This window comes from Arachis stenosperma, chromosome 10, assembly GCF_014773155.1.
Source record: "Arachis stenosperma cultivar V10309 chromosome 10, arast.V10309.gnm1.PFL2, whole genome shotgun sequence".
Taxonomy (NCBI): Eukaryota; Viridiplantae; Streptophyta; class Magnoliopsida; order Fabales; family Fabaceae; genus Arachis; species Arachis stenosperma.
Window position 1 is genome coordinate 40,704,788 of NC_080386.1, and position 72,089 is coordinate 40,776,876.

At 36.5% G+C, this 72,089-nt stretch overlaps 4 protein-coding genes and 2 non-coding genes across 7 annotated transcripts; 3 read left to right on the forward strand and 3 right to left on the reverse strand.

The window, feature by feature from the left end:
- Positions 1-1,411: 1,411 nt before the first annotated feature.
- On the reverse strand, positions 1,412-1,519 carry LOC130958375 (small nucleolar RNA R71). Its single transcript, XR_009077501.1, has one exon. It is a non-coding gene; the product is annotated as a small nucleolar RNA R71 (small nucleolar RNA).
- Positions 1,520-26,241: 24,722 nt separating this feature from the next.
- On the forward strand, positions 26,242-28,111 carry LOC130958025 (methyl jasmonate esterase 1-like). 2 transcript variants are annotated; one of them, XM_057884900.1, is made up of 3 exons: positions 26,242-26,729; positions 27,380-27,511; positions 27,634-28,111. In XM_057884900.1, the coding sequence occupies exons 1-3, from the start codon at positions 26,250-26,252 to the stop codon at positions 27,919-27,921; spliced, it is 900 nt and encodes a 299-aa protein (XP_057740883.1). In that variant the 5' UTR covers positions 26,242-26,249; the 3' UTR covers positions 27,922-28,111. The 2 variants fall into 2 exon arrangements, with proteins under 2 accessions (XP_057740883.1, XP_057740884.1); XM_057884901.1 differs by having other exon boundaries at positions 27,637-28,111.
- Positions 28,112-30,490: 2,379 nt separating this feature from the next.
- LOC130957003 (uncharacterized) lies at positions 30,491-32,392 on the reverse strand. The gene is made up of 2 exons (XM_057883912.1): positions 32,285-32,392; positions 30,491-32,167 (listed from the first exon to the last, which is right to left on the reverse strand). Exons 1-2 carry the CDS (start codon positions 32,390-32,392, stop codon positions 30,491-30,493), a joined length of 1,785 nt encoding a protein of 594 aa, XP_057739895.1.
- A 2,148-nt stretch (positions 32,393-34,540) lies between these two features.
- LOC130954625 (jasmonate-induced oxygenase 4-like) lies at positions 34,541-37,834 on the forward strand. The gene is made up of 3 exons (XM_057881381.1): positions 34,541-35,082; positions 36,172-36,499; positions 37,338-37,834. Exons 1-3 carry the CDS (start codon positions 34,586-34,588, stop codon positions 37,596-37,598), a joined length of 1,086 nt encoding a protein of 361 aa, XP_057737364.1. The 5' UTR covers positions 34,541-34,585; the 3' UTR covers positions 37,599-37,834.
- Positions 37,835-38,225: 391 nt separating this feature from the next.
- LOC130957004 (uncharacterized) lies at positions 38,226-39,125 on the forward strand. The gene is made up of 2 exons (XM_057883913.1): positions 38,226-38,540; positions 38,610-39,125. Exons 1-2 carry the CDS (start codon positions 38,226-38,228, stop codon positions 39,123-39,125), a joined length of 831 nt encoding a protein of 276 aa, XP_057739896.1.
- An 8,881-nt stretch (positions 39,126-48,006) lies between these two features.
- Positions 48,007-48,110, reverse strand: LOC130959149 (small nucleolar RNA R71). The gene has a single exon (XR_009078244.1). It is a non-coding gene; the product is annotated as a small nucleolar RNA R71 (small nucleolar RNA).
- Positions 48,111-72,089: the final 23,979 nt, after the last annotated feature.

Sequence of the window (72,089 nt, forward strand, 5' to 3'; positions counted from 1 at the left end):
AGTGAAGAAGGCAGACTGGCGTTTAAACGCCAGCCAGGGTACCTGGTTGGGCGTTTAACGCCCAAAAAGGGTGCATTTTGGGCGTTAAACGCCAGAATGTGCACCATTCTGGGCGTTTAACGCCAGGATGGCACAAGGGGGAAGATTTTGTTTTCAAATCAATTTTTTTTCAAGTTTTCAAAGTTTTTCAAAATCAAATCTTTTTTCAAATCAAATCTTCTCAATCAAATGTTTTTAAAATCAATTTCTTTCCTTTTTCAAAGATACTTACTAACAATTAATGATTTGATTGAACATCTGAAATTTGTTGCCTTTTCTGTTGAGAAAGGTTTAATGTTTAAATCATATCTTTTCTTGTTAGGCAAGTCATTAATTTTTAAAATCATATCTTTTAAAATTGTTTTCAAATCATATCTTTTAAAATTGTTTTCAAATCATATCTTTTAAAATTGTTTTCAAATCATATCTTTTAAAATTGTTTTCAAATCATATCTTTTCAATCATATCTTCTTAACCACATCTCTTTCAAAAATAAGTTTTCAATCAAATCTTTTTAATTTCTAATTTCAAAATCTTTTTCAAAAATCACTTGATTTCTTTCCCACCCTTATTTTCGAAATTCAAGTAGTGTTTTTCAAAATGTTTTTAAAATCTTTTACTTAAATTTTCGAAAATTACTTCCCTTCTTCTTACATCCTTCTATTTATGGACTAACACTATTCCTTAATACAAAATTCGAACTCCATCTTCTTTGATAAGTTCGAATTTTCTACTTCTGTCTTCCATTTTTCTTTTCCTCTGACACCTCAAGGAATCTCTATACTGTGACATAGAGGATTCCATATTTTCTTGTTCTTTTCTCTTTCATATGAGCAGGAACAAAGACAAAGGCATTCTTGTTGAAGCTGACCCTGAACCTGAAAGGACCTTGAAGCGAAAGCTAAGAGAAGCTAAGGCACAATTCTCTGTAAAGGACCTGACCGAATTCTTCAAAGAAGAAGAACACATGGCAGCCGAAAACAACAACAATGCAAACAATGCAAGGAAGGTGCTGGGTGACTTTACTGCACCTACTCCTGATTTCTATGGGAGAAGCATCTCTATCCCTGCCATTGGAGCAAACAACTTTGAGCTTAAGCCTCAATTAGTTTCTCTAATGCAACAGAATTGCAAATTCCATGGACTTCCAATGGAAGATCCTCATCAGTTCTTAGCTGAATTCTTGCAAATCTGTGACACAGTCAAGACTAATGGGGTTAACCCTGAGGTCTACAGACTGATGCTATTCCCTTTTGCTGTAAGAGACAGAGCTAGAATATGGTTGGATTCTCAACCTAAAGAAAGCCTGGACTCTTGGGAAAAGCTAGTCAATGCCTTCTTGGCAAAGTTCTTTCCACCACAAAGATGGAGTAAGCTTAGAGTGGAAGTCCAAACCTTCAGACAGAAGGATGGAGAATCCCTCTATGAAGCTTGGGAAAGATACAAACAATTAATCAAAAGATGTCCCTCAGACATGCTTTCTGAATGGAGCATCATAGGTATTTTCTATGATGGTCTCTCTGAACTATCTAAGATGTCCTTGGATAGCTCTGCTGGAGGATCTCTTCATCTGAAGAAGATGCCGGCAGAAGCTCAAGAATTGATTGAAATGGTTGCAAATAACCAATTCATGTACACTTCTGAAAGGAATCCTGTGAACAATGGGACTAGTCAGAAGAAAGGAGTTCTTGAGATTGACACTCTGAATGCCATATTGGCTCAGAACAAGATATTGACTCAACAAGTCAATTTGATTTCTCAGAGTCTGTCTGGAATGCAAAATGCACCAAACAGTACTAAGGATGCTTCATCTGAGGAAGAAGCTTATGATCCTGAGAACCCTTCCATGGAAGAGGTGAATTACCTAGGAGAACCCTATGGAAACACCTATAATTCTTCATGGAGAAATCACCCAAATCTCTCATGGAAGAATCAAGAGAGACCTCAACAAGGTTTCAATAACAATAATGGAGGAAGAAACAGGTTTAGCAAAAGCAAGCCTTTTCCATCATCTTCTCAGCAACAGACAGAGAGTTCTAAGCAGAATACTTCTGACTTAGCAACAATGGTCTCTGATCTAATAAAGACCACTCAAAGTTTCATGAATGAAACAAGGTCCTCCATCAGAAATTTGGAAGGACAAGTGGGTCAGCTGAGCAAGAAAGTTACTGAACTCCCTCCTAGCACTCTCCCAAGTAATACAGAAGAAAATCCAAAAGGAGAGTGCAAAGCCATAGACATGGCCGAATATGGAGAGGAAAGAGAAGAGGAAGACGCCACTGAGGAAGACCTCAGTGGGCGTGTACCAATCTCCTCTGAGTTCCTCAATGAGGAACAATGGGAATCTGAGGCTCAAAATGAGACCATAGAGATTCCATTGGACTTACTTCTGCCATTCATGAGCTCTGATGAGTATTCTTCCTCTGAAGAGGATGAGTATGTCACTGAAGAGCAAGTTGCTAAATACCTTGGAGCAATCATGAAGCTAAATGACAAGTTATTTGGAAATGAGACTTGGGAGGATGAACCACCTTTGCTCACCAAAGAACTGGATGACTTGTCTAGGCAGAAACTGCCTCAAAAGAGGCAGGATCCTGGGAAGTTTTCTATACCTTGTACCATAGGCACCATGACCTTCAAGAAGGCCTTGTGTGACTTAGGGTCAAGTGTAAACCTCATGCCCCTCTCTGTAATGGAGAAATTAGGGATCTTTGAGGTACAAGCTGCAAGAATCTCATTAGAGATGGCAGACAATTCAAGAAAACAAGCTCATGGACTTGTAGAGAATGTTTTGGTGAAGATTGAAGACCATTACATCCCTACTAATTTCATAGTCCTAGAGACTGGGAAGTGCATGGATGAATCCATCATCCTTGGCAGACCCTTCCTAGCCACAGCAAAGGCTGTGATTGATGTTGATAGAGGAGAGTTGATCATTCAAGTGAATGAAGAATCCTTGGTGTTTAAGGCCCAAGGACATCCCTATCATCATGGAGAGGAAGCATGAAGAGCTTCTCTCAAAACAGAGCCAAGCAGAGCCCCCACAGTCAAACTCTAAGTTTGGTGTTGGGAGGCCACAACCAAACTCTAAGTTTGGTGTTGAACCCCCACATTCAAACTCTAAGTTTGGTGTTGGGAGGATCCAACACAGTTCTGAGTATTTCTGAGGCTCCATGAGAGTCCTCTGTCAAGCTAATGACATTAAAGAAGCGCTTGTTGGGAGGCAACCCAATGTTTTATAGTTAACTATTTTCTTTTGTTATTTTATCTTTTTTGTAGGTTGATGATCATAAGAAGTCACAAAAACAATGAAAAAAGCAAAAACAGAATGAAAAACAGGAAGAAAAACAGCACACCCTGGAGGAGAAGAAGCTGGCGTTCAAACGCCAGTAATGCTAGCTGTTGGGCGTTTAACGCCCAGTCTGGCACCATTCTGAGCGTTTAACGCCAGAAAGGGGCACCAGACTGGCGTTAAACGCCAGTAAAGGGCAACAACCTGGCGTTAAACGCCAGGAATGGGCACCAGCCCGGCGTTTAACGCCAGAAATAGCTCAAAACGTGATTTTGAGCAACATTTGGTGCAGGGATGACTTTTCCTTGACACCACAGGATCTGTGGACCCACAGGACCCCACCATCACTCTCTCTCTTCTTCCCCCATTCACCAATCACCTCAATACCTCTTCCCCAAAAACCCTTCACCTATCAAATCCCATCTTTCTCTTCACCACTCACATCCATCCTTCATAAAACCCCACCAACCTCACCCTTCAAATTCAAACCACTTTCCCTCCCAAACCCACCCATAATGGCCGAACCATTACCCCCCTCTCTCCTATATATACCCTTCTTCAACCCTTCATTTTCACACAACCTAAACACCCCTTCTTTCCCTTCTTGGCCGAACAAACTACCCTCCCCCTCTTCCTCATTTCTTCTTCTTCTACTCTCTTCTTTCTTCTTTTGCTCGAGGACGAGCAAACATTTTAAGTTTGGTGTGGTAAAAGCATTGCTTTTTCGTTTTTCCATAACCATTTATGGCATCCAAGGCCGGAGAAACCTCTAGAAAGAGGAAAAGGAAGGCAAAGGCTTCCACCTCCGAGTCATGGGAGATGGATAGATTCCCCTCAAGGGTGCATCAAGTCCACTTTTATGAAGTTGTGGCCTTGAAGAAGGTGATCCCCGAAGTCCCCTTTTCACTCAAAAAGGGTGAATATCTGGAGATCCGCCATGAGATCCGAAGAAGAGGTTGGGAAATACTTACCAACCCCATTCAACAAGTCGGAATCTTGATGGTTCAAGAGTTCTATGCCAATGCATGGATCACCAAGAACCATGACCAAAGTGTGAACCCGAATCCAAAGAATTATCTCACTATGGTTCGGGGGAAATACTTGGATTTTAGTCCAGAGAGTGTGAGGGTGGCGTTCAACTTGCCTATGATGCAAGGAGATGAGCACCCTTACACTAGAAGGGTCAACTTTGATCAAAGGTTGGACCAAGTCCTCACAATCATATGTGAAGAGGGCGCACAATGGAAGCAAGATTCAAGAGGAAAGCCGGTTCAATTGAGAAGGCATGACCTCAAGCCCGTGGCTAGAGGATGGTTAGAGTTCATACAACGCTCAATCATTCCCACTAGCAACCGGTCCGAAGTTACCATAGACCGGGCCATCATGATCCATAGCATCATGATTGGAGAAGAAATAGAAGTTCATGAGGTTATAGCCCAAGAACTCTACAAGGTGGCGGACAAGACCTCCACTTTGGCAAGGTTAGCCTTTCCTCATCTCATCTGTCACCTCTGTTATTCAGTTGGAGTTGACATAGAGGGAGATACCCCCATTGATGAGGACAAGCCCATCACCAAGAAAAGGATGGAGTACACAAGAGACCCCTCTCACCATGAGATCCCTGAGATTCCTCAAGGGATGCACTTTCCTCCACAAAATTATTGGGAGCAATTAAACACCTCCCTAGGAGAATTGAGTTCCAACATGGGACAACTAAGGGTGGAGCATCAAGAACACTCCATTCTCCTCCATGAAATTAGAGAAGACCAAAGAATCATGAGGGAGGAGCAACAAAGACAAGGAAGAGACATTGAGGAGCTCAAGCACTCCATAGGATCTTCAAGAGCAAGAAAGAGCCGCCATCACTAAGGTGGACCCGTTCCTTGATTTCCTTGTTCTTTATTCTTCTGTTTTTCGATTTTTATGCTTTATGTTTGTCCATGTTTGTGTCTTGTGATCATTAGTGTCTTAGTGTCTATGCCTTAAAGTTATGAATGTCCTATGAATCCATCACCTTTCTTGAATAAAAACGTGCTTAATTGAAAAGGAAAGAATTGCATGAATTCTGAATTTTATAATAGTTTAATTATTTTGATGTGGTGGCAACACTTTTGTTCTCTGAATGTATGCTTAAACAGTGCATATGTCTTTTGAATTTGTGGTTCATGAATATTGGCTCTTGAAAGAATGATGAAAAAGGAGACATGTTACTGAGGATCTGAAAAATCATTAAAAATGATTCTTGAAGCAAAAAAAAAAAATTTCGAAAAAAAAAAAAAGAAAGAAATAAAGTTGTGATCCAAGGCAATTAAGAGTGTGCTTAAGAACCCTGGACACCTCTAATTGGGGACTTTAGCAAAGCTGAGTCACAATCTGAAAAGGTTCACCCAATTATGTGTCTGTGGCATGTATGTATCCGGTGGTAATACTGGAAGACAGAGTGCTTTGGGCCACGGCCAAGACTCAAGAAATAGCTATGTTCAAGAATCATCATACTTTACTAGGAGAATCATTAACACTATCTGGATTCTGAGTTCCTAAAGAAGCCAATCATTCTGAATTACAAGGGATAGAGTGAGATGCCAAAACTATTCAGAGACAAAAAGTTAAAAGCCCCGCTCATCTAATTAATACTGATCTTCATAGATGTTTTGGAGTTCATTGCATATTCTCTCTTTTTATCTTATTTGATTTTCAGTTGCTTGGGGACAAGCAACAATTTAAGTTTGGTGTTGTGATGAGCGGATAATTTGTATGCTTTTTGGCATTGTTTTTAGTATATTTTAGTATGATCTAGTTAGTTTTTAGTATATTTTTATTAGTTTTTAGTTAAAATTCACTTTTCTGGACTTTACTATGAGTTTGTGTGTTTTTCTGTGATTTCAGGTATTTTCTGGCTGAAATTGAGGGACCTGAGCAAAAATCTGATCCAGAGACTCAAAAGGACTGCAGATGCTGTTGGATTCTGACCTCCCTGCACTCGAAGTGGATTTTCTGGAGCTACAGAAGCCCAATTGGCGCGCTCTCAACGGCGTTGGAAAGTAGACATCCTGGGCTTTCCAGCAATATATAATAGTCCATACTTTGCCCAAGATTTGATGGCCCAAACCGGCGTTCAAAGTCACCTCAAGAAATTCCAGCGTTAAACGCCGGAACTGGCACCTAATTGGGAGTTAAACGCCCAAACTGGCACTAAAGCTGGCGTTTAACTCCAAGGAGAGTCTCTACACGAAAAAGCTTCATTGCTCAGCCCAAGCACACACCAAGTGGGCCCGGAAGTGGATTTTTATGTCATTTACTCATCTCTGTACACCCTAGGCTACTAGTTCCCTATAAGTAGGACCTTTTACTATTGTATTTTAATCTTTGGATTATTTTTAGATCCTTTGATCATCTTCGAACATCTAGTTCTTAGATCATTTGGGAGGCTGGCCATTCGGCCATGCCTAGACCTTGTTCTTATGTATTTTCAACGGTGGAGTTTCTACACACCATAGATTAAGGTGTGGAGCTCTGCTGTACCTCGAGTATTAATGCAATTACTATTGTTCTTCTATTCAATTCCGCTTGTTCTTTGTCCAAGATATCACTTGTTCTTCAACATGATGAAGGAGATGATTGACGCCCATCACCATTCTCACCCATGAACAAGGTGACTGACAACCATTCTTGTTCTACAAGCATCTGAGGCTTAGTGAATATCTCTTGGATTCCTGATTGCACGATGCATGGTTGATCGCCTGACAACCGAGTGCTCGCCTGACAAACGAGCCAACCATTCCGTGAGGTCAGAGTCTTCGTGGTATAGGCAGGACCTGATGGCGGCATTCAAGAGAATCCGGAAGGTCTAAACCTTGTCTGTGGTATTCTGAGTAGGATTCAATGACTGAGTGACTGCGACGTGCTTCAAACTCCTGAGGGCGGGGCGTTAGTGACAGACGCCAAAGAATCAATGGATTCTATTCCGGTCTGATTGAGAACCGACAGATGAATTCCGCTATGCTGTGACGGAGCATATGCAATCGCTTTCACTGAGAGGATGGGAGGTAGCTGCTGACAACAGTGAAACCCTACACGAGCTTGCCATGGAAAGGAGTAAGAAGGATTGGATGAAGGCAGTAGGAAAGCAGAGAGACGGAAGGGAAGGCATCTTCATACGCTTGTCTGAAGCTCTTACACCAATGATATACATAAGTATCACTATCTTTATCTTTATATTATTTTCGTTCATCATCATATACAATTGAGTTTGCCTGACTAAGATTTACAAGATGACCATAGCTTGCTTCAATGCTAACAATCTCCGTGGGATCGACCCTTACTCACGTAAGGTATTACTTGGACGACCCAGTGCACTTGCTGGTTAGTTGTGCGAAGTTGTGTAATGCCATGGAATTGAACCACCAAGTTTTTGGAGTTCATGACCAGGGATTATGAGAGTTGTGAAAAGTATTGTTCACAATTTCGCGCACCAACCTTGTCTGTGGTATTCCGAGTAGGATTCCAGAAATGAATGACTGTGACGTGCTTCAGACTTGCAAGTGCTGGGCGTGATGACAAATGCAAAAGAATCAAGGGATTCTATTCCAGTAGGCGCAGGAACCAACCAGTGATTAGCCGTGCTGTGACAGAGCACGTGAGCGTAGTTTTCACTGCGAGGATGGGATGTAGCCATCAACCATGGGTGATGCCTCCAGACGATTAGCCATGCGAGTGACAGCCGCAGAGGACCATTTTCCCGAGAGGATTGAAAGTAGCCACCGTTGATGGTGAACCCCTATACACAGCTTGCCATGGAAAGGAGTAAGAAGGATTGAGTTAAAGCAGTAGGAGAGCAGGCGTTCTTGAGCCATACAGTATCTCCATTCGCTTATACCAAATTCCCACCAATGAATCTGCATAAGTATTCTATCCCTTTTATTATTTCTATTTTATTATTTCTATTTTCGAACCCATAAACCAATTTAATCTGCCTGACTGAGATTTACAAGGTGACCATAGCTTGCTTCATACCAACAATCTCTGTGGGATCGACCCTTACTCACGTAAGGTTTATTACTTGGACGACCCAGTACACTTGCTGGTTAGTTGAACGGAGTTGTGAATTCAACCAGTGCCATAATAATGATTCCTCTCACAATAGTTTTTGTGTACATACCAAAGAGCCAATATTGTTGATCACAATTTCGTCCACCAATGATCATTCAAAAATTGGTGTTGAAAATCTGAAAATTCTGCAGAGTTACAGAATTTTATGTTTTCTGGTAGGTGCGCACGCACACTCTGCGTAAATGGTGACCTGTGCACATGCACAGACCTATGCGTCCACACACACACAGATTTGTGTGTCCACACACGCAGAGGCAGGTAGTCTGCTTGCAGTGCTGCCACAGCCTGTGCGCGTGCACGCCAATGGAAAAATTGCAACCTGAGCGTACGTACTGTGCGCACGCACACGTTGGGGAGGCCAGTCTGTTGGGGGCACTGGCACAGGTTGTGTGAGTGAACAGACCTTTTTATATTTTGACCCCTGTGCGTACGCACATTTTTAAAAATTTTCCTGGGCCTACGCACGCACACCCCCGTGTGGACGCACATGCCCTGTTTCTCAAATTTTGCTTTGTTTTCAACTATTTCACCTTCTCGATAAGGTTGTAAGCTTCTATAACATCTTTTTAAGACTTTTGGACTTATTCTTGGGTGCTCAAACATGGGAAATGGTTCAAGGGTTTTAGATACTATTATTTGGGAAAAAGTTAGCAAATGGAGTACTAGATTTCTGTTGTACTGTGGAAGGTTTGAGGATGTTTGATGAATGGTTGATGAATGAGATGCAAAATCAAGGAACTGAAATGTGAATGAACAGGGGTTGAAAAGAGTCTAGGACTCTGAATGAAGTGATGGATCCATCTTGTACTAAAAATGTTTTGAAAACCACTGTACCACTTTTTCATTGAGATTATGAGACACTATGCATCCTGCAAGGGCCGAGGTTGGATCCTGCCTGTCGAGGTAGCGGCGGTGGCGTAAGGGCGGTGGTTCGTCCCGCTTGCGCTTAGATGTGAAGTCGGAGGCAATAGATCTCGCTCGCATCCCTTCGGATCATCAAAGCGTGCAGGCGCAAAATCCTGGACAGTGATCCGAGCACTATATCTCGGGGGGTTCCCACACCATGAATCCGAAGGGCAACATCTCCATGGAGATGTGTCGGGTTGGCAGTTGAACCGACAATGTGATATCACAGCCAGTAGGGCAGGCATTCATCATGTGTATCTTCTACCTGTTTGTATGCTTTGCCGACTTGATATTGTTTTCCCTATCTATTTAACATGTCTAATCGCTACTTGTATTAATTGTTGTATGCCTCTACTTGTGTTTTACTTGTATTGTATATACTTGTGCTTTTACTGGGGTTGAGGAGGTTCGGAAGGCGATGGCGATGGGATCGCATGGCGGATTGGTTGGTGAAGGCTGTGGGACAGCGGTGTTTGATTAGAATAGAAATTCCCTAAGATAGAATACCCTTATATGGTACTACGGCTTAAGTTTGGTTGAGGTTTTTCATATTATGCTTAATTGTTTTAGAATGCTTTAAGCTTGAATCTTGTGATGGATATAGAGTCTAGGATTGCCTTTGGCGTCCCGGGGTATTATATCCTACATCACTGGCCACTGTTACCATACTGAGAACCTCCGGTTCTCATGCCATATTTCTGTTGTATTTTTCAGATGCAGGTCGCAACCCACCTCGGTGAGTTGTCTGGTTGGTGATAGAAGCGGAGGATCCGGATACTTCTTTTGAGTCTTTGATGTGTTTTGAATATGTCTCTCACTTTTGTATTTTGTTTCGTCTAGAGGCTTGTGTTTGAGAGAACAAAACTTGTATAATTTGTTTTTACTGTCTGATTCATATATGGTCTGTACATGGCTAGCCGGCTTAAACTCCGCAAATCGTGGCTAGCATCTTATGATATTATACTATTATACTATGATGTTTTGTTGTTCTATATCTGTTCTTATGCGTTAAGTCAGTAGCTTCGTTAGTACGTTTTTCATTTTTGAAATCCTATTTTTGAGCTATATTCTTCATCGGGCTTGTAGATATTAATAATTCCTTCTATATAATATAAGTAAAAGCTTAGAACTGTCGTAACCTTTGATTAATCTTTACTTTACGATGCGAGGTAAGGCTTAGGCTAATTAGGGTGTTACAAACTCTATCCATCAACAATTCACATAAAAAATCGCAAATAAACCAATACGAAATTATATGACTTAAGTATCAACATTCATCAACAATCAAGAATTCTCAAACACTTTTAACAGTTCAAACCTACTAACCTAAATCAAACCTATCTTAATAACCTAAATCCACTAAAATTAGAAAATTGAGTGTCACTAAATTAAACTAACTAAAATGAAAAACTTAAGATTAGCAATCATATATGTTGAATAATCTCCTCAAAATAGTTTGCATATAAAATACTTAAAATAGTACTTATGCTGTCAAACTATCAGGCCAAATCGTCATCCGTATGATGAGAGGTGGTGGATGAGCATCTGGCTGGAATCCGTGAGAGGATTTTGGCACCATGGTGTCTGTCGCTGGAGTCGGCATCGTCAAAATAGTGAGCTGCTGAGCAGATGAAGGTAGTGGAGGAGTCCACCCTGGTGAAGTAGTCGGATGACTTCCTGGTTGTGGGGATGGCACAGTAAAAGGAGCCCACGTAGTTGGGGTTAGGGACTCTGATGAATGGCTGGTCCTGTATACCCATTGCTTGTGATGTCACAGAGTAGTTGTAACAGAGGAGGCGACTGAAAAGTCTCAGGGGTACCAACAAAAACCCTCCCCTCCCTCTACTATGACCACAAAACCAATTCATGACACCTCTACCTGTCGTCATGTCTACAAAGATCATACCAATTAACACAAATCCTCCTACATTTATATTATTTGAAAAATATTTTAACATAACCTCCCCTAAAAAAGTGCTAACATTCACGGTGATAAATTGCACAATAATCAGAAACTAACTAATCCGTTAAAGATTATATTCTCAAACTTTAGAACTACTAAAGCATGCAAATCATCAAGCATTAAGAATTCAATCACTACAACAAAATAGCATTTTGGCGATGGTTTTTTTAATGCTAGGTGACGGTTTTAACTGTCACTAAATGATTTTTTTACGGTTAAAAAAGCGTCACAAATTTGAGAGTCGCTGATAAATGAATTTTTGCCGGTATAGAAATTATCAAGTAATCAATCGTAGTATAGTCTAAACCGACGCAAAATCCATCATCAAACAATTCTACAATCTATAACCGAGAGTATTAGTCCCGAGTCGTTCTTCCCTAGGAATGTTACAAGGATGCATGCTATTGGTTAAGTGATCTTTCGTGGCTTGAAGAGTGTGGCATAAAAGTGCTAATAAAAGAAAACAACAATCAATCAATATCAAGAGCCTTGGCCAAGGTTGAACATTGGAAGTTCCATCACTATAGCTTCCTTCAATTATGATAACAAAGGAGTGTTGCTTCACTTAGTTAACCCCTAATCATAGAGGGAAGTCAAGTAAAAGTAATTAACTCAAGTCACAAGTCCTAGTCTTACCCTAGGGAAATCTAGCTTTAGTGCACTCTAAGTCAATTAGCAATTCTCAATTCTCAATCAACAATTGACATCCACTATTCAAGTGTCTCCAATGACTCAACCATTAGGCCAAGTGAGGGAATGCTACTTCATATCTAAAGTTGGCATTTTCTCAAACACGTGGAGAGCAAGAATGAAAGACATAGTAAAATTGAGAAAAAGATTTAGAATCAAAGTAATTCAACACAAGAGATTAACAACAATCAAGAATGAACAACAATGAAAATGAGATCTTCAATGAATTAATAGAATCCAAAACAACAAAGTTAAACCTAAGATCTATGAGAATTGAACAATTATACACACTAATTGAGATTAGAGAAGAGGATCTACAACATGAACAAAGTAAAGTGAGTATTGTAATAGATCTCACCAAGGAATGGTTGAGAAGTGAGAAAATGAAGATGAATCCTAGAGAGAGGTTGGAATCTCTCTCTCTACAAATGTAACTAACTAAAAATATCTATAAAAGATGTACAAATGAGTCTATGGATGTGAATATATGTTAATCCCCTGCAATCCTTGGTTCTTATATGCAATTTGGCGCCAAAGTTGGTTGCAATCGCCAGGCACGTGTTGCAATAACAAAATCACGTGCGGACTACGACGCTTGCACGCACGGTATGCGTGCGCGTCCCTGGCTTATTCCACAATGTGCGCGCGAGCGCCTTGTGCGCGTGCGCGTGCTTGGCCGAGATCAATTCTTTGGCTTTTTGTGCTTCTCTCCACTTGCATGCTTCCTTCCTTGCTCCTTTGATCCATGCCTAGCCTATTTCAACCTGAGATTACTAGCAAACACATCAAGGCATCTTATGGAATCAAGGATGAATTAGAATTCATCAAAATAAGGCTTAGAAAGCATGTTTTTACACTTAAGCACAAATACGGGAGAGATTACAAAACCATGCCAATTCATAGGTTAAATGCGAGAAAAGGTTATCAAAATACTCTAAATTCAATACAAGATAAACCCTAAAAATGGGGTTTATCAGTCGCCAGCTGACACAGTGACAGTTTTGGACCACCGTTGGTAAGGAGTGTCGCTAAATTGTTTGTGACAGTTTTTAAAACATAAAATCGTCACTAATTTGTAATACTTGTAAAGGTATTTTTTATACTGTATTTCGCGACATTTTGAAACTGTCGTTAAATTACTAAGTCCTGTGACAGGTTTTCCTTATATTTCATGACTATTTTAAACCGTCACAATATTTAGTGACGATTTGAACCGTCACTAAGTTACTTGATCTTACGACAGTTTTTAGGCATATTTAGTGACTATTTAAACCGTCACAATATTTTTAGTGACAATTTTTGGATTTAAAACCGTTACTAAATTACTTATTCACGTGACAAATTTTTCCTGTATTTAGTGACTGTTTTAAACTGTTATAATCTCTCCAACATAAAAGATTTTTATTATCAAAAGTTGAATTCTCCAAAAATGACATTGTATTTCAACAAATCTAAATTCAATCCCACAAGTTTTACAAAAATAACAATGTTGGGCTGCCTGTATATCTGATATAATCCCACTTATTTCAACAGTCATCTTCCCTAGCACGCCCCTTGTCTCCTGAACCGTAACACTTGCTCTACTAGCTTACGCAATAACTTACGCAAATGAACTGCAGTAAGTTCAACGGCCTTATGAACTCCAGCAGGATCACCTTGTACTTCAACAACACTATCGTCTCTCAAAGCATACACAAGCAGGTTTTCTGTTTTAAATAGTACATTATTCAAGAAAATTAAAACTCAGTAACCAAAATCTTTTAAGATTAAATATCATAAATATTTTTTGCATATTTTTTTATCAAGTGAAGGTAACATATAATTGCCATTTCTAACAAGAAATGAATGAACTCTCTAAACAATTATATTACAGCAGTCTGATCACTAATGCAGTAGGGAAAAGGGGAAAAAAGGAGGGACTGAATGTAAATTGGGAGAATATATAAGATCAACTAAAAGACCACTTGATAAATAATTCTGAAAAAGTTAAGTGTACTGGTTTCCAAATATAAGCAAGGTATTCTAATATAATAGAAAATAGATGGAAACAAACCTAGCAAGGTATCCTAATATAATAAAAAATAGCTGGGAACAAACCTGATCCAAGAACACGTATAATGCAACCATAGCCATCTTGAATGGATTTTATGGTGGAACCCTGCTTCCCAATCAGACTTCCTGCTTGAGTATCTGCAACTAGAAGGAAAACATTATGACCAAGTTCTTTCTCTGGCCAACTCTATTTATAAATCATTGTTAATAAATAGTAGTTTAAAGGAGTCAACTGGGCAACACCATTCACCTAACAACATTCGGGCACCAAGTAGCAAACAGATTTCAAATAAAATAAAATGCACAAGTATGAAAAAAAATGTCACAGAAAATAAAAACTGGAGAGTCCTGTAGAATATAAATGAAAGGATAGGGTATCAATGAAAGGACTGAAGACAAGGATTTATTAAAAATTATGAGGCCTTTTCTTCAAATGAGTAAACCATTTACTGCATGAGAAGAAACCACACACAAATTAGCCATCCAAACTACTGGCTTCTGGGGATTATTATCCAATATGCGCATGTTGGAAAGCTCACTCTCAAGGTCAAACCGTGTGAAAGTTATCATCGCAGTGAGCTGAAAGCATTTTATCATTTCCACATTGAAATATAACTGTTACACATTTTACTAGTGAGGAATACACTACAGGCATTAACGGATCATGGCTGAAAGAAAAAGTTACACATCATTCCATGTAAGAGATTTTATAATTTACTGACTTTTATGTCACATCCCATGCTTCATTCCATTCAAGTCCTTCATCATCCACAAGTAATCGCTGACCAGATATAGGAGGCAAAAAACAAGTCCAATATATACGATAACTTCGAATTCTATCATAGTTTATTTTTATCCAAGGACAGCTAACATATAAAGTGTTTTCAATACAAATCATGTTACTATCATTAAGCTGGTGATTATGAAATATATTTAGTTTAAGAAGAAAGAATCACCTGTATGAGTAGTTCAGTTTTTAGACGTCTACTTGTTTCATGTTCACTGCGTGCTTCACCGCGTTGACTAATGATTGCATCAATTTTATCAAGAAATATGGTTGAGGGGGGGCATGGTGTCTTGTAAGCTTAAATAACACCTTTATCAACTTCTCAGAATCACCTGTAATCTAGAATAAATTTTGTAAAAGTACAGGCCCAGTTGCCCACTATATTATAAACTAAACAGAGAAGAACAAGAAGCACTTTGAAAGCTCTTTGTCTTCCTTACAAGATAAAGGCAATTTAATCCAAACAAAGGAGGAATCTAGGCATTCAAATGAAGCAATGTCATCTAAAATACAAGAATAATTCTAGATCCTTCTAAGGAATTCTCCTAATAGTCCTCATAATTGCCAAACAAGGAAAAATATTTGAATGCTCTAAAAATGTATTTAGTAACTTCTGAAAAACTTCAATGTCTTTTACACAAGCATATCCTCATTCCATAACTCTTTTAGCTCTTTGATCAACGGTTGTAAGTAGACATCTATATTGTTTTCTGACATCTTTTTTTTAGGAATTATCATTGAAACAATAAAAGATGTCCACTTCATACAAATCCAAGGAGGAGTGTTGTAAGGAATGAGAATAACTGGCCAGGTACTAGAATTTGCATTCATACTACGATAGGGATTAATACCATCAATAGCTAATGCCAAACGTATATTTCGTGGATCCTCTATGAATGAAGTGTTTTTTAAATCAAACATCTTCCAAGCTTTTGAATCTCTAGGATGCGTCATTACACCATCTTCCTTAGGAGCAACATCATGCCATCTCATGGCCTCGACTGTCTTTGAAGACAAAAATAACCTTTACAAAAAAGGTTTTAGTGGAAAGTAACGAAGAACTTTAGCAGGCACCTTCTTCCTAATATTCCCATCATTTGATTCTTGAATCTCACCACCCTTTGTATCTAGTTTCCATCTAGCCCTGTTGCAAACTTTACACATTTCTTTCTCTTTGTCTTCACCCCAATACAGCATGCAATTGTTCGGACATGCATGTATCTTCTCATAATTCATACAAAGCTTCAAGATAGTTTTCTTTACTTCATAAAATGAACTCGAAATCTTTGCATGTTCAAATGCATCATGTAAGAGTTCAAATATCATCGATATTGCCTTGTCAGTCATCCCACATATACACTTAATATGATACATCTTCACCAAAAAGGACAATCTTGAATATCTTGTACACCCTTCATACAAAGGTAGTTCTGCATGACTTGCTAATTCTTCAAACTCCGCTACATCAGCTATATCTGGCATCACTCTTTCAACTCCATCAATGTCTTCATCTGACTCTAACGAGACTTCATTTGCCCAGTGTATATCAGTCCCCAAAAGCATCTCCAAGCATGTCATGAATAGAATCTTGATTAAACAAGTCATCAAAAGCATTTGAAGCATCACTATTTGAGACGTTACTACTGGGATCCCCTACCTCAGTCTCTTCGTGATAAAACCAAAGTGTATATTCTTTCGAGAATTGGGTACATATCAAGTGATCATACATCTCACCCTTTGTCACTTTTTTTTTCTAAAAATGCACTTCAAACAAGGGCATACAGTTGCTTCAGCTAAACTATTTTCAAAGGCAAAATCAATAAACCTCCTAACCCCTCGCTCATACTCTATTGAGTTTCGTGGCTTTGTGATCCATGACTTATCCATTGAACCAATATAAGAATATTCCTTCAAATTTCAAACAAGAGTATATCCTTAATTCTATCTATAATGCAATAAATACTAAACTATGAAAAGTATCATGCAATAAAAATATAGTTTGTGCAGTAGTAAAAATAAATATAAACTAAGAAAAAAACTAACTGAATGTGGCGATGTCGCAAGGAAGCTCCACCTTCTAACTCTCTTACTTCCAACAATACTTATATGAACCTTCTCTCTGCATTCATATAGAAATTTCTAATGAGAAAATTCCAGGTTGACTTCAATGACTTCATAAATTTAAACCTTCATTTTCACTTGACCCCAAAATTCCACCGCGTGGGCCAGAGATTATTATTAACGAAAGCAAGCAAATACAAGTCAAACCATGACGTGCATAAGGCAAGACCACATATCTACGTCAATCATATTAGATATGCATTATTAAAATAGTACAATAAGATATTTTTTAAAAATTATCTATCATTTAGTCTTTAAAAAAATTAAAAAATAAGTAACTTTTCATAAAAAATAAGTAACTTATAAAAATATATATTCAAATTAATTAAATAATATTATTTAAATAAAAAATTGACTAAAAACTGAAAATTTAAAAATTAAATAGCATTTCTCCTATTATATAAAACAAATATAAAATTGAAATGTGCTTCTGCCACTTGAAATCAAGTCCGAGGTCCAAAAAATACTAAAGACTTACAACCAGTCATCCAAAAAATATTAAACTAAAAAAAAGTTCAATAAGCAGACCTGCAAAACTCTTAACTTAACTGTTGAGCGCACGTTATTACCAGAAAGGCACTCCCAAACCCAGTTCATAACAACACTTACAGATGAGAGGCTAAATTTTTTTAAGAGCAGATGCAGGTTCAAGGCTTGAGGGTAAATTTGCCAGGCTCAGTGTATTTTACTTCTAGCTGATCAACTTTGTTAAATTTAAAATTCCTGATTCTCAATGCCTCAGGCTCCTTTGAATCCTTATGGTCGACAATTTCAAGGGTCCAGCCTTTGTTCTGAACTGAACCACTTGCATTAACCTATTAAAAAAGAAGAGAAAAAAAACTCGCATTAATCTAAACGTTAAATAAAAAAAAGGTCTTCCATGCATGTGTATTAATACTGAACAAGACAAATTTCAAGATTTGATTAATTTGGGATATGTAAAAATAAAAATGAAATAGAAACAATGCAATTATAAGGAAAATGAAAATATAAAGTATTTTGGATTCATAGAAAAATTTAAAACTTTTATTTTTTAAAACTGGGATATCTTCACTAGTTATTTGGATAAGTTGGAGTCTAGTAGATTGTAGGATTGACTTGATTTTATTTTAGTCTATATCTGTTATGGTGTTAAAAATTTAAATTATTATCTTCTCTCACCAAGCTCTAATAGTTTTATCTGCGCTACATCTAGTAATTATTCCTTCTAAGCAGTTAAGACACAATATGCAGGTCACACAAGCAGATAAAATACCGAAAAACTATCATTATACCTCCGCATTATTAACAGCATCAATGATAAGAGTCCTATTTAAGGACAAATTTTCAATAAAAATATTTTGACCCTTAATCGTCAGAGTAGACCTCTGGAAAATAGAGCTTTTTCCCCTAACTTTGCTCTTGATCCGAGAGTAGGTCAGACCCCATTTTGGCTTCCAAGTGATGCGGGACCAAACTTCAACCTCTTGCCTAGTGAGAACCTACACTACTGGATCAGTTACTTGGACACCAACCTGGTAGAAAAACAAAAAGAAAATACAATTTTTTACAACCTGAACCATATCATCGAGTTAGAGCAGCTAACATCTACGAAAGTCAGATAAAAGCACAAGAGATAAATAAAGGTTATTTTCTTAATTCGGTTATTTTTCATGTATGAAAATACTAATAATAGATAAATAATCTAATGAGAGGAAACAAAGGCATCCAACATATGCAGATTATTGGTCCAGCATTTTGGATCCCCTGCTGGGGAACTAGTTCACAAGAAGTGGGGTCCTTTCTTAACATCTTCAAAGCATATAAACAAAAAGCTAGCTTAAAGAAAGTCAAGAATATTTTGAAAGCTAAGTGATAGTGCACACCGAGAAAGAGAGAACATATATATTCTTTTTGACTCAACTTTCACATTCCAAAGTTACTATTAAGTTAATGAAGGAAGATCAAAAAATGATAATGAAGCTCAATGCTTGATTTAAAATTTCGAATTTTTTTCCAATTTTGGGGCATAACAAGGAATTAGGACAGTATTAATGGCCTAGAAACAGATTAATTAGCAACAAAAACATATGTGACAAGTCTGGAATTTGTTTAAAGCATCTCTATTTGGCGACAAATTAAACAAAACCAAAGTAGTAAGTTCAATGCCCTTACAATTGTTTATACTGAATCAAAAGTAATTTCCCAACAGGCAGCACATAGTCAAATCATGCCATAACATTAATTTGGAGAATAGTCTTGCATCATGCGTTTAGAAATGCAAATAGGGCTAATCACTATCAATTATTAGAAATGCAAAAGAGGAAAAGACACAATTAGCAATATAAACTCAGAGCCAACTAAAAACATTATTAAATACTCAATTGAAGAGCTAATTCACAATATAATATGAACAAAAGTAAAACATCAAAACGGAGACTATAATAAACCTAAACATAAGAGAATTTTTAATGTCAAACTTGTATGGCAATAGCAATAGAAATAAGAGAATGTAAAGAAAAAAATTAAACAGATTTGGTTGAAGCATTTCATCGAACATGTTGAATATTGTGGTTGAAAGAGAAGAAATGGTTACCAAAAGAGCCTAGAGATTAAAGAGTTCCTGCTGAATTTAATCACACATTGAATTTACATCTCATAAAGAGGCAATATCAAGGCTAATCTAATAAAATAGATCAATGAATAAAGAAATTTAAAAAGTTGAATCGATATATGTTAAGACATCAAGTCATCAATAATCGATTAATCAAAAAACAAGATCTTGAGAGAGGCACAGAAACTAGACGAAAGCAAATCAGTAGAGAGAACTGACCGAAGGCGAGAGAGTTTAGAGGCAGTGACGGAGACTGAGGGATCGGAGCAGAGAGCAGAGCAGCGGCGGTGAGAGCAAATTTGAAGCAAAAACAGAGCAATGGCGGAGAAAGGCACAGAAGAGAAAAAGATAGCAGATCGGAGACGAGCTCAGAGGTGGCAGCAACGGTAGAGAGAGAACAAATAATAGCAGCAAAGAGAAGGGACTGACGCCGGAGATAGAAGTGACATTCTCATCTATTCTCTTCTAATCTCAACGCTAGTTGCCAATTGAATTAGTTAGGATTTTGAAAAATAGAAATGGATATCAGAAATAGAAAATAAGAAAAGAAAAAGAGGAAAAAGAATAGATTGCTATGTTTCTTATTACTGGGACACTTAAATTTTTAGTGACATTATAAAAATTATATAAATAAGTGTTACCATTTTATTTAATAACGACTGTTTAAATAAGGGTTGTAAAATAAGTGTAGTTATTCATCTAATTAGGTGTAGTGAATAAATGATGCTGTAACGAGTACAAGTAAAATTTTAATAACAATTATTAAATTAAACATTGTTATGATGAGTACTATAAAAATTTGTAATGTACTCGTTACTAACCTATCACATAATAAAAAATTTTAAACTTTATAAAATACAATTTTTTTCATAAATTCTTATTATCGAACTAATTGAATTTGATTTAGCATTGGTTTCATATAGATATAATTATTGGTGTATTAAAATAATTGCATGAATTAGATTTATACTATGAAATTTACGTTCAATTGATATTTATAATCTTTTTTATACTTTTTGTAGTATATTTTTTATATTATATAGTATTTTTTTTTAATATTTTTGACAAATATTTTACTAATTTCAAATACTAAAAACTAAATTCTAAATCTTAAATTTCATAATTATTTATATACGTGGGAGCTTGATAATTCGAATAGACTTGATTCGAATTATTAGTAACCCAATTAAATCGAATTAATCTAATTTAAATTATTATTAGTTTTTCTAATTCGAATTTAACTCATTCAAAATATATAACACGATAATTTTGAGAAATTCAAATAACGTTTTTTATTTTAATAAAATGGTATAATTTATTCCTACTTTTAGTTTGTTTTTGTGATTTGCCTTCAAATTCATTGAGAAACTAATATATAGTAATTAAATAAATAAATATTTCACAAGTTGATCACAGCAATGAAGAGCACGCTGCATAGGACAAAATAGGTCCCTGTGATTACCTCCCATTACAATCCAAAATTTAGTTTTTTTGAAACGAATTAAGATAATTAATTAATGGAAAAATGCTCAACAAGTGAAAAAAACCCAAAATGGGCGAAGTTGAGAACTAGGAATCATAAAATCAGAATAAAAAATAATAAAAATATTATTTACATACTAATTAATTTTTTTATTGAAAATAAAAAATTTAAATTTCTTAAATGAATATGAAAAAATTATATTATTTAAATTATAGTTTATTAATTATATACTAATTGTCAAAATTAGTTATTATATATTTATATATAAATATATATATAATTTAATTTATTTTTAATATATATTTTATATTTTAATATATTTAATATTAATAATTAATTTTAATATAAAACTAATATAGTTGAAAAAATAATCTCCTCCCTTGAATGACTCGACACCGTCGGTATCCAGAATAACAACAATGTCAACACTAAATTAAGAAAATAACTAGTTTTTACATACTTTATTCAAATACCAACTCTAATAATTGGATTTAATTATTGTGTCACTTGTCTGTTTCCTCGGTTCAATCTGAAAGCCAATTGCTATTTGAGATCCATTGTTAATGTTGGTATTGGTGTTGGATTTTGGACAATATACAAAGCTATGATGTACAGAGACTCCTATAAATATAAAATACGATATGATATGAGATATATAAATTTAAAATTCTTATAAGTTATAAACATATACCATATATATAAAATATAAAGTATTTTTTAGATAAATTTTAATAATATTTTAATATTTTATTGATATTACAACATAAATAAATTTTTAATTTTTTTTATGTTATTTTTTTAAGGTTAAATTACATAGTTTGTCTCTACACTTTCAGTGAAATTGTAAATTGGTCATTACGCTTTAAAAGTTTGTAATTAGGTCCGTAAAGATAATTAAAATTTGTAATTTAGTCTCCATCGTTCAAAAAGTATTTAATTTAACAGAATATTCTCAGTATATTTTTTATTTTAACAGAATATTCTCAACATATTCTGAAAATATTCTGTTAAATCAATATTTTTTGACCGGCAGAGACTAAATTGTAAATTTTAATTCTCTTTAGGGATCCAATTACAAACTTTTAAAGTGTAGGGATCAATTTATAATTTCACTGAAAGTGTAGGGACTAACTGTGTAATTTAATCTTTTTTAATTATATAAAGTATTTAAATTTTTTTTGTTTTAATAATTAATAGATATATACTATTTCTAAACTCATTTTAAAAATACTTGTTAAGAATAAGGATGGACACGTTGACACATGATGGTATTTAAGTGTGTCCAAATATATATGTCCGGAGAAAAATATTTTATTTTTTATTAAGACACGGTTAGACACATAAGACACGCGTGTCGGACGAGTGCCGATAAGTGTCGTGTTCAAAATGTGTCTGAACTGTTGACACAACAATTCAAGGAAGTGTATGTACTTCATAGATATGAAAAGAAGTAAGAAAAAAAGACAATTGGACTGCATTTGTTTATAGACACCGGTAGAGACACAAAATCCTGTTTGGCAGATGAGATATAAACAGAAATATTGTGTCCAGAGATATTGAATTAGTGTATTTTGTATTCTTAATAAAAAAGATACAAACACACTAACTAAAAAATACAACTTATTTTTTATTTTTCTTTTATTATTTTTGTTAATTTTTTATAATTATATTTTTTTTAATTTTTTAAATAAATAAATAAGAATAAATTAAACTTTCATAATTTTTTTTAGTTTATCACAAAAAAAATATAAAAACATTCATTTTTTATATTTTTATGTTTTGTATTTTATTTTTAATGTCTTATTTTATCCTATTTTAAAATTTAAATACAGTTTTAATGAACAGTACAAAAAAAACAACACAAGTCAATTCCTCTTTATATATATATAAATTTTTTATTTAAATAAAAGTTGAATATTTATCAAGTTGTGTAAAATTTAAAACAATAAAAAATTTGCATATTTTTCTTTATATATTTTGTGTAATGTTCCATTTAGCAAAATATCTTGTTTAAGTTACGGTATTTTTACTGACAAAAATATTAAGTCCTTTTCTAATATTAACTACTTAATTACCGAGCCTTTATATTAATATCGTGTTCTAGTTCTGTGAAAATGTTAAAAAATTTTATTCAATTAAAACCATTCATCAAAGATCTTCAGACAATAATAGTCACATAATTATTAATAATAATAAATGTTATTCAAGTAATTTTAATTAAAGTTCAAATACAACACATATCTCTTTGAATTAAATAAAATCTTAAGCGATAAGCATGAGGGGACTCTATGAAGCACTTAACTCATAAACAAACTCCACTATTCGTCCGCAAATTCATACTGAGTCTTCAAAAATCTATTATTTAAAGAGTAAAAAATTTTGGGGTAAGAACTAACCACTCATTCTTAGTAGAGGATGAGAATGTCGTAAAAATAAAGAATAAAATACAAATAATCAACCTATAACTCAAGAATGATTATCCTAATGAATCCCTTAAAATTCTTCGAGTCCTACTTTAAACAATTTAGTTATTTTTCTTCAAATTACATTATTTAATCAATTTTCAGTTACATTAATTAATTCTCAATCACTTAGTTGACAGTCACTTTTATAAATCAACAAGTTCAAGTAAGATACACAATACAAAGATACAAGCAAATTACGCAAGTCAAATAGCGGAAAATTTCATAGATAACATAACACTGCAACAGAAAGCACACCCAAACAATTTATACAAATGCATATGATGAATGTCTATTCCTATTCAGGCTGCGAGCTCACGTGTCGGTTCGTTACCCGATACCCGATAGTGATCCTGAGATAGGTATTACATATTGTCATCCCTACCTCAACCAACGTCCTTTCAATTCCATGAGCGTTGCATATCGTCGTCCTCATGGGAAACCTTCCTTCCGATTTCAAGTGGACATTACGTATCGGCGTTCCCACTGAGCCTTATCATTCGAGTCTCAAGTAAGTGTTCCCACTGAGCCTCATACACAATATCTCAAGTGAGCATTATGTTTTGCCTTTCTCAAGAGATTGTGCTCAAAATCAAATTCTTTAATTTAAATCATTCAATCTTTTTCGGTCTTTTCCTCAATCTTTATTCCTCAAACCTCAAACCTCAATCCTTAATTCCTTAATCCTTAACCTTTAAATCTTAATTTATCAAAACTAACTTCAACTGCATTTTCAAACTCAAAAGTTTTTCTCAAGGACTCAAAAATTTATTTTATTTTCCAACCATAATCTTAATTGAAACAAACAAACATCATTTATCCTAAATAATCATTTTTATTATTTGAAATTCCGGTAAAGCGCCCCAAAAATATAATTTTTTTCATAATTAATCAAACCAAAATAAATTAATTCCTTTCACAAATTTTGAGACATTAACGTCGCATAATCCTCAATAATTTATAACAGAACAATAACGATAAGAATTTTAGGACAAGAGCTATTCACTGTACCAAAAAAGAATTAAGGATATAGGACAACAACACCTCCAGTAATGCTTCCGGCGACTACAGCGTTGTTCCTGATGACAGAACCGGGCCCAGACAATGATGTTGATGAGTCCAAGCACCTCTTTCTCACATGCAGCAGCGCCAACATCCACCACCATGACTTCCTCTCTTCTAGTCAGACCTAAATGGACACGGCGGCGGCTTCTGACGAGCTCCGACGACAGTGACGCAAACGGCTAGGGGAACAGGGGAGACATTCCTTCTCTGTCACGTTTCCCCTCTCTTTCTCATCTGAGCTCCTCTTCCGGCGACTCTGCGATGGCAATGAAGCACGACGGTGACGCGGGCTTCAACTACAGTGATGACGGAATAGTGACGGTAGTTTGACGGCGGATTTGCCCTTTGCACGTGCTCTCTCTCTCCTCGCGCATCTCCCTTCTGGTCACGCGGTCCCTCTTTGTCAACATCGCTTTATCTCTCGTCTGACTCACCTAACTTTGATTTAATTACTTTTGGTAAAAATAGCTTTCTGAAAATAAACCCATAAATAAATATAATAAATTACAAATAATTCATTACTTAATATTTTATGAAATCCGGGGTCTTACAGTGGGGTGGTTCTGAATTCCTCCTCTGTCCCGCGTAACGGTGAGTTGGAGGACTAAGTCCGCCGATTCTCTTCTTTTTTTATTAATTTTTTCATTTTTATTAATAAATTATTAAATATTAAACAATATATAATTTCACAACCATTTCAATAAATTTATAATTTTAAAAATATAAAAAAATTTATAATTTCTAAATTCACAAACATTAAAGTCTTTATAATTCTAAATATGTAATAAACGTAATCATCAACCAAGTATTTTGAAACAAAATAATAAAATTAACATTGTAAAAAATAAAACAAACATTTTCCAAAATGTATAATTAAATATCTTCAAATCTCTAATCAATCAAATATAAAACATAATCTAAATTATAACTTAAAATATCTTCAATTACAAAAAAAAAATACGGACCCACCGGGAAAGCTCAACCCGCCCCACTCCCGCCATAGCCCGCGGGTTAGACGAGCTTTTTAATTAGAATGGTTTCAAATTTCCAATCCAATCCATATTTTTTGGTGAGTTACGCGAACTGACTCGCGAATTTTGACTCGTTTGCCACCCCGGTCTTTATAAGAAAAGATATAAAATTGAATTTTCAAAACATTTGTAATGTATTTATTAAAATAAAAAATTTAAAAAATTTTATCAATAACAACCTCAGCATATAAAGACACATAATCTAAATCCTTAAATTTTTTATTTAAACTAAAATCCTAAAAATAGGCAAATGTCCAACAATGCTGACGAGAAGTTTGGACTTGCCAGTATAATTTGAAAAAGAGTTATGCTAGGTAACTAATAATTTTTTTAAACAATATAAATAATTATTAATTAAATTAAAATATATTATATTTTTAAATTAATCACCTAAATGTTAATATTAGAATAACCATCTGCACACTTAGTAAAATAAACATCTGATATATTCATTGTTCATTTTGTTTAGTATTTTCATTGTCTACTTGTATTTTTATTTTGAAGAAATAAAATAAAATATTCTTTATATTTAATAAACCTCGGAAACCTAATCACGTTAACATGCCACAAATTACGTTTTGGGGAGTATTATATAGATGCCAGCTACGCATTTTCTTAGAATCCTAAGTCCTTATTGTAGCAAAGAAGTTGAAACAATGGTGCAAATAAAGAAGCATCACCAAACAGTAGTTTTCGTCTTGTTCTTGATTATCCTATTGTCTTTAACAAGCAAGTCAGGATCATCATCATCATCAGAGTCATCAAAAAATCGAAAGCATCACTTTGTTTTAGTGCATGGATCGTGCCACGGAGCATGGTCGTGGTACAAGGTTATTACACTTCTCAAATCATGGGGTCACAATGTGACTGCCTTAGACTTGGCAGCTTCAGGGGTCAACCAAAAGCAGGCTTTGGAGCTCAAATCAATTTCTGAGTACTTTGAGCCTCTGACTAAGTTCATGGCTTCATCAGTGGGTGAAAGTCAAAGAGTAGTTCTTGTTGGTCATAGCCTTGGTGGCCTAGCCATATCCCATGCCATGGAACATTTTCCTCATAAGATTTCTGTGGCGGTCTTTGCTGCTGCTTTGATGCCTGGTCCAATGCTCAATATCTCCACCATTAATCAAGAAGACCAGGTATGCACCTTCCCTCACTGGCAGCTCTTTTTTTCCATGCTTGCTGCTATTTCAACTCCTCAAATTTGTTGTTTCTTTCTTATAGTTTTCGTCTTGTTAAAAAGAATAAAAGCATCTAAAACTTTTTCTCAAATTTTTTTTAATTTTGGGTTAATTTGAAGTCACTGGAATTCTTTTTAAATAAATAATTTAAATATTTTATTTACTGATACGTTATTTAAAAAATATTTATAAATTTACATCATATTACTTATCTCATTTATAGTAAGTTTAAGATAAGTATATATATATTTTGTCTACACATAAATCACATTCTTTTATTATATCTCATCTGCATTTGAGATATATTAATTATTTTTTGTTCATATCTTATTTATATAAAAAATTTTCTCAATTTACAATATAAACGTGTTAAACAAATTTTCATCTATATAAAAATCACATTCTTTTATTATCTCTCATTTGCATTTGAGATATATTAATTATTTTTTGTTCATATCTTATTTATATAAAAAATTTTCTCGATTTACAATATAAACGTGCTAAACAAATTTTCATCTATATAAAAAAGTGCATTTGGTAGTTTTCGTCACACTTATCTCAATTCTCTCTCCACTCTTTTTAAAATCTTTTTGGTTTTTCATAAAAAGGGATATAAAAAGAAAAGGCCATTGCTAGACAATTACTACGCTTATGATGAAGGACCAAACAAATCTGCCACGAGATTCTTCTTCGGGCCAAACTACCTCGCTACTTACTTATATCAACTTAGCCCACAACAGGTTACTATTTCTAATTCTCAGCTCTAATTTGTCTATTATTTTATACAATAAATAAATAAACATAACTCGGTTTAAAATGTGCATGAAGTAGTGATGTACTATTTTCGTTTGAATCTGTCTAGCAGGACTGGAATCTAGCAACAACACTGGTAAGACCACGAAAAATATTTAGTGATGAAAATATGATAAATGTGTTAGCCCTATCGCACACAAGATACGGTTCAGTGAGTCGCGTCTTTGTTATGACGGAAAATGATCATTCTGTAGATCCGAAATTTCAACGGTGGATGATTACACATAATCCTCCTAATTGTGTGGTTGAGATCTCGGGATCCGATCACATGGTCATGATGTCCAAGCACATTGAGCTTTCTCATAATTTACAAATAGTTGCAAACCGTTATAATTAACAGAATGTGTTTTTGTGTAGAGCGTCTGTACGAGGTATGTCGTCACTTCAAAGGGAGATGTCTTGATTTCTTCTTAGATTAGGTATATGCCAAACTTTAGAAAATATTGAATACATAGGATACTTGTAAAATACACATTAACGCTCAAGTTAAATAAAGATTCAATAAAATCTAATTTTGAAATGTTGTTACGGTGTCTTCATATGTCTTTTACCTTCTATTTTGTTTACCTTATGTATACGGATTTGGATCTTCTAAAGTTTGAATTTCATTTTAGAGAGTAAAATGTGATCTTTTACTATTGAATAGTTTCTCTTTCATATTTATTTTTAGTTTCACCTATAAAATCAATTATGAAAGATCACACTTTACTCTTTAAAGTGAAATTCAAATTTTAGAAGATCCAAATCCTATATATACTATCATCTTATTGTATAGTTGTTGTATGGTATAATTCATTTTTTTGAATTATATGTGACAACTTCAGTGACAACTATAAAATATACATGTTAATCTTCTCAATTCATTGTTAGGGGTGAAAATGAGCCGAGTTGAGTCGAATTTTGACTTTGACAAACTTAGTTCATATTATAAATTGATAGCCTAAGTCTAGATCTCTTATATCTCTTATAGGCTTTTTTTTAGATTCAAATTTGACTTGTTTAAAACTCGATAAATCCACAAGTCTATTTTGTGAATTAAAACTCAAAAAAATACTCTTAAAATATCTAAATTAACATTCTAAAATTTATAATTTATAATTGGTAAAACATAATTTATTTATATATTAATCATTAGTTACATAACATAATTATATATACAATTCATAAACTTTTTTTTAATAAAAAAATTACAATCTTAATTAATCGTAATTATTAATTTTTATTTTGTGTTTAATATAAGTGAATAGTTGAAAGTCTAAATTAAGAATAATTTATAATTTATTTTTCTAAAAAAATATTTTGATAAACTGATTTATCGAACTTCATAAGATTTTTTTTGTCTGATCTTTTTAATTAATAGATTTTTCAAAAAGTCCAAATTTAATCTATTTAATAAAATAAGTTAAACCAAATTACAATTTTTCCTCGAATAACCCGACCCACTTCACTCTGAGATATGAGTGAACACGAATTTGGGAATTTACAATGTAATTGTACTTAATATCCTAATATCTGTTTTAACTAATTTTTTGAATTATAAATTATAACTTTCAAATTATAGATATAACGATCCAATTATGTACAATAATATTAATAATGGTGACGGTTTATGAATTATAAAAATTTTCACGTTCTTTTGACCTCATTTTTGAGTTATATAATAACTACTAAATTATAATGATCAAATCAAAATATATTTTATATGATAACGTAACGAGTACAAATCTTAAAAAATCATACTATAAATTAGCTTATGTACTTTAAGGTGATTGTTTTAGAATTATTTTTACTTGTAAGACTATTTAATTTTTTGTTATATTTCTGACAAAATTTAAAAATAATTTTATTTTAATATGAATGTTATTATGTAATTTTTATGTTAAGATTTTTTATTCACTCTTCTAAAAATTCTCTTCAAATTTCGCCACTAATAAAAACTAGCTTATATACTTTAAGGTGATTATTTTGGGAAAGTATAAAAAATTAATATTTTTATAAAATTTTGTTAATACTTAACTAAAAAATGAATAATCTCATATTATTTGATAGAATCTCACACTATTAAAAATACTAATAATAATTAATTGATAACTATAAATTATAAAATTTATTAATTTCTAACAAACAAATTCTTACTGTTTTTTTTTTCTTCTTAATATTATCAATTATTTTTATATGGAATATTCGTTATGTATAATTTCGAGGGTAAAACACTAAAATAAGTCATTGGGAGATTGAATTTACCTGAATCAGCCAAAAGGAAATTCGATTCATCAATCAACCAATTGACATATTCATATAATTCGAATCAACAAGATTCGAATTACATTCCTTAGTAATTCGAATGAACATGTTTCGAATTATGGCTAATCAAGTTCCAACGTAATTCGAAACAACATGAATCGAATTAGCAAAGTGTAATTCGAATTGAATCAATTCGAATTAGTAGGGGAAGGTGACACGGAAGGAGTTCGAATCATATTGATTCGAATTACTAATGTTTGGAGACTTTGGTAATTCGAAATAAGTTGATTCGAATTATTTGTGACTTGCCTATATAAGGAGTTCGAACCAAGTTCATTTGAATCATTTTCCCATCCTCATACCTCACCAAATCCCAGAGAAAACGACCCAGAATCTGTACGACAAAGACTCGAGCGGTATATTGAGGCGATGGGGGATGATCCGGAAAGACTGTATCGTTTAGATGGAGTCGCTCATATCGCCGGGGTGATCAACGACGAAGTTAGTGGTTTTTGATAGTGGTATATGTTTAGTGGTTTTTGTTAGTGGTTTAGGAAAGTGGTATTACAAGTGGTTTATTTAAGAGGTTTTGCAAGCGGTTTTATTGGCGGTGTATTGAATGGGTTTTGAATGCGGTTTTATTGGCGGTTTTATTGGCGATTTTACTGTGTCCACAATGAATATTCAATCCGGTTCGCCCAATCACACATCGCCGGGTCTTCCGAGTGTAGAATATCAAACCAGTATTCGAACTCGACCTCGGTCTTAGCATAGGCAGCATTCACAAGAAGCCTCCTTGCGTCTTTGTCCTTGAAGGTGAGGGCAAAATTTGCTGCTACGTGTCGAATGCAGAATGCCCGGTATGCAGCTGGAGGTAGCCAGCCCCTGTCGGGAGCCTCAAGTGCGGCCTTGATGCCGTTATGCCTGTCAGAAATAACAAGCAGACCCGGCTGTGGTGTCATGTGCTGACGGAGATGGGAGAGAAAGAATGACCATGACTCAGCATTCTCACCCTCGACTAGTGCGAATGCAACAGGGAGTATGTTGGAGTTCTGGTCCTGTGCAATCGCTACAAGCAACGTACCCCCATACTTGCCATATAGGTGGGTGCCGTCAATACTCACCAACGGCTTGCAATGACGAAATGCCTCGATACACGGTGAGAAAGTCCAGAACAGTCTGTGAAAATAAGCCTGAGACTCGTCTAGCTGTCCCCCAACTCGAACAGGGCTAGTCTTAAGCACTGCAACAGAAACAGGCATGGTCACCTGCACTCCTAACACCCACCTTGGGAGCTCGTTGTACGACTCATCCCAGTCACCATAAATGACGGCAACAGCCTTCTGCTTCGCCAACCAGACCCTCCTGTACGTCGGCCTGAACCCATAGTGTGAGGCCGTCGCATTTAGGAGCACCTTGATGCTGACGGATACATCAGCCCTAACCATTGGCATAATAAAGGCAGATATCACATGATAATCCAAACTCCTGTGATTGCTGGAGATGGAGCTGGCCAGACAAGTATGCGGTCCATTGTACCATTTGACCTCCCAAATGCCCTTGCGCTGCCGGAGACTCAGCCTAATCAACCATGTGCACCCATTCCCGAACTCAGAACACTTGCCCACATACCGGCGATAATCAGACTCCACTACCTTGTACTGTATCCCTCGATGGATGCTGTAAGTCTTCACACTTAACAAGGCCTCATCTTTATCCTGAAATTGCTGACCAACTTGAAACTCTGTCATACCAGCAGACCCTTCTGCATCTCTAGCGCCAAATCCAACATGCTGCCCAGGTACCTCGTCAGGCCTCATGGCATCCAGGTCCAAAGATGAAAAATGTGGAGGGTACTGCTGTGTGCCAGAGCTAGAACCACCGCCTACCCCTGCAGGCTGACTCGCTCCAATATCATCGCCACTGCCATCAGCAATCATATCCGGCTCGACATCATTGTCCTCTAGATCATCAAACAATCCATCTCCAACCCCAGCCGGTGCAGCACACTGTACAGAGGTCGGTATAAATTCTCCTGTTCCAACCTCGTCGCCAACACTGCCGTTGAGATTAACAGCGAACGAAGGGGAGGCGACAGGCTGGCTGGGTGGCTCGTATGCAGGGACGGGGGAAGAAGCAACGGCAGGTCTGGAGCTAGAACCGGCAACCGTGGCTAAAGTGTTGGTATTCTGGTTCGAACCCCCCGAGTTGGATACCACATCAACCAACTTTGCCAACAGCTCTGGTGTCCTCACTTCGGGAAACTGCCGGCGACAATGAAACATGACCTGCAAGTCCTCATCACTCCCGATCGTGAAACAATCATACTTCACGGTATCCTAGAGCACTGTGATTGGAATGCGATAGAAAAACTTCTTAACCCTTTTCACACCTTCCAGACCAAGTTTCATCAGTACAGAGCTAACAAGGTCATCAAAGCTCGTCGTATAACTCACGATAATACAGAGATGATCCTTATCGGTGAACTTCACACCGGAACGAGTTTTTCTCTTAATCGATCCTCTGTGGTGAACCAACACTAGAAAATTGTCCTCACTAACCATCTGACCCCTCTCTAATGAGGGCAACTCACGTTCATCTCATATATATAGAGTTCTGGTACACACTAATTCGAATTATCCTCATTCGCACTATATATACGTAATTCGAATCAGGTCATTTCGAATTATGCATTTCTTCACATTTCCTACTAATTCGAATCACTAAAGTTCGAATTATGGTTACTACACTATTCCTAGTAATTCGAATTGACTACATTCGAATTAAGCTTTCATGATTCGATCCAAGTAGCTACGAATTACATGCAATCTTCCTTGTTTATAATTCGAACCATATTGATTCAAATTACGTACAATTGTAATTCGAATTTTGTTGCTTCGAATTACATTAAAATACCCATTGGTTGATTGCTGAAACAATTTTCGTTTTGATTGATATGCGTAATATCTTCCTCAACTTGGTTTAAATACGTTTTTTACCCTAATTTTGACGACACCACATTCAATATTCAAAAATACGATAATAGATAAATAAAATAAATAAAATGTCTTATTTTAATTCGAGTATTTTTTTTTCTTTTAAATTATCAGGAGAAATTCATTTGAAGTTTCTCTATCGTCATCCCACCTTAGTAATCTTCTTTTTAGACTATAATTATTGTGAAGCCAATGCATAGCATATCTACATATGAATCTGCTCATAACATCCTCAAAATGATGCCGCCTTATAATGTCAAATTTGTATGACGTAGTAACATGAATTGTTATCTCACAAAACATATATATAAGAGGGCACCGTAAGATACAAATAACTTGCCAGCTGCCACACAAGCACAAGATAGTCACATCACTTGATAGGAGCACAAAAACCCGTCCTGATTCAACGTATCTATCCTAGCACAAAATTAGTTGAGATGTAAGACAAGAATATTATATATATTATTTTTCTGAATATATTTTTATTTTCTTTATTTTTAGTATTTAAAATAATTAATAAAAATATAAATAATTTTCTTTTATATATGAAAAAGTACAAAAAATATAAGTATATATATATATATATATATATATATATATATATATATATATATATATATATATATATATATATATCGTTTCTAATTAATAACGTTGCACTTTGTATTCTTGGTGGCTCTAAATAAAAAAAACTACTAGAATCACTCATTTTGTATCATAATTCATAAGTGTCATTCAATAACAACAAAAATATAATAATTAAGATTTAGACATATATTAAGTAATTTAATAATTTTTACTTAAAATTATTTTTATCTTAATAATCACCATAAAAATCTTATCAAATAATAGATATTCGATAGAAATATAAAAATACTGAATATAAGATTAAAAATAAATACACACTATATTTTATATTTAGGTAAAGTATATTTTTTGTTTCTAAAATTTAACAAAAAATTTAAAAATATTCTTAAATTTTATTTTGTTTTAATTTTGTCCCAAAAACTTTTAACAATTTGCATCAAATATATTTTTGATGGCTAATTTTTCAAAAAATTTAAGACCGATTCAACAAAAATTTTATGAAAATAATCTCTCAACACAAGCAAATCAAGTATAATTTTTATGCATTATTGTTAGATTGGTATTAAATTTTTTAAAAATTTAGCCTTCGAAAGTATATTTGATACAAATAAAAAATTTCTGGGACAAAATTAAAACAAAATAAAATTTAAAAATATTTTTAAAATTTTTGACAAATTTCAGGGAGAAAAAGTATACTTTATCCTTTATATTTTAAATTGAAACAATTATTTAAGTGCAAAACGAGTGCTACATAGTAACTAAAATGTTATTTGTATACTAAAATCAGTCGTTAAAATCAGATACTATGTATTTGTATATAACAAAAATACTATTCGTACACCAAAATCAGTCACTAAAATTAGTTACCAATGTATTTTTGTATAAATACATGTGTGATTTAATTTATTTTTAATATGTATTTGTATTTTAGTATGTATTTTATACTGATGACTTATTTTGGTGACTAATTTTAATGTACACAAAGTATAGTCCTTTATATAAATATATGTATATTTAATTTAATTTTTAATATATATTTTACTATGATAATTAATTTTAATTTACTGTTATAATATGGTTGAAAAAGTAAATACACCTATCAAAGCTTTCATATAAAATGTGGTTTCTCTTGTATCTTTGGATCAAGCAGAGGAAAATTAAAGATCATAAAAGATGGTAGAGGTAGACCCAGTTTTTGTGCAAGCAGCAGAACACAGACCCAAAGCTTCAATAACCATAGCCGAAGGAATCCCTTTAATTGATCTGTCTCCCATAAACTACCAAGATGATGAAGAAGCCACAAGATTGAAATCATCATCACCAGTTTGGAATATTATTGAAGAAATAGGGAGAGCATGCAAAGAATGGGGTTTCTTTCAGGTGATCAATCACAAGGTACCTTTAGAGAAGAGGCAGAGGATTGAAGATGCTGCGAAGAAGTTCTTTGGTCTTAGTTTGGAGGAGAAGCTGAAGGTTAGAAGGGATGATAGGAACGTGCTTGGTTACTTTGAAGCAGAGCATACCAAGAACGTTAGGGATTGGAAGGAGATTTATGATTTCAATGTTCAACAACCTACTTTCATTCCACCATCTCATGATCATCATCATGATGACATAAATATTCAGTTTCATTGGGATAATCGTTGGCCTCTCAATCCTCCTCACTTTAGGTAACCTATATGCTTTTTTATTCTTCTATGCTATCTGATTTATCTGAAATTTTAGTTTAGGAGTGTATTTAGATGATATTTTTAGTTATTTTAGTTCATGAAGTTACACTTAAGTCTCAAATCAATTTTTGAAATTTTAACTGTCTCAATTTAATCTCTAAATTTTTTAAATTTTAATAACGTTAGTTTTTGCGGTAGTTTTTATCATAGGATCAATTAAAAAGCTCAGGGACTAAATTGAGACAATTGAAACTTCAAAAATAAAATTAAAACTCAAGTGTAACTTCAGAATAAATTGAATATTTTTTCAGACTTTTATATATAAATAGAGCAAAAAGTTTGAGTTTCATATATATTTTCATGTACCTGTTCTGTTTTTGTTTGTTTAAACTCTTGGATAAGTTATTTTATGACATTGTAGCTTTTATGGTAAAAAAAATTAACATAAAACAAATATACAGAAAAACAAATTCCTATTAATATTCACGTAAATTCAAAAAAAGATTTTGAAAAAGGTGTTAACTATATAATTATTTATAAAATTTTGGGACCATTGATTTTAACACATTCATGTACACTAAATACACTCTTTATTGGTCAGGTAGAAGAGCCTTAATTGTGATCAATCCACGATAAGATTAGAATTAAATGAAAAAAAAACATTATCTATTGTAGCCAATAATATACTCTTTTTGTTTTAAAATAACACTCACTTTTTTTATTGATACAATAAAATGTCATTGTACTTAGACATAAAATAGGTCTAGGTACATTAATTTTTTAATGTATAAAAAAGTTTAAAAAAACTATTTAAAATACAGAGAGCAATATAAATTAAAATGCTAAATTATTTCTTATACATATCCTAGACTCCTTAGATATTAAATAAAGTAAAATTATATTTCAGTGATGCAATCAATATCTTAAAAGAAATTAATGGGATCAATTTTTATCTGTCATAGTAATTAAGAAAATATCTAAAAGAAATTATAATTGAACAAATCATAACTCAGAATGATCCCTTCCTCCTCTCATTATACTTGTTATTCACATTGGCATTGTTTAATAAGTGTGTGAGACACTTACCAGAGAAGCATGCGAAGACTATGCAGAAGAAGTGGAGAAACTGGCCTATAAGCTGATGGAACTGATTGCACTGAGCTTAGGGTTAGCACCAAATAGGTTCCGTGGCTTCTTCAAACACAACACAAGTAATATCAGACTGAATCATTATCCACCTTGCCCTTACCCTCATTTGGCACTTGGTCTTGGGCGCCACAAGGACACTGGAGTGTTAACTGTGCTTAATCAAGATGATGTTGGTGGTCTTCAAGTTAGACGAAAATCTGATGGAGAGTGGATCACAGTCAAACCCATTTCCAATTCTTTCATCATCAATGTTGGTGATATGATTCAGGTACCAATGCTAGTCTTGTTCATTACAAATCTCCTCTAGACTTATTACTTGCCCCACCCATTGCCAATATTCTCCATAATAGTGGAGAGAATTGGATCGAACCGATCGATTTGACCCAGTTAACTGGAAATTGACAACCAGATCAGTTCGATTATTCAAAGTAAAATTGTTCGGTAGAAAATCAGATAAAAAAAAAGTTTTAAAAGATAGTTAACCGATTAAATTGGTATAATTTTTGTAATTAATTAGTTTAAAATAATGATAAAAATTCATTTTTTTAAAATATATATTTTAGAGTAAAATATATTTTGTTTCTGAAGTTTGACAAAAATTTTAAAAATATTCTTAAATTTTATTTTGTTTTCAATTTTGTCTCAAAAGTTTCAATTTGTAACAAATATACCTTCAACGGCTAAATTTTAAAAAAATTTAAGATCAATCTAATAATAATACTTGAAAATTATGCTTAATTTGTTTGTATTGAGGGTTGTTCTTATGAATTGTTGTTGAATTGGTTTTAAATTTTTTGAAAAATTAGCCGTAAGGGTATATTTGATACAAATTAAAAATTTATAGGACAAAATTAAAACAAAATAAAACTTAGAGATATTTTAAAATTTTTTATCAAATTTTAAGAACAAAAAGTATATTCTACCCTATATTTTATTATAACCGATTCAATTTAGGTTGAATTTCAGTTCAACCTTTAAACTTCTAACTCTGTCGATTCGATCGAATGAGTTTTGAGAACCTTGGCTTTCTTTGGTGTTTGGAATAATGCTTCAATGTGAAGACAATGGCGAGGACAAACTAAAATGTCTTTATTTGGTGCATACAGGTTTGGAGCAATGATGCATATGAAAGTGTAGAGCACAGGGTGATGGTAAACTCAGAGAGAGACAGGTTTTCCATTCCATTCTTCTTGAAGCCAGCATTGTACACTGATGTGGAACCTCTACAAGAGTTGATAAACGACATGAACCCTCCAAAGTATAAAGCAATCAACTGGGGCAAGTTCCGCATTGCAAGAATGAGAAGTAATTTTACCAAGTCCAATGTTGAAAATCTCCAAATTTATCACTTCAAGTTGTCCCCGTAACTTAGTCTCAACTTCATATTTCACTACGACAATATAGTAGTAGAAGCATATACAGGTGCTGAGTAAAAATACCAAAGGATAAGAGATGGAAGTGTTGTAATTTGATGCAGATTTGGTGGTGTTAGCCTATAAATAATGAAATTAAAAAAAAAGTTTGAAGGTATAGAATCTGTTAGAAGGGTAACAAATATGGGTGATAAAAGAAGGGAGCATATATAAATAAAAATATAACACAAGTAGGTTTTTTTATTTTTATAAATAAAATAAATGTTAAATTTACCGAAATAAATATTTTTTCGAGTATTTACCGTTTTAAATAACCCTATCATATCTAGTTTACATTGTGAATGAAATTATTTTTCACGTATCTCGTTTACAGTGTAAACGAGAAATGGCAAGAATGGCTGGGATGTGTATATCTCATTTACAGTGTAAACCAGATACACATATCTCCTTTACACTGTAAACGATATATATATATATATATATATATATATATATATATATATATATATATATATATATATATATATATATATAAAGACTCTATTCAACATTTATAAAAGGATATGTAATTTTTGGTATTCTTCATACACATTTCATATCTTTTCTCAAAAACAAAGCTGAATGGCCAGTAACAATCCATTCATAGTTGTGGAGCTTTATCCGAATTGTCGTATGAGAAATGGCGACAACGGGGTAACATTTAAATGTCAGGATCCGATATTATTTTGCACTCAGCGTGTGGAGACGTTGTCGGTTTTGAAGAGTTTGATATTGAGCAAGCTTGAGGGGACACAAGAGAAGGAAATCGAAAGGGTGGCGTATAGGTTGCTGGCACCCATGGGAAATGGAGTCTTCCGGTTTCTGCTATTTCGACTTCACGGGGACGAGCATGTGCGACTGATGTTCGACATTCACGGGAGGATCATGTGTGAACAGGTAATTGAGCTATCTGCCAAGGTGGGTCACGGTGGTAGTGGGAGTTCCGCACAGGACATGTATGTGTAGGATGACCATTCTCTCGCACCACCGCCCATTCATGTCGCCATTCCAGAGAATGAGGCAGAGGAGGGTGAGGAGAAGTCGGACGAGGACTACGTGGCAGACAGTGTAGACAGTGAGTCTTTCGATGGCGGCGATGAGGATGAGTTTGTGCCGAAGACACCTGCAGGGGATGTGCCGCGCCATATGCTGCCTCCACCTCACCCGATTCCGGCACTATCAGCTGTACCAAGTCACTATCACAGTCTAGATTTGGACGCCATGCATGAGAGGATCCCGATTTTGGACACCTGTGGAATGGATTACAATCTGGACGGCAGTGTGGAGTTTCGGGTCGGACACAGGTTCAGAAGCCGAGAGGAGGTGCTTCAAGGTGTGAAGAACTACAGTATTCGCAGGAGTGTTGAGTACCGGGTGATTGAGTCTAACTGGTTAAAGTACCATGTGCAGTGTCGTCAAGCCGACAGTGGGTGTCAATGGAGCCTCCATGTGGCCCTTAGTCAGAATCTCGGATACTGGTAAGTTCAAGTTTAATTATGAATTTGAGTAGTTTTGTATGATATGTTATTTTGGTTAGACATGTTGTGTAAGAATATATTTTGTTGTTGTGACTAGGGATGTTTGGAGATTTGGTGGACCACATAGCTGTCTGGCACCCACCATGTCTCAAGACCATCGTCAGTTAGATAACAGTCTCATCTGTAGAGTGATATTGCCCATGATTCAATCCAACCCGTCTGTCAGTAACCCGGTCTTGCAAGGTGCGGTCTATGCAGCCAGCGATGTCCGTGATGCCCCGCTGAGCCGCCAAAAGTAGGAACTGATACGTCCAGGCCAGAACAGCCGAGCCCCACGAAAACGCTCTACTCTTCGTAAAGTCCCAGAGCAGCGGTAGCCAACGAAGGTGCACCAGATTGTTGGACTTGTCGGTCATCAGATACCCTCCGATCAGTAACATGATATAACACCTGGCGTACTGTCGGAGGGTCTCAGGATCGTCTATTTGGGGCATCTGGCGAACACGATCTCGTAGCCACACAAACTTCAGCATGAACGACTCCTTCCTCTGAGCCGCCTACTGTGCTGCAACGGGATGCCTGGCACCGAGGAGCTGCTCCACCAACGCCCACGTCTCCGTATGGTACTACCTACCAAAGTCACGGAGGCACCCCCACGGGGTTACTGTGTGCGCATAGGCCCAAGTGGTACGCCACGTCCTGCAGGGTGATGGTTATCTCACCCCATGAGAGATGAAACGTGTGCGTCTATGGACGCCATCGCTCTACTAGTACCAAAATTAGGGAGTTGTCAAAAGTAAAATCCCTGAGTGGCACGGTGTCACCAAATCCGGCCTCAGCCAAATAAGGGACGATGGCGTCCAGTGGAGGTAAAGTGTGGCTCACTCGCCGGGGCAATAGGAGGCGAGGCCTCTGATCAATGACAAACAAAAATAATATTTAAATTATATACAATCAATTATAACTTATAATTTTTTTTTAAAATTTTACAAAAATTAAATTTATCTTTGATAATATTTATCTCCCAAAAGTCTCAAGATTAATTATTTTTATTATTAATTTTATTATAAATTAAATAACATAATACAAGCAAACAATGTAAAACCCGATTAATTAACGGTTAATTAATCCATAAATGAGAATTTATTCTAGAAAGTCCAAAATATAGTTTTTATGGCTTAATATGATAGAGGAGATTGAGACGAGAATTTTGGTACCAATTTTATAGAATTCGGACCAAGATTTGACCGAACAGGCCACACCGGGCCAACCGGACCTAAAGTGGGCCCTTGACCCAACTAAACTAAACCAAAACCCTAGTTTTCAGCACTCTCTCTCCTTATTAAACACACACACGCGCTGAAATGGTGGAGAGGAAGGGAAGAACACTCTCTCAAGTTCTTTCCCTTGGTTGATCTTCAAACCACCATAACTTTTGATCTAGAGTTTCGATTGCTGCACCGTTTGGGGCCACGCGTTCACCGTGGAGAGCTCTACAAAATCCATACAATCAATCTTGAGGTAAGCTATGTTTTTCTCTTGGAATTTCCAGCCTTGTTTTCGAGTTTCATGAGCAAAAATATTGAGATTTTGGGCTCTTTGATGTTATAGGACCCAACTCTCTTGAAGGAGAAGGTTAATCTTGTCTCCTTGGACCTTGAGTGTGGTAAGATTCTCAACCCTAGTGTAATTTGTTGTTCTATGATGTTTGGGTATTGAGATGTTGTGTATGGGTATGATGATTGTGGCTTAGGTTGTGTATGTGTGAATATTGGAGCTTGATTGGTGATTTTGGAAAGCTTAAAAAGGGATTTGGTGGTGAAAAATCTGTTCTTGGAAGTATTGAGGCCTTGAGAGCTTGAGGAAAAAGTGGTTTGGAAGTGCTCCGGTTGAGCTTGGGAAATCGACTAAGGTATGGTCTCAGTTTTCCGTATCTAATATGTAATGTGGTAGGAAATACTTAGGCTAGAGGCCCTAAGATAGGCATTGAATTGTTGATGTTGTTGAATGATTGATATATATGATGTGGTCATATATGTGATGATGATTATTGATGCCTTAATGGTATGATGTATGAGAAATATGCATGTTGTGATATATGCTTGATGATTGATTATAGTTGAATTGTGGTTGAAACCATGTTGATGGTGAGTATGATATTGATTGTATACAATGATGATTTATTGGAATTGGTGTTGTTGAAAATTGGCATGAGGAAGAGTATATGATATGTCAATATATTTGGGTTTGAGCCACTTGGGTGAAGTGGGTTAAAATGATGGGATAGTAATTTTGTAAATTGTGGTAATGTGTCAATGTGTGAGTTGAGGAGGCTTGATGTTGAATTTGATATATTTTGATTGATTTCAAAGAAAAGGGATGAAATTGGCATGTTTTGATTGATTTTGAAAAGAGTTGAAAATAGCATGTTTTGAAAATGGCACTTTGTGATTTTTTATGAAAAACATAGTTTTTAGGCATACTTTGGTGGGACATAACTTGGACTATAGATCTCCATTTTGTGCCAAATCTGTTTAGAAATGAAACTGCATCTAGGATGTCCATGCCGTTCTAAAAATGGGTGAAAAATGATTTAAAATGAGAAAGTTATGTCCGTTGGAAGATTGGGGGTTGAATTTGTGAATTCTGTAGCTTTTAACTTAGAAAATTTTTAGCAGAATGACCCCTCGCGCGTAGGCGCACTTGGTGCGTACGCGCCGTTCTTTCAGAAAACGCCATCCACGTGTGCGCGTGGTGTTCGCGGGCGCACCGATGTGCTGCACCCAATGCCAAGCCATTTTCTAGAGGGTTGTGCCAGAACTGTGCCAGATTTGTGCCTGGGGCACGAGAGCACCCACGCGTACGCGTGGCTGACACGTGCGCGTCGCTTGGCTATTTTTCAATCCACGCGTTAGCGTGCATGACGTATACGCGTCGATGAGTTTTGTGTCCATCCACGCGTGCGCGTGGAGTGCGTGTACGCGTGGCCCTGTTTTCATCCCAAAGTTGATTTTTGAGTTTTAAAAGCCGAATCTCATACTTCTAAGCCTCCGATCTCACCACTTATGTCTTAAATCATTATGATATGCCTAGCAATGAGTAAAGGGACTAGAAAATGTGGTAACTTGCGAGTGAAGCAAGGGAAAAATGAATGATTAATGAGGATCAAAGATGATTATGTGAGAGGTGGAGGATGGCGGTGGAAGTGCTTGTTATGCCATGGGCCGAAAGGCCGTAATTGTTAATAAAATGGCTGGTTATAGATTTAACCGTGAGCCGGGTGGCTGGTTATGGATTTAACCGTGAGTCGGATGGCTGGATTATTTCCGTGTTACGGCGGAGCCATGATTATGGCTAAGAATAAATGCATATATGCTGTTGAATGAATTGTGAATGTTGCACTTCCACTGTTGGAGATGAGATTTTCCCTGGAAGGAAGCAGTGGCAAACCACCACGTGCTCCAGGTTGAGACTCGAAGATCTTTTGACCCTATGTCGTAAGGGTAGCCAGGCACTGTGAAAGCCCCGGATGAGCTCGCCCCCGTAAATATTCACCAGTGAAAGTGATGGATATAGATCATGATTATGATCAAGTTTATGATGAGTATAACTCGAGTTGGGGATGCGCGACAGAGGGACAGTCCAATGGTTAGCTACCAGGACTTGTCGGGTTGGGTCTATAACTGACAGATGATATCATCAGCCACTAGGGACAGGTATTCATCATATGCATACTATATGAATTGTTTGAGATTGCCTATTTGACTACATATTACTTGCTAATTGTCTAAATGCCTTATTTGTTCCTATTTGTATATTTCTTGTCTGATATAACTGTGTTTGCTACATTATACTCCTGCTGGTGGTTAGGAGGTGTGAAGGAATTGGAAAGGGAAGTATTAGTTAGACTGAAGAATCTTTAGTCAATCGCCACATATGGTTTAACTTGTTTATAAGCTTTGATATTATCTGAAGAAAGTTCTAGGATTGCCTTTGGCTTTCCTCTATTATTATGTATTATATATGTGGAAGCTGTTACCATGCTGGGGACCTCTGGTTCTCACCCATGCGGATTTTGTGGTTTTCAGATGCAGGACGTGAGGTTTCTCGCTGAGGCCTGCTGGAGACTTCTGGATTAGCGAAGATCCTTTGTTCTTGGGGACTCTGTTTTAGTTTATATATTTTGCTTAGATACTTTTATCTCCATTAAATAATACAAACTGTGATGACTCCTTTTATGGGAGATTTTGGAGAATAGGTTTCTGTATTTGTGTCCCTTTGGGGTTTTCCTTATTTTATCATATGTATATATTGTTATGCTCGAACCGGTTATCTTCGTAGCTGGATTTTGAGTCTTGATATTCCTGTTTTTGACACTCCTTTGTATATATATAATCTCGCGTTGGTTATCCTTGTTCGTTACGTTATCGATCGGAGTGTTGCGCTTTCGAGTTGCGATTTTTGTTTACCCCTTTTTCTACAAAGGCTCCTAGTTATAATCAATCATTCATACTACTATACTTACTAAACTTTTATTTTAGAGGTCGTAATACCTTGCCATCTCTGAATTATGAGTTAAGCATAAGACTCTGTATGGTAGGGTGTTACATTATGGTATCAGAGCAGTTCGTTCCTGTAGAGCCTGAGGGATGGACTGACTATAGTTCTATGCATTCTCTGTATGTGTGTTATGTGCTATTAGTATATCTGCTTGATATAATTGGCATAAATATTCATGAGCATGCATTTGGGACTTTGAAGCACTAGACTTCCGATATTGAGTCTGATCAACTTAATATCGATTGTTTGGTGTGTATAGAAACCAGATGGCGCCTCGTGGACGCGGTAGAGGCCGTGGAAGGGGTCGTACGAATGCTCGTGCGCCGAAGATTAACCCTAATAATCCGGTGAACTTTAGGACGGCGTTGGAGAATATGGCTGCTACTATGCAAGCCACTGCTGAGGCTCTTGGTCAACATATGAACAACCATGGTAATGATGGAGGTGGAGTTCAGGGCCCGATGACACTGACAAACTTTTTGAAGGTTAATCTGCCTAAGTTCAAGGAAACTACTAGCCCGACTGAGGCTGATACATAGTTTCAGGCTATAGAGCGAGCACTGCAAGCACAAGTGGTACCTGAAGGATAGCGTGTCAAGTTCGCTACCTATATGCTCACTGGTGAAGCGTCACATTGGTGGCAAGGTATCCGACATCTTCTACAGCAGGGTGATGACTATATCACCTGGAATGTCTTCCAAGAGGAGTTCTATAAGAAGTACTTTCTGACTTCTACTAGGACGGCCAATGAGCTTGAATTATTACAACTGAAGCAGGGTATCATGTCCATATCAGAGTATACTGACAAGTTTGAGGAGCTATTCTGATTCTCTCGTATGTGTCAAGGGACTCCAGTGGAATATGAGGAATGGAAGTGTGTTAAGTATGAAGGAGGACTCCGGAGTGATATCTTCAGTTCAGTAGGACCAATGGAGATTAGGACTTTCTCCGAATTGGTGAACAAGTGTAGGGTTGCTGAAGAGTGTGTAAAAAGGGCAACCGCTGAGAAAGGGAGTCACAAAGAATCATTCCCACAGAACCGAGGGAATAACTTTGCACCTAGAGGTCTGTCTTTCAAGAGGGGAAGCTCTTTCAGGAGGCCCAACAACAACAACTCCCAAGGGAAGAAGTTTGGGAAACAGCCTCAGAATGATCAAGCTTGTACTAGATGTGTGATGCCAAGGCATCTAAGGCTAGTTTCACTAGCATTTTTCTGTTAGTTTTAGTTGTTTTATGCATTTTCTTGAGCCTAAAGTAACCAAGAATGGTTAAATGAACAACAAAGCAATGAACCATCCAAAACATTATGATTTTGATGCAAATTCCATGAGTTTTTAGTGATATTACTTGAATGCTATGAATGGATGAATTCTCATGAAATTTTGCAAGACTTTGATGCAATTGTTTGGATGATTTCAGGGAAGAGAGGCTAGGCAAGGAAGCAACAAAATCAATAAAGGAAGCTTGAAATTCAAATGGGACGTTTAAGCTCCAGTTTAAGCCTAAACTGGAGCTTAAACGCCAAAATCATGAGAAGAAGAGGAAATGCTGTAACTGGCGTTTAACCTCCAGTTTGACCTTAAACTGGAAGTTAAACGCCAGAATGAGAAAGGGCACTAAGAAGCATTCCACGTTTAACCTCCAGTTTAACCTTAAACTGGAGGTTAAACGCCAGAATGATGATTTGAACCAAGGGAGCATTCCACGTTTAACCTCTAGTTTAACCTTAAACTAGAGGTTAAACGTGTTCGACACTTTTCTTTCTCACCAAGAAGCATTCCACGTTTAATCTCCAGTTTAACATTAAACTGGAGGTTAAACGCCAGAAGCAAGAGAGGCACCAGGAGCATTCCACGTTTAACCTCCAGTTTGACCTCAAACTGGAGGTTAAACGTGTTCGACCATTTCCTTCCTCCAGGGTGTTTTCTTCATTCCACGTTTAACCTCCAGTTTGACCTCAAACTGGAGGTTAAACGTGTTCGATCCAAATTGCCTCCAGGGGTTGCTTTCTTCATTTCCAAGTTTAACCTCCAGTTTGACCTCAAACTGGAGGTTAAACGTGTTCGACTATGTATACTCCTGGGGTGCTTTCTTCCAATTCCACGTTTAAGTTTTAGTTTGACCTTAAACTGAAACTTAAACTTCAACTTAAACACCACCATTTGAAAAGGTTTCTGGGCCAAATATATTGAAGTTTAAGTTAGCAATTGAGCACAAATACTAACTTAAACGTATTATGGTGTGAAACCCAAGTGAATATCATGGTTTATGAGATTGGGCCTGAAGAATTGATGAGTCTGGAACTTCAAATTGTTGAGTCTTGTGTCATTACTTGTTTATCACTAAGTTTGCTCAATGAATGTTACAGAATTGGATCACAGCCTCATCAGGATTATGGACCATAAGCCTAAAGCAAAAGGAAATCAAGGAAAGGCCTCAAAGCCCAAGAAACACAACAGAAGCTCAATTTAGAAAGTGTATAAATAGGATAGAATTGAAGTTAGTTAGGAGCTTTGGACCTTTTGACATTTTTACAACTTAGAACTTTTCATCAGTTTTGTAATTGAATTCTGAGCAATGAATCACTAAACCCCTTTCATTGGGTTAGGGAGCTCTATTGTAATTCAATGAATCAATAATAGTTTTATCTTCTTCTTCAATCTTTTCTCTTGAATTTTGTTAGAAAGCTTCTCGATCTAATTCCATTGGGTAGTTGTCTTGGGAAAGAAACGACCCATAATTGGAATCCTTCGGAACCTTGGGAAAGGAATGATGGATTCATGCTAGAGAAGCTTTCTCACAGTGAATTGGATTGGGGTTTGGATGGATATTGTGACATGTAATCCTACCAAATTGTGGTTCATGAAACTGTGTGGTATAATCAGTGATCAAGCATCATCTCTTCTTATGAACATTTAAACCAAGGGATTGGGAATTTGTTTGTTTTTAGAGAGAATTGGTGAGCCAAGGAATTGGGATCCAATCATATAAGATTGCCAAGCAAGATTCAATGAATGCATTGGTTGAGGAAGAGATGAAAATGTGTTGATTCAGAGATTTCAATACCTCCTGACCCCAATGAACTCCCCATTTCTGATCTACACTTTCTATTTACATTCTGCAATTTCAATTCATGCAATCACCCTCAATTCCCTTTAATTTCAGCAATTTACTTTCTCACACCTTAATTCTCGCAATTTAAGTTTATGCAATTTCAATTCATTGCAATTTACGTTTCCTGCCACATTTATTTTATGCAAATTCCCATCCAAAAATTGATTCCGCTCAACTAAACAAACTTCTAATTCGAATTGCTCATTCAACCAATCCTTGTGGGATTCAACCTCACTCTTTTGTGAGTTTTTACTTGACGATAACCGGTGCACTTGCCGGAAGGAATTTTTTGCCGATTGTGCAATTTCCTAAATCGTAGCATAACAAGTTTATGCAGCATCAAGTTTATGGCGCCGTTGCCGGGGATTGGTTTTCGATTGACAATTCTCAAATTGGAAGTTAACTAGATTGAGCATTTTTCTTGTTTTTGTTAATTCAGTTCAAGTTCTTGTTGAATTTTAATTCCTGCACTCTGTCATTTGCTTTTTCTTTCTTTATGCCTTTAAATTCAAGCAACTAACTCACTAACCCACTAACTATTTGAATTAATTCCTCAACTGCTCTAACCATACTCTTCCATTAACCAAGAGTATTTCACTTGTTTGTTGCCTGTGCTGTGTTCTTGTATGACAGGTAGGAGAGGAGAGACATCAACTCCTCCATATACCGAACCAGAGAGGACCCTTCATAGACGTAGAAGGGAAGCAAGAGGGAAGAGAGTACTGAGAGAAGAGGAATCTGAAGGAGAATCTGAGGACAACTTTGAGGAAGCTCTAGATCTCAACATGGATAGAGAATTTCACAACCATGAGAGGGCTGATGGAAACAATGCCATTCCTGAGAGGAGGGTTCTTGGTTCATACATAAACCCAACCTCTGGGAATTGTGGTAGCAGCATTCAGAAACCACCCATTCAAGCCAACAATTTTGAACTCAAACCACAGCTAATATCATTGGTGGAGAATCATTGTTCATTTGGTGGGAGTGCTAGTGAAGATCCCAACCAACATCTCACAAAATTTCTGAGAATTTGCGACACAGTGAAGTCCAATGGAGTCCAGGAAGATGCCTATAAACTGCTCTTGTTCCCATTTTCACTTAGGGACAAGGCAGCTAAGTGGTTGGAATCATTCCCAAGGGACAGCCTAACAACCTGGGAGGAGGTGGAGAGCAAGTTTTTGGCACGTTTCTACCCCCCACAAAAGGTCAATAGGCTTCGATCTGAGGTTCAAACTTTTAGACAACAAGATGGTGAGACGCTCTACGAGGCATGGGAGAGGTTTAAAGAATTGACAAGGAAATGTCCACCAAACATGTTCCCTGAATGGGTGCAATTGCATATTTTCTATGATGGACTTTCTTATGAATCAAGAAAGGCTGTAGACCATTCATCAGGAGGTTCATTGAACAGGAAAAAGACTGTGGAAGAAGCCATTGAAGTGATTGAGACAGTGGCTGAGAATGAGTACTACTATGCTTCAGAGAGACACAACACTAAGGGAGTCATGGAGCTGAACCATGTTGATGCAATTCTAGCCCAAAACAAGGTGTTTGCCCAGCAACTAGCAGAGCTCACCAAGAAATTAGACACAAAGCAAGTGGCTGCAATACACACACAAGATCAAGAGGAAGTAAGCATTGAAGGAGGTGATTGGGAAGAGGCCAACTATGTGGGAAACCAACAAAAACAGTCATATGATCCACACTCCAACACTTACAACCCAGGATGGAAAAACCACCCAAACTTTGGGTGGGGAAACCAGCAAACCCAACCACAAAACCACAAACCTTACAACCACAACCATCATAACAATTCCACATACCAAAACTCCAACCAAAGATCATACCAAGCCACACAAAACACTTACTCCCAACCACCATATCATGGCCAAATTAATCAACCTGCCCAATCCAATCCGAACCAACAATTTCAAGATCAATTAAACAGGATAGAAGGAATACTTGCAACCATGAGTCAAGACATAACCGAATTGAAAGCCTTTAAGGAAGAAGTAAATTCCAACTTGCAAAACCAAGGAGCTGCCATCCAGAAGTTAGAAAATCAAATTGAGTACTTGTCTAAGCAAACTCCTGGGCCAAGCGTTCCTCATGCTGCCAAAGCTATTGCAAGGGAAGAATGTAAGGCCATAACCCTCAGAAGTGGAACGAAGCTGAAGGAGATCTCAAAGGAAACCACAGAGGATGAAGAAAAGGAAAATGTGAGAGACAAAGAACAGGGACGATCTTCTACACCGTCTGCAACAAAAGAAAAAGAAAAAGAGGTCCTGAAGCCTTACACACCCAAAGCACCATATCCTCAACGTTTGATGAAAAGAGAAAAGGATGGCCAATTCTCCAGATTTTTGGAGATTTTCAAGAAGCTTCAAATCAACATTCCGTTTGCTGAGGCAATAGAGCAAATGCCACTCTATGCAAAATTCTTAAAGGAATTAATGACCAAGAAGAGAAGCTGGAGAAATGAAGAAACTGTGTTGTTGACTGAAGAATACAGTGCCATCATTCAACACAAATTGCCTCAGAAATTGAAGGATCCAGGCAGTTTCCAAATCCCCTGCATCATAGGAGAAGTCATGGTGGAGAAGGCCTTGTGTGACTTAGGGGCAAGTATCAATTTGATGTCTCTAACAATGATGAGAAGAATGAAGATTGAGGAAGCTAAACCAACAAGAATGGCCCTCCAATTGGCAGATCGAACTTTTAAATTCCCGCATGGAATAGTTGAGGATTTGTTGGTAAAAGTGGGAGATTTTATATTCCCTGCCGATTTTGTGGTGTTAGATATGGAGGAGGAAACCAAAGCTTCCATAATCCTGGGAAGACCCTTCCTGGCTACTGCTGGAGCCATCATAGATGTCCAAAAGGGTGAACTCACTCTTAGACTACATGATGAGAAATTGGTGTTTAACGTATTCAAGGCAATGAGCTATCCATCAGAATCACTAAAGGAATGCATGAGGGTGGATGTAGTGGACATTGCAGTACAAGAAACCTTTGAGGAAACAACAAAGGAAGTGGCAGAGGAGGAGTTCACCAAGGATATAGAAGTTAGTGAAATCAAGGCTGCTGAAACAACCATGCCAAACATGCCAGCAAGAGTGAAAGAAGAGAAGGAAGCACCAAAACCTGAGCTCAAAGCATTGCCCCCTAATCTCAAGTATGCGTACTTGGGTAGTGATGAGAGCCATCCTGTTATCATTAGCTCCGCCCTGAGCCAAGAACAGGAAGAAGAATTGATCAAGGTGCTACAAACCCATCAAGATGCCATTGGATGGACCCTAGCTGATTTGAAGGGGATAAGTTCATCCATATGCATGCATAAAATCTTGTTAGAAGAGGATGCTAGATCCTCCATTCAAGCTCAGAGAAGATTGAATCCCGTCATGAAAGAAGTGGTACAAAAGGAGGTCATGAAGTTATGGCAGGCAGGGGTAATCTACCCCATTTCTGATAGCCCATGGGTTAGTCCCATCCATGTAGTTCCCAAGAAAGGTGGCATAACTGTGGTGCCAAATGAGAGGAACGAACTCATACCCACAAGAACTGTCACTGGGTGGAGGATGTGCATAGACTATAGGAAGCTCAATGAAGCCACCAGAAAAGATCATTTCCCACTCCCATTCATGGATCAGATGCTTGAAAGGCTTGCAGGACATGCTTACTATTGCTTTTTGGATGGATACTCAGGCTATAACCAGATAGTAGTTGATCCAAGAGATCAAGAGAAAACATCATTTGTTTGTCCATATGGAGTTTTTGCATATAGACGCATGCCCTTTGGACTGTGCAATGCACCTGGCACTTTCCAAAGGTGCATGCTGTCCATCTTCTCGGACATGATCGAAAAGTTTATTGAAGTTTTCATGGATGATTTCTCTATGTTTGGAAATTCCTTTCCTAGCTGTCTACACCACCTTGCCTTGGTGCTTAAGAGATGCCAAGAGACCAACCTAGTATTAAACTGGGAAAAGTGTCATTTCATGGTCACAGAAGGAATAGTTCTTGGCCATAAAGTGTCTAATAGAGGCATTGAGGTGGACAAAGCTAAGGTGGAACTCATTGAAAAACTACCTCCACCAAGTAATGTCAAGGCAGTTAGGAGTTTTTTGGGACACTCTGGCTTTTACAGAAGGTTTATTAGAGACTTTTCTAAAATAGCCAAACCTTTGAGTAACTTGCTTGTCTCTGATACACCTTTTGTATTTGATAAAAATTGCATGCTAGCCTATGAACTTTTGAAGCAAAAACTTTCCTCTGCACCTATCATTGCCCCACCTGATTGGAACTTACCTTTTGAACTGATGTGTGATGCATCAGACCTTGCTATTGGGGCAGTGTTAGGACAAAGGAAAGACAATTTGGTACATGTGATTTATTATGCTAGTAAGGTCTTGAATGATAACCAAAGGAATTACACAACCACTGAAAAAGAACTCTTGGCAATAGTCTTTGCATTTGACAAATTTAGATCCTATCTCATTGGATCTAAAGTCATTGTTTTCACTGATCATTCAGCTTTAAAATACTTACTTGCTAAACAAGAATCCAAACCAAGACTTATTAGATGGGTTCTTTTGTTGCAGGAATTTGACATTGAAATGAAAGACAAGAAGGGTGTAGAGAACAAGGTGGCAGACCATTTATCAAGGATACCATGTGAAGAAGGAAGCACACAAAGCACACATATAAATGAGTGCTTTCCTGATGAACAACTCATGATAATTCACAAAGCACCCTGGTTTGCAGACATAGCAAACTTCAAAGCCACTGGGAGTTTGCCGTTGGAGTTTAACAAGCATCAAAGGAAGAAATTGATAAATGATGCCAAATACTTCATCTGGGACGAACCATACTTGTTCAAAAAATGTTCGGATGGCATACTCAGAAGATGCATATCAGAGGAAGAAGGAAGGGAAGTCTTATGGGACTGCCATGGTTCCACTTATGGAGGACACTTTGCAGGAGAAAGAACAGCAGCTAAGGTGTTGCACTGTGGATTTTATTGGCCCACTATCTTCAAGGATGCAAAGGAACTAGTGAAGCACTGCCATGAATGCCAGAAAGCGGGGAACCTACCCAGAAGAAATGAAATGCCACAACAATTCATTCTGGAACTTGAATTGTTTGATGTATGGGGGATAGATTTCATGGGACCCTTTCCCACCTCATACTCAAATAATTACATTCTTGTGGCTGTAGATTATGTCTCCAAATGGGTTGAAGCGATAGCAACTCCAACCAATGATAATAAAGTAGTCATGAACTTCCTCAGAAAACACATTTTTTGCCGTTTTGGGGTTCCAAGAGCAATCATCAGTGATGGAGGAAGCCACTTCTGTAACAAACCATTAGAGGCATTGCTTATAAAATATGGAGTCAAACACAAGGTAGCCACACCATACCATCCACAGACAAGTGGGCAAGCCGAAATATCTAATAGGGAACTCAAAAGAATCCTGGAAAAGACTGTGGGAACTTCAAGGAAGGACTGGTCGATTAAGCTAGATGATGCTCTTTGGGCATATAGGACAGCTTTCAAAACACCAATTGGAATGTCTCCTTACCAACTAGTATATGGAAAAGCCTGCCATTTACCACTGGAGTTGGAGCACAAGGCATTCTGGGCCTTGAAACTCTTGAACTTAGACAGCAAAGCTGCTGGAGAAAAGAGGATGTTACAAATTCAAGAGTTGGAAGAATTCAGAGCTGAAGCTTATGAGAATGCCAAAATTTACAAAGAAAGAGCAAAGAAGAAGCATGACAGCAACATAGCCCCAAGAAAATTTGAAGAGGGACAAAAAGTATTGCTCTACAATTCTAGGCTGAAGCTATTTCCAGGAAAGCTAAAATCAAGGTGGTTTGGACCATTCCTTGTCACCAAGGTCTCCCAATATGGACAAGTAGAAATCATGGAAGAAAAGTCACAACGAACCTTCACTGTGAATGGTCAAAGACTCAAACATTACTTGGGAGATGTGGAGGAGAAGGACAAGGTTAAATATCACCTCAACTGAGGGACAACCGTCAAGCTAGTGACGTTAAAGAAGCGCTTGTTGGGAGGCAACCCAACCTGAGGTAATACTCTTTTGCTGTTTCTTTTATTTGTTTCAATAAAAAGGTGAAGTAGTTTCTGTGCATTGCAAAGAATTAAGTTTGGTGTTTCACACCAAACAATGAATTTGTGGATCAATAATTCAAAGGGGAATGTGTGACTCTAAGTTTGGTGTTCCACCATACAGATTAACTGAACACAACAACCTTTGAATTATATGAAAGGAACAACCATTCTAAGCAATCACAGAAATGCTTAAAATCCTTAGCAGCAACTTCATTTCAAGGAGGATTCAAGGATTCAAAGAGCAGAGAAGTAAGTAGGAGACTAAGTTTGGTGTTCACACACCAACTTAAGACTCAGACACTTGCCCATATATAGTGAGCTAACCATTCAAGTGCTTGAGAAACAAGCAACTTTGTCACTCTTTGCAGGAAAGGAAACAAGGATCTTAGAAAGAACATGATGCAATAACTAGTAGAAGAAGGAGAAATCGAATTGTTTCCTGGCAACAAGGAGAAAACAAGAAATTTCACAAGGTGGTGTTGTTCCTTGACCTTTCTTTAAAAGGCAAACAAAAGCATGCTTGTTCTGGTTTAAACTGAAATTGTTGAATCTTTCTGGAATGTGAAGTTTTTAGTATGTTTGCTGGTTTACTGCTTTGAATAAAGTGAATGCCTAGATGTTTGGATATAACTCCACCTTCTTAAACAAATGCTTGCCATGCTTGTTCTGTTTCCAAAAATTAAAAGAAAAGTTTGAACAAAAGTAACTTGGCTCAATTAGTGACAAATCAAGTAGAATTAAGTGGTGGTATGCATGCTTGATTGTTTAGTTAGCTCACTAGAAATTAACTGTAGAATTATCATTTTTGTGTAGAAGTTGAATACTGTCTATGGATCTTGATGAATAAATGTCCTTGGCCATGAAAAAGAAAGAAAAAGAAGAAGAAAAGCCACTGAAAAAGGGCAACCAAAAAGCAAAAGAATTAAGAAAATAAAGCTAGGCACCAATGGTTTGAACTTTTGAGACATATGCCTGTGGTGTTTATGTACTAGGATCTGCTTGGATGAATAGGTTCTGTGGAGTGTTTCAACACTTGGTAACTTGGGTTAACTAACCCGGGATTATCAACCAAAAGTCCATTATCAAGAGCAACCTAGCTACAAAACATTTAGTTACACAAAGAGGTGCTGGGCACCAACGTCTCAAAAAGAAATGTGAACTAAAATGCCTGTAGTGGATATGTGTACTGCACTGATAAGAAAAAGAAAATGCCAAAGGCTTGTGCAACACATGACACTGAGCAAACAAGGAGCAAAGGAGCTCTAAGAAAAAGTGCCAAGGACATAAGAATAACAAGAGGCCATAGCAGTGTTTAATGGATGCAATAAAAAGTGATAATCCTACCTGATAAGAATGAAAAAGTGATGCTGCAACTTTCTGCATAAAACCCTTCTGATGAACTTCAAATGCTTGCTAATATAGCCAATGTAATTGCTTCTGTTTCATACTTTCTTCTCAAATATCTCAGAACTTGCTTAGGGACAAGCAAGTATTAAGTTTGGTGTTGTGATGCCAAGGCATCTAAGGCTAGTTTCACTAGCATTTTTCTGTTAGTTTTAGTTGTTTTATGCATTTTCTTGAGCCTAAAGTAACCAAGAATGGTTAAATGAACAACAAAGCAATGAACCATCCAAAACATTATGATTTTGATGCAAATTCCATGAGTTTTTAGTGATATTACTTGAATGCTATGAATGGATGAATTCTCATGAAATTTTGCAAGACTTTGATGCAATTGTTTGGATGATTTCAGGGAAGAGAGGCTAGGCAAGGAAGCAACAAAATCAATAAAGGAAGCTTGAAATTCAAATGGGACGTTTAAGCTCCAGTTTAAGCCTAAACTGGAGCTTAAACGCCAAAATCATGAGAAGAAGAGGAAATGCTGTAACTGGCGTTTAACCTCCAGTTTGACCTTAAACTGGAAGTTAAACGCCAGAATGAGAAAGGGCACTAAGAAGCATTCCACGTTTAACCTCCAGTTTAACCTTAAACTGGAGGTTAAACGCCAGAATGATGATTTGAACCAAGGGAGCATTCCACGTTTAACCTCTAGTTTAACCTTAAACTAGAGGTTAAACGTGTTCGACACTTTTCTTTCTCACCAAGAAGCATTCCACGTTTAACCTCCAGTTTAACATTAAACTGGAGGTTAAACGCCAGAAGCAAGAGAGGCACCAGGAGCATTCCACGTTTAACCTCCAGTTTGACCTCAAACTGGAGGTTAAACGTGTTCGACCATTTCCTTCCTCCAGGGTGTTTTCTTCATTCCACGTTTAACCTCCAGTTTGACCTCAAACTGGAGGTTAAACGTGTTCGATCCAAATTGCCTCCAGGGGTTGCTTTCTTCATTTCCAAGTTTAACCTCCAGTTTGACCTCAAACTGGAGGTTAAACGTGTTCGACTATGTATACTCCTGGGGTGCTTTCTTCCAATTCCACGTTTAAGTTTTAGTTTGACCTTAAACTGAAACTTAAACTTCAACTTAAACACCACCATTTGAAAAGGTTTCTGGGCCAAATATATTGAAGTTTAAGTTAGCAATTGAGCACAAATACTAACTTAAACGTATTATGGTGTGAAACCCAAGTGAATATCATGGTTTATGAGATTGGGCCTGAAGAATTGATGAGTCTGGAACTTCAAATTGTTGAGTCTTGTGTCATTACTTGTTTATCACTAAGTTTGCTCAATGAATGTTACAGAATTGGATCACAGCCTCATCAGGATTATGGACCATAAGCCTAAAGCAAAAGGAAATCAAGGAAAGGCCTCAAAGCCCAAGAAACACAACAGAAGCTCAATTTAGAAAGTGTATAAATAGGATAGATTTGAAGTTAGTTAGGAGCTTTGGACCTTTTGACATTTTTACACTTTAGAACTTTTCATCAGTTTTGTAATTGAATTCTGAGCAATGAATCACTAAACCCCTTTCATTGGGTTAGGGAGCTCTATTGTAATTCAATGAATCAATAATAGTTTTATCTTCTTCTTCAATCTTTTCTCTTGAATTTTGTTAGAAAGCTTCTCGATCTAATTCCATTGGGTAGTTGTCTTGGGAAAGAAACGACCCATAATTGGAATCCTTCGGAACCTTGGGAAAGGAATGATGGATTCATGCTAGAGAAGCTTTCTCACAGTGAATTGGATTGGGGTTTGGATGGATATTGTGACATGTAATCCTACCAAATTGTGGTTCATGAAACTGTGTGGTATAATCAGTGATCAAGCATCATCTCTTATTATGAACATTTAAACCAAGGGATTGGGAATTTGTTTGTTTTTAGAGAGAATTGGTGAGCCAAGGAATTGGGATTCAATCATATAAGATTGCCAAGCAAGATTCAATGAATGCATTGGTTGAGGAAGAGATGAAAATGTTTTGATTCGGAGATTTCAATACCTCCTGACCCCAATGAACTCCCCATTTCTGATCTACACTTTCTATTTACATTCTGCAATTTCAATTCATGCAATCACCCTCAATTCCCTTTAATTTCAGCAATTTACTTTCTCACACCTTAATTCTCGCAATTTAAGTTTATGCAATTTCAATTCATTGCAATTTACGTTTCCTGCCACATTTATTTTATGCAAATTCCCATCCAAAAATTGATTCCGCTCAACTAAACAAACTTCTAATTCGAATTGCTCATTCAACCAATCCTTGTGGGATTCGACCTCACTCTTTTGTGAGTTTTTACTTGACGATAACCGGTGCACTTGCCGGAAGGAATTTTTTGCCGATTGTGCAATTTCCTAAATCGTAGCATAACAAGTTTATGCAGCATCAAGATGTGGGAGTCACCATCCGGGAGAACCATGCAAGGCCGGATAAAGGCGGGGCATAAAGCCGCAAGTTGTCCGGAGAAGCAGAAACAAGGTGCTGGGAAAGCACAACAGACTGGTCGGGTGTTCACCACTTCAGCTATAGGTGCTGAGGGATCTGAGGCACTTATTCGAGGTAACTGTGAAATGGCTGGTCAAACTTTAAATACTTTATTTGATTTGGGAGCATCGCATTCATTCATTGCATTTGAGAAATCCCATGAGTTAGGATTGAAGATTGTAACCTTAGGTTATGACCTAAAAGTGTATAATGCTACCCATGAAGCCATGGTAACTAGGCTAGGATGCCCGAAAGTTTCCTTTAGATTCAAGCAGCGTGATTTTATTTATAATTTAATCTGCTTACCGATGATCGGTCTTGACCTTATCTTGGGATTGGACTGGTTATCTAAGAACTATGTCCTGCTTGATTGTTCTACAAAGTCGGTGTATTTTATGACGGAAGATACAGAAGGGCCGGTCGTGGTGAATAATTATTACTTGAATTCGATGATGGTGAACTATTCTGGAATCGAATGTCAGGTATCCTGTTGTTAACCGTGAGCGTTTCAGGTGATGATCAAAGGTTGGAACAGATTCCGGTTGTGTGTGAGTTTCCGGAAGTGTTTCCCGATGATATTGATGAGTTTCCACCTAACCGAGAGGTTGAGTTTGCTATTGAATTGGTGCCTGGGGCGGGACCAATCTCAAGTGCTCCTTATAGGATGTCACCGTTATAGATGGACGAGCTAAAGTCTCAGTTAGAGGATTTGTTGGGTAAGAATTTTATACGACCAAGTGTCTCTCCGTGGGGTGCGCCAGTGCTATTGGTAAAGAAGAAAGATGGGAGTATGCGGCTTTGTGTGGATTACAGGCAGCTGAACAAGGTTACAATAAAGAATAAGTACCCATTGCTGAGAATTGATGATCTCATGGATCAGTTACAAGGAGCTGGGATTTTCTCCAAGATCGATTTGCGATCCGGTTATCACCAGATAAGGGTGAGGGGTGAGGATATCCCTAAGACCGCTTTCAGGACTCGTTATGGTCATTACGAGTACACTGTAATGTCTTTTGGGTTGACAAACGCTCCTGCAGTGTTTATGGATTACATGAATAGAGTTTTCCGTCCGTTTCTGGATAAATTCGTTGTTGTCTTCATTGATGACATACTGATTTATTCCAAGACGGAAGAAGAGCATGCGGAACACTTGAGAACTGTGTTGCAGATTCTAAAGGAGATGAAACTCTATGCAAAACTGTTTAAGTGTGAGTTTTAGAAGAGTGAGGTGAAGTTTTTGGGCCACGTGGTGAGTAAAAAGGGAATAGCCGTAGATCCAACTAAGGTGGAGGCTGTGATGGATTGGAAGCAACCAACCACCGTAACGGAGATTAGGAGTTTTCTAGGTTTAGCTGGCTATTACCGAAGGTTTATCACGGGCTTTTCACAGATAGCCTTGCCAATGACAAAGTTAACTCGCAAAGACACTCCGTTTGTTTGGACTCCTGAATGCGAGGAGAGCTTTCAGACATTGAAGAAAAAGTTGACCACTGCACTTGTGTTAGTGTTACCTGGGCCGAACGAGCCATTTGAGGTGTACTGTGATGCCTCATTGAAGGGTCTAGGGCGTGCTGATGCAGCATCATAATGTGGTGGCGTATGCCTCACGACAGTTGAGACCTCATGAAGTTAGTTACCCTACGCACGATTTGGAACTCGCTGCGGTTGTGTTTGCCTTGAAGGTGTGGAGGCATTATCTCTATGGGGTTAAGTTCCAAGTCTTCTCCGATCACAAGAGTTTGAAATATCTCTTTGATCAGAAAGAGCTTAATATGAGGCAGAGAAGGTGGATGGAATTATTGAAGGACTACGACTTTGAGTTGAATTACCATCCGAGAAAGGCGAATGTAGTGGCGGATGCGTTAAGTCGAAAGTCATTATATGCGGCTTGGATGATGCTTCAAGAGGAGAAGTTGCTCAAGGGATTCGAGAGTCTGAAAATTGGTGCTCGAGAAGTATCCAGAACTTTGTGTTTGAGCTGATTAGAAATCTCAAGTGACTTTAAGTCCGAACTCCTAAAGGCTCATCAAAATGATGAAGCGTTGTGGAAGGTGTTACCGGCCATTGAGCAAGGAAAACAGTGGAGAGTGTCGAAAGAAAAAGATGGGTTATGGAGGTTCAAGGGTAGGATCATTGCGCTGGATGTTGGCACTTTGAGGCAAGATATCTTAAAGGAAGCACACAAAAGCGGATTCTCCATTCACCCGGGAAGTACTAAGATGTACCATGATTTAAAGGCGATATTTTGGTGGCCGGGTATGAAGAATGATGTGGCGAAATATGTTTCAAAGTGCTTAACTTGTCAAAAGATAAAGATTGAACATCAAAGACCTTCCGGGATATTGCAACCTTTAGAGATTCCACAATGGAAGTGGGAAAGTATTGCAATAGACTTTGTGTCAGGATTGCCAAGGACTAGGGCTAGTTTGGATGCTATCTGGGTGATTGTGGATCGACTGTCGAAGTCAGCTCACTTTTTACCCATTCGTATGACTTACACCCTTGAGGAGCTAGCACGGTTATACATAAAGGAGATTGTGAGACTTCATGGTGTACCTGCTACTATAATCTCTGATAGAGATCCTCGTTTCACTTCAAGGTTTTGGGGTGCATTTCAGAAAGCTTTTGGAATCCGATTAAGCTTGAGTATGGCTTATCATCCTCAAACAGATGGTCAATTCAAGAGGACAATCCAAACACTAGAGGATATGTTGAGAGCTTGTGTTTTGGACCAACCGGCGAGTTGGGATCAGTATATGCCATTAGTGGAGTTTGCATACAATAATAGTTACCATGCGAGCATCGGAATGGCTCCGTATGAGGCCTTGTATGGGAGGAAATGTCAATCTCCACTATGTTGGTATGAAGCTGGGGAGAAAGGCTTGTTGGGGCCGGAAACGATAGCTGAGACCACTGAACAAGTCAAGAAAATCCGTGATAGGATGCTTACGGTGCAGAGTCGTCAAAAGAGTTACGCCGATCAGAGGCGAAAGCCCTTAGAATTTGAGGAAGGAGATCATGTTTTCCTTAAGGTTACTCCAACTACAGGAGTAGGTAGGGCGATTAAGGCAAAGAAGTTGAATCCTAGATACATTGGTCCATTTCAGATCCTGAAGAGGGTCGGACTGGTGGCGTATCGGATGGCTCTACCACCTCATCTTTCGAACCTGCACGACATATTTCACGTGTCGCAACTTCGGAAGTACACTCCTGATGCTAGCCATGTGTTGGAACCTGAGTCGGTTCAGTTAAGGGAAGATTTGACGCTTCTAGTGGCTCAAGTCAGAATTGATGATACTAGTATCAAATGATTGCGTGGAAAGGAGGTTTCATTAGTCAAAGTAGCATGGAGTCGAGGCGGTGTTGAGGAACACACTTGGAAACTTGAGTTGGAGATGCGAACGGATTATCCGCATTTATTCTCAGGTAATTACATTTGAATTTTGTGGGCAAAATTCCCAATTAGGTGGGTAAAATGTAAAACCCGGTTAATTAACGGCTAATTAACCCATAAATGAGAATTTATTCTAGAAAGCCCAAAATGTGATTTTTATGGCTTAATATGATAGAGGAGATTGAGACGAGAATTTTGGTACTAATTTTATAGAATTCGGACCAAGATTGGACCGAACGGACCAAACCGGGCTAACCGGACCCAAAGTGGGCCCTTGGCCCAACTAAACTAAACCAAAACCCTAGTTTTCAGCACTCTCTCTCCTCATTAAACACACACACACGCTGAAATGGTAGAGAGGAAGGGAAGAACACTCTCTCAAGTTCTCTCCCTTGGTTGATCTTCAAACCACCATAACTTTTGATCTAGAGCTCTGATTGCCGCACCGTTTATGGTCACGTGTTCACCGCGAAGAGCTCTACAAAACCCATACAATCAATCTTGAGGTAAGCCACGTTTTGTTCTTCGAATTTTCAGCCTTGTTTTCAAGTTTCATAAGCAAAAATGTTGAGATTTTGGGCTCTTTGATGTTATAGGACCCAACTCTCTTGAAGGAGAAGGTTAATCTTGTCTCCTTGGACTTGGGTGTGGTAAGATTCTCAACTCTAGTGTAATTTGTTGTTCTATGATGTTTGGGTATTGAGATGTTGTGTTTGGGTATGATGATTGTGGCTTAGGTTGTGTATGTGTGAATATTGGAGCTTGATTGGTGATTTTGGAAAGCTTAAAAAGAGATTTGGTGGTGAAAAATCTGTTTTTGGAAGTATTGAGGCCTTGAGAGCTTGAGGAAAAAGTGGTTTGGAAGTGTTCCGGTTGAGCTTGGGAAATCGGCTAAGGTATGGTCTCGGTTTCCCGTATCTAATATGTAATGTGGTAGGAAATACTTAGGTTAGAGGCCCTAAGATAGGCATTGAATTGTTGATGTTGTTGAATGGTTGATATATATGATGTGGTCATATATGTGATTATGATTATTGATGCCTTAATGGTATGATGTATGAGAAATATGCATGTTGTGATATATGCTTGATGATTGATTATGGTTGAATTGTGGGTGGAACCATGTTGATGGTGAGTATGATATTGATTGTGTACAATGATGATTTATTGGAATTGGTGTTGTTGAAAATTGGCATGAGGAAGAGTATATGATATGTCAATGTGTTTGGGTTTGAGCCACTTGGGTGAAGTGGGTTAAAATGATGGGATAGTGATTTTGTAAATTGTGGTAATGTGTCAATGTGTGAGTTGAGGAGGCTTGATGTTGAATTTGATATATTTTGATTGATTTCAAAGAAAAGGGATGAAATTGGCATGTTTTGATTGATTTTGAAAAGAGTTGAAAATGGCTTGTTTTGAAAATGGCACTTTGTGGTTTTTTATGAAAAACATGGTTTTTGGGCATACTTTGGTGGGACATAACTTGGACTACAGATCTCCATTTTGTGCCAAATCTGTTTAGAAATGAAATTGGATCCGGATGTCCATGCCGTTTAAAGAACGGCTGAAAAACGATTTAAAATGAGAAAGTTATGTCTGTTGGAAGATTGGGGGTTGAATCTGTGAATTCTACAGCTTTTAACTTAGAAAATTTTTAGCAGAATGACCCCTCGCGCGTAGGCGCACTTGGTGCGTAAGCGCCGTTCTTTCAGAAAATGCCATCCACGCGTGCGCATAGTGTGCGCGGGCGCGCCGATGTGCTGTACCCAATGCCCAGCCATTTTCCAGAGGGTTGTGCCAGAACTGTGCCAGATTTGTCCCTGGGGCACGAGAGCACCCACGCGTACGCGTGGCTGACACGTGCGCGTCGCTTGGCTATTTTTCAATCCACGCGTTAGCGTGCATGACGCATACGCGTCGATGAGTTTTGTGGCCATCCACGCGTGCGCGTGGAGTGCGTGTACGCGTGGCCCTATTTTCATCCCAAAGTTGATTTTTGAGTTTTAAAAGCCAAATCTCATACTTCTAAGCCTCCGATCTCACCACTTATGTCTTAAATCATTATGATATGCCTAGCACTGAGTAAAAGGGCTAGGGAATGTGGTAACTTGCGAGTGAAGCAAGGGAAAAATGAATGATCAATGAGGATCAAAGATGATTATGTGAGAGGCAGAGGAAGTGCTTGTTATGCCATGGGCCGAAAGGCCGTAATTGTTAATGAAATGGCTGGTTATGGATTTAACCGTGAGCCGGGTGGCTGGTTATGGATTTAACCGTGAGCCGGATGGCTGGATTATTGCCGTGTTACGGCGGAGCCATGATTATGGCTAAGAATAAATGCATATATGCTGTTGAATGAATTGTGAATGTTGCACTTCCACTGTTGGAGATGAGAGTTTCTCTGGAAGGAAGCAGTGGCTAGCCACCACGTGCTTCAGGTTGAGACTCGAAGCTCTTTTGACCCTATGTCGTAAGGGTGGCCAGGCACTGTGAAAGCCCCGGATGAGCTCGAACCCGTAAATATTCACCAGTGAAGGTGATGGATATAGATCATGATTATGATCAAGTTTATGATGAGTATAACTCGAGTTGGGGATGCGCGACAGAGGGACAGTCCAATGGTTAGCTACCAGGACTTGTCGGGGTTGGGTCTATAACCGACAGATGATATCATCAGCCACTAGAGACAGACATTTATCATATGCATACTATATGAATTGTTTGAGATTGCCTATTTGACTACATATTACTTGCTAATTGTCTAAATGCCTTATTTGTTCCTATTTGTATATTTCTTGTCTGATATAACTGTGTTTGCTACATTATACTCTTGCTGGTGGTTGGGAGGTGTGAAGGAATTGGAAAAGGGAAGTATTAGTTAGACTGAAGAATCTTTAGTCAGTCGCCACATATGATTTAGCTTGTTTATAAGCTTTGATATTATCTGGAGGAAGTTCTAGGATTGCCTTTGGCTTTTCTCTATTATTATGTATTATATATGTGGAAGCTGTTACCATGCTGGGGACCTCTGGTTCTCACCCATGCGGATTTTGTGGTTTTCATATGCAGGACGTGAGGTTTCTCGCTGAGGCCTGTTGGAGACTTCTGGATTAGCGAAGATCCTTTGTTCTTGGGGACTCTGTTTTAGTTTATATGGTTTGCTTAGATACTTTTATCTCCATTAAATAATACAAACTGTGATGACTCCTCTTATGGGAGATTTTGGAGAATAGGTTTCTGTATTTGTGTCCCTTTGGGTTTTCTTTGGGGTTTTCCTTATTTTATCATATGTATATATTGTTATGCTCGAACCGGTTATCTTCGTAGCCGGATTTTGAGTCTTGATATTCCTGTTTTTGACACTCCATTGTATATATATAATCTCGCATTGGTTATCCTTGTTCGTTACGTTATCGATCGGAGTGTTGCGCTTTCGAGTTGCGATTTTTGTTTACCCCTTTTTTCTACAAAGGCTCCTAGTTATAATCAATCATTCATACTACTATACTTACTAAACTTTTATTTTAGAGGTCGTAATACCTTGCCATCTCTTAATTATGACTTAAGCATAAGACTCTGTATGGTAGGGTGTTACAAACAAAGTCTTAAATTTCTTATAAAATAAAAATAGAAAACCTTAATATCATGAACAGTGTTATACTATAATGGCATTACATTTATAAACACTAACAACATAGCACGAGAATAACAGAGTTCCAAACTGATAACATTTATGTCATACGAACCTAGCACAAATGGATAGAGTTCTAAATTGAGCCTACAGACCTAACTCCTAACTCATATATCAACGTTCCAGATCTACATGATTACCCTAACAATGCCAAAATCATTAAATTTAACAACCATAATGAAACTAACCTCAAAGTCGGCTGTCCCCGCGTAATGTGTCGTCTCATTTAGCCTATTTATGTCCCAGTCATTCTCCACTTGGCGCGCCATCACCACTCGGATCACAGGTATAGTCATAAAGGGTTAAAAGAGAGGAGAAAGTTGTCGAGAAAGCGAAAATGGGGCCCAGAAGTCTGCTGTAAACGACTTCTATATATAGGGACGTACGTGTCATATCTCATTTACACTGTAAGTGAGGAGTTAAATCTCAATTTGGCCCCTGAAATTTAGTTTGATACTCAGAATGATCCCCACAATTTCGTTGGCCCAATTAGAACCCCTAAATTTGTAATTGTGGCACCGGCTTGCCCCTGCGATCATCTCCGTCACCAGAATGCTGATCTGACGTAATTACATGACATGGTGGACACTATTTAAACAACAGCGCATTGGTTTCTCGCACAAACTCTTTGGAAACCACGTCGTTTCAATTTTTTGTGGGTTAAAACTCTCTTTCTTTCCACCACGACGATCATAAGTTGCAAAACATCAAGAAAACCCTTACACTACGTGATTTCCAAAGGGTTTGGGCGCGAAACCAATGCGCCGTCATTTAAGTAGTGTCTAACATACCATGCAATTGCACTAGTTCAGCAATCCGGTGACAGAGATTATCGCAGGGGCCAGCTGGAGCCACAATTGTAAATTTGGGGGTTCTAATTGAGACCAACAAAATTGTGAGGATCATTATGAGCATCAGGCCAAATTTTAGGGGGCAAATTGAGATTTAACTCTGTAAACGAGATATGAAAAAAGAATTTATTTCGGTAATTTCTCCAAAAATTAATTATTTTAATAAATATTACATTTATTTTATTTATAAAAATAAAAAAAACCAACACAAGTATCAATATAAACTAGGTAAATTTTAGTCAACCTCTGTCAAATAAGGAGTATGTTATCTTTTATGATATGTTGCAGGGGTTATTGTAAGAATTTGATTATCATAATAATTAATATTAATTTAATTAGAGTTTGGACAATTATATAGTCACATATAATAAAATTACTGACTTCATTTTTTTGGTCTGAATTAACTATTAATTATTTAAACAATGTTGATAATTTATTTGGCATAAAACATGTGTGTAAATTATACAGAATTTTAATTCAAACAAATCAATGTTTACATTAGATTACTCACACGAGGTCACTTCAAAATTTTAACTGCAAATTGGTTGGATAAATATCACTGAGAAATAAATTATTCTGGATAGTGATTTTTTTTTTGTCAAGTTCTTTTGTTCACAGTAAAACTTATGACTTCAATTATACTTTTCAATCATTAGTAAATAATTAAAAGGATTATTAATCATGCACAAGTGAGATCAAAGAATATTTGATTCGATGGTTAATCTTTTTGTTTCATTTTCTTTTTGGCAGGAAAAGATTATAGAGATTGGATAGTTTGAAAAAAAAAAGAGAGTGAAATTGCAAAATGGAGTTTTATTGAAAACTCTTGTAATTTGAAGAAATTATTTTATTCTAATGGGATGATTTAGTTATCCAAACCTAAGTTAGATATGGTTAATATTAATTATAATGACTCAATCAAATTTTTCTAATAACAACGAAATATATTATAGGGGATAACAAATTTTTTATTTAAGAAGTTAGTTAGAATTCACCTATAAGATAAGGATAAAAATATATTCGTAACAAACGACTGACAAATTATTTATGTCTCTGAAACGGATAAGTTTGTAAATGTATTTTTTTGAGCGATTAATAAATTTAAGATAATAAAATATAAAAAATTATTAGGTCAATTCTAGTTGAACTTTTAAATTTTTGAACTTTTAGTTTTATTGATTTTAGTTTTTAGAATCTTGGACAAAATTACACTTTGTGTGTTTTTTTATACTTTGTGGTATTTTTTAAAGGCATTAAGCAAATCAAATCCTTTCCTGAATAATCACTACACTTATGTTGAAAAATCCAACAGATTGACCACAATATTCGTATTTGAATTATATTACCTTGTGTCTAAAGTGTAACAGTTTAGTTTAAACTAGGCTACTCACCCAAGTTTAAATTTTTTTGTTATTCGTTATAGATATAATTATTTACGTATCTTTTTTTATTAACTTAAATTTTAAGATAAATAATTTTATAATATGATATCAAGACCTATCAAATTTAGTATTGTTGAATCACCCACTCTATAAATATTTATATTCTAGATAGAACATTTTACAATGCTAAAATTCATTTTCTTCCTCACTTGCTGAACTAACGTGGATCACCTTCAATTATAACAAATGTCCATAGAAATCACTAAATTTTACAAATTACAACAGGATGAGTATATGTTGCTCAATACATCAATTATAAATACAATTATAGTATTTAAAAGGTAAATTATATTATTTTCATCCTTAACTAATAACACCAATAAAATTCTTATTAAAATTCTACAATGCTAAAATTCATTTTCTTCCTCACCTGCTGAACTAAGGTAGATCACTTTCAATTGCAACAAGTATCATAGAAACCACCAACTTTTACAAATTGCAATAAGATGAGTACATGTTGCTCAATACATCAACTACAAATATAATTACAGTATTTAGGAGGTAAATTATATTATTTTCAGACTTCACGAATAACACCAATAAAATTCTTATTGAAATTTTGATATTAATTTTTAAAATAAATATATAATATCAAATGATATATTTTTTTAAATTGAAAAATAATTGTGAGTTGAAAAATACAAAGAAAAAAGAGAAATAGATTTTGTGTATTTTTTTTAAATAAAATTTTAACACAATATATAGGACATCTGTAACTAAAATATAGGGTAAAATATACTAATAAATCATTTCAGTCTCAAAATTACATCAATATCTTATTTTGATTTTCGTTACAAACATGTCCTAAATGATTCTATGTAAATCGAATCAATTAGATTTGATTTACACTTTTTCAATGTTTGATTTGATTTAGCATCTATATGTTGTACTAGTAGTAAATCAAATAAACTACGTTAGATTTACTACTAATATAACATATATGTGTAAATAGAATCTAATTGATTCGATTTACTACTAAACCACATATAATTGATTTGATTTACTATTTATACAGATTATTGATATTTATTACTTTTAAGTTAATAATAATTAACTTTAGAATAAAAATATCAATAAGGGAATATCCCTATTTGAATTCAAATAAAATAAAAAAAAATCAAAACGAATAAGAATAGAAATTCAATTTTTGTGTTTTAGTTCAAATTCCAGAAAATCTACATTTTTATAAATTTATGAATTTAAACGGAACAATAAATGATTTCTAAAAATTCATTAAAAATCATCTTTTGACTCATTTGCATCTAAAGAATCATTACCAGAACTTTTGATGTTGAAAAAGTTAATATAAAGGAGGTAATGCCCAAAATGGTCCTGAAATTACCAACTCGCTTCAGATTAGTCCCTCACTTTTTAAATTGACCAAATAAGTCCCTCATTCTCTGAATCATGAATCTCCGTTAGTTCAAAAGTTACTAGACGTTTTAATGACGCTGAGGTGTACAGTTAAGTGCCAAGTTAGCACTTAACTGTATGCTGATGTGGACAGACAATGAATTCAACTCAAATTGGTGTTCCAAATTTGATTAAAATGTTCAAATTGATCCAATTTCCACTTATAAAATTCTAACCCCCAAATGTTCATCTTTGTTCTTGGTGTTCATCTTTGTTCTTCGTCTCCACGCATCTCCTCCTCATTGTTGTTGTTCTAACCATAACAAACTTTACACATCAGAATTTTAAGCAACAAAACACAAAAAGAAAGAAGAAAGCAAATTAAACAAAAATAAAAATATTAAAACAATTTTCTAATTTTTATTTTTGTGGAATTCGAATTATTCTGAACTTTCAAATTTCTTCCCACACATACACCACCTTTGTAAGCAAGAAACAACCTCAAAGAAAGAAAAATCAAATCTTGAAAATAAATTAATAATTAATAAAAGCAAATCAAATATACCTTTATTCCAATCAACACAATAATGAATCCAAAAGTAGCATCACCCTTTGGTTGATCCTAATCACCATTTTACTCTACATTTCATATTCTTCTAACCTTCTCATCTTCAACAACAATGACTAATAAGGTTGCCCCCATCACTACCACCACCAAACTAGACGACACTGCATCACAACAAATTCTCCAAATTAGTACTAACAACAACACATCTATAACCACATCAACTGAAGAAGAAAAAGCTTCCAATGAGAATAAAAATAAACAACAACAACACAAAGCGTCCAATGACAAAAAAAATGAATACGAAGAAGAAGCGATTACGCGTCAAAAGAAGAAGTGGAAAATAACTACACCATGGTTCGATTAACCCCGGAACAAACGTCACAAACAACAAAAACAGAATTAAAGCACATTGTTTTTGGGATTGTCGCATCATCAAACTTGTGGGAACAAAGAAAAGAATACATCAAGGTATGGTGGAACCAAAAGAAACTAGAGGTGTTGTTTAGTTAGATCAGAAAGCAACAACAACAAAAAACGAAAGATTACCGGAGATTGAATATCCTTTAGATTAGTGCTAAGATCAACAACATCAATAAGAATGAGAGGAGTGAAGATGAAGAACAAAGATGAACATTTGGAGGTTAGGGTTTTATAAATGAAAATTGGATCAATTTGGGCATTTTAATCAAATTTGGAACACCAATTTGAGTTGAATTCATCATTTAACTGTACACCTCAGCGCCGTTAAAATGTCTATTAACTTTTGGACTAATGGAGATTCACAATTCTGAGAGTGAGAGACTTATTTGATTATTTTAAAAAGTGAGGGACTAATCTGAAGCGAGTTGGGAATTTCAGGGACCATTTTGGGCATTACCTCTAATATAAAGTATAGCCCTCCAAGGTGGTGGCATAGAAGTTAAAACTTGAATTTTTTTAGAGTCAGAAGTAATAGATAGGTATACAATAACGACAAACTATATTTATATAATATGTAACTAAAACTTTAATTATTTCTCAAATTATATATTATATAAATATAGTTAGTCTTTTTATAATGTATAACTATCTGTTACTTCTGACTTTAAAAAAATTCAACTTTCAACTTCTATATAACCACCATGAAAGGCTATACTTTATATTAACTTTTTCAATATTAAAAATTTCGGTAATGATTCTTTAAATGCTAATGAGTTAAAGGATGATTTTTAATGAATTTTTAGAAATTGTTTATCGTTTCATTTTAAATTCATAAGTTTATAAAAATGTAGATTTTTCTCGAATTTGAACTAAAATACAAAAGTTGAATTTCTATTCTTACTCGTTTTGATTTTTTATATTTTATTTGAATACAAATGTGGGTATTTCCTTATTGACATTTTGTTTTAAAGTTAGTTGTTATTAACTTAAAAGTAGAGTTAAACTCTAAAATGGTCCCTGAGATTGACGTCGTGCACTAAAATTGTCCCTGAGATTTCAATTCCACCAATTACGTCCTTGAGATTGAAAAAAATGCACCACGCTAGTCCCTGACTCATTTTCCATTAACGGCGTGATGACATGGCTTGATGACGTGGCATGTTAGTGACACATGTCACTCCATGATTTGGCGATGTGTAACGGTATGATGTGTTGACTAGTGATACATGGCATGCTGACTGGTGCACGAAATTGTGATCAATACTTTTCACAGCTCAAATAATCCCTAGTAATGGCTCCAAAAACTTGGTGCTCAATACCATGGCATAAACATAACTTCGCACAACTAACCAGCAAGTGCACTGGGTCGTCCAAGTAATACCTTACGTGAGTAAGGATCGATCCCACGGAGATTGTTGGTATGAAGCAAGCTATGGTCACCTTGTAAATCTCAGTTAGGCAGACTCAAATGGGTATAGTGATAAATGAATAAAGCATAAAGATAAAGGTAGAGGTACTTATGTATATCATTGGTGAGAGCTTCAGATAAGCATATGAAGATGCCTTCCCTTCCGTCTCTCTGCTTTCCTACAGTCTTCATCCAATCCTTCTTACTCCTTTCCATGGCAAGCTTATGCAAGGGTTTCACCGTTGTCAGTGGCTACCTCCCATCCTCTCATTGGAAATGTTCAACGCACCCTGTCACGGCACGGCTATCCATCTGTCGGTTCTCAATCAGGCCGGAATAGAATCCAGTGATTTTTTTGCGTCTGTCACTAACGCCCCGCCCTCAGGAGTTTGAAGCACGTCACAGTCATTCAATCATTGAATCCTACTCAGAATACCACAGACAAGGTTAGACCTTCCGGATTCTCTTGAATGCCGCCATCAGTTCTTGCCTATACCACGAAGACTCTGATCTCACGGAATGGCTGGCTCGTTTGTCAGGCGAGCACTCGGTTGTCAGGCGATCAACCATGTATCGTGTATCAGGAATCCAAGAGATAAACACTAGAGCCTCATATGCTTGTAGAACAAGAGTGGTTGTCAGTCACCTTGTTCATAGGTGAGAATGGTGATGAGTGTCACGGATCATCACATTCATCAAGTTGAAGAACAAGTGATATCTTGGACAAAGAACAAGCGGAATTGAATAGAAGAACAATAGTAATTGCATTAATACTCGAGGTACAGCAGAGCTCCACACCTTAATCTATGGTGTGTAGAAACTCCACCGTTGAAAATACATAAGAACAAGGTCTAGGCATGGCCGTGAGGCCAGCCTCCCAGTGATCAAAAGATTCAAAGATCTCCCCATGAAAATACAATAGTAAAAGGTCCTACTTATAGAAAACTAGTAGCCTAAGGTGTACAAAGATGAGTAAATGACATAAAAATCCACTTCCGGGCCCACTTGGTGTGTGCTTGGGCTGAGTAATGAAGCATTTTCGTGTAGAGACTCTCCTTGGAGTTAAACGCCAGCTTTTATGCCAGTTTGGGCGTTTAACTCCCATTTAGGTGCCAGTTCCGGCGTTTAACGCTGGAATTTCTGAGGGTGACGTTGAACGCCGGTTTGGGCCATCAAATCTTGGGCAAAGTATGGACTATCATATATTGATGGAAAGCCCAGGATGTCTACTTTCCAACGCCGTTGAGAGCGCGCCAATTGGGCTTCTGTAGCTCCAGAAAATCCACTTCGAGTGCAGGGAGGTCAGAATCCAACAGCATCTGCAGTCCTTTTGAGTCTCTGGATCAGATTTTTGCTCAGATCCCTCAATTTCAGCCAGAAAATACCTGAAATCACAGAAAAACACACAAACTCATAGTAAAGTCCAGAAAAGTGAATTTTAACTAAAAACTAATAAAAATATAATAAAAACTAACTAGATCATACTAAAAACATACTAAAAACAATGCCAAAAAGCGTACAAATTATCCGCTCATCACAACACCAAACTTAAATTGTTGCTTGTCCCCAAGCAACTGAAGATCAAATAGGATAAAAAGAAGAGAATATGCAATGAACTCCAAAAATATCTATGAAGATCAGTATTAATTAGATGAGCGGGGCTTTTAGCTTTTTTGCCTCTGAATAGTTTTGGCATCTCACTTTATCCTTTGGAATTCAGAATGATTGGCTTCTTTAGGAACTCAGAATCCAGATAGTGTTATTGATTCTCCTAGTTAAGTATGATGATTCTTGAACACAGTTACTTATTGAGTCTTGGCTGTGGCCCAAAGCACTCTGTCTTCCAGTATTACCACCGGATACATACATGCCACAGACACATAATTGGGTGAACCTTTTCAGATTGTGACTCAGCTTTGCTAAAGTCCCCAATTAGAGGTGTCCAGGGTTCTTAAGCACACTCTTATTGCCTTGGATCACAACTTTATTTCTTTCTTTTTCTTTCTTTTTCTTTCTTTTTTTTCGGTTTTTTTATTTTTTTTTTTCGCTTCTTCTCTCTCTTTTTTTTGTATTCACTGCTTTTTCTTGCTTTAAGAATCATTTTTATGATTTTTCAGATCCTCAGTAACATGTCTCCTTTTTCAT

Excerpts from the sequence above, each read along its gene's own strand:
- LOC130954625 (XM_057881381.1), top strand. The coding sequence starts at position 34,586 with ATGGTAGAGGTAGACCCAGTTTTTGTGCAAGCAGCAGAACACAGACCC. Across the intron at positions 35,083-36,171 it reads CTCAATCCTCCTCACTTTAG|AGAAGCATGCGAAGACTATG; the intron begins GTAACCTATATG and ends GACACTTACCAG. Across the intron at positions 36,500-37,337 it reads ATGTTGGTGATATGATTCAG|GTTTGGAGCAATGATGCATA; the intron begins GTACCAATGCTA and ends TGGTGCATACAG.
- LOC130957004 (XM_057883913.1), top strand. The coding sequence starts at position 38,226 with ATGGCCAGTAACAATCCATTCATAGTTGTGGAGCTTTATCCGAATTGT. Across the intron at positions 38,541-38,609 it reads GGAGGATCATGTGTGAACAG|GATGACCATTCTCTCGCACC; the intron begins GTAATTGAGCTA and ends ATGTATGTGTAG.
- LOC130957003 (XM_057883912.1), bottom strand. The coding sequence starts at position 32,392 with ATGGTTAGTGAGGACAATTTTCTAGTGTTGGTTCACCACAGAGGATCG. Across the intron at positions 32,168-32,284 it reads AGGATCATCTCTGTATTATC|GATACCGTGAAGTATGATTG; the intron begins GTGAGTTATACG and ends ACAGTGCTCTAG.
- LOC130958025 (XM_057884900.1), top strand. The coding sequence starts at position 26,250 with ATGGTGCAAATAAAGAAGCATCACCAAACAGTAGTTTTCGTCTTGTTC. Across the intron at positions 26,730-27,379 it reads CCATTAATCAAGAAGACCAG|GGATATAAAAAGAAAAGGCC; the intron begins GTATGCACCTTC and ends TTTCATAAAAAG. Across the intron at positions 27,512-27,633 it reads ATCAACTTAGCCCACAACAG|CAGGACTGGAATCTAGCAAC; the intron begins GTTACTATTTCT and ends GAATCTGTCTAG.